Genomic DNA, 72,089 nt, shown 5'->3' with positions numbered 1-72,089 from the left:
ATTGGATGGTAGCAGCACATCAACTAAATCAAAAATCGAAACCAACCAATGAACTACTACTACTGGTCAGTGTTTTCTAGTATCATGTACTCCGTCTGTCCATGTATATAGGGCTTAATGTGTTTTCCGAGACTAACTTTGGCCTCGTTTGGATCCATGGGTTAGAGTTAGTTTGAGGTAGTTGGGTCTCAAATAGCCCTAAAGTATCCAAACATGAGGGTTAAATTGGAGCAAGTTGCCCCAAACCCAGCAAAAAACACTATCCCATCCAAGAGTCGCTAACATGTGATGAGTTAACCGACCTCAATAGACGGCAAAAACGCCAGCCCGCCGCACTTTGAGAGAGACGAGGATCGAAAGCGATACAGGCTGGTGGATTACTAGAGCTAGGTGTCGCACGGAGGCCAAGAAATATGGTGATAGCGTAGGTTAGCCATGCAGTATGATGTAACTACACTGGGTTGCCGTGTTTCATACTCTTCCGGTCTACTATGGAGATGATTTGATTTTATATCGCTGAATGATATAAAATATTATGAGTGCATACGCTCCACCATGAGGTTCCTTGTTCCTTCTCAGTCGTCGGGAATCTATGTTCTTCCACTCTTTTTTTTGACATGAGCTTTGTTCACCCTTTTGCCAACACGCGAGACATCTAGCATTAAGGTGCACGTGTCATGCAAGAAAATGGAGATAAGCAGTGCGTAAGTGAGTCGTGCACTATGATGGCACCTAGTACTATGCAATATTTTTCCTCCTTGATGGCACGTGAATAGTGCACTTACTCAATGACGGAGCACGGGATGGTAGCCATGGACATGGTCGGCCCTTTTTGGACAGAGTACTAAATACGTATTAACTTTGATGTGTCCTGTCAACTCGCAGATCAACGAGAAGCACACATTGAATGACGGAGCATGCGATGGTAGCCATTGACATGGTCAACCCTTTTTGGAGACTAATGCACTACTTTTGATGTGTCCAGGGCCCATGCTCATGTATGCCAACGTGGTACTAGTCAATTATTTTGCCAGAGGCAGCTATCACACCCTTTCAATGCCATGTCAATGTAGCAACTAGAAACAAGTTAGACTTGTTTGGTTCAACCGCCTCCCTAGGTGTTTCGAGAGGAATTGGCCAGTGCGAGGTGGTTCTATAGGTGGGCAGGCGGCTTAAAACAAGGGAAAACGCGCGAAGCAGCTAGACGAGGGAGGGAAGCTTCTACATTCGCAGGGGACGTGGCATTGGCTATTGGGCGGCAACATGTGGTCATCTGGGTATACCATAAAGGATACGAAGAAGCATCCTATATCAGCAAGGACCAACTTCCCAACCGATAGCTCATCTAACAGAACTCCCAAGTTAACTGTGCTGGGGCTGGTGTAGTCAAGAGATGGGTGACTGGATGGGAAGTGGACTCAATGTTAACTAGAGGGATGAGTTACTGCAAAGGTTTATTATAAACCTTTGCGTGACCCATTCGTCTAGTTAATATCGAGGTCTTTGTTTTGTAATTTTTGATATTTTTTGTTTTTTGAACACATGTTAATCGAAGGTTTTTTGAACATAACGTATCCCAAGACATATATGCTTATGTGGCATGGAGTTAATGAGGAGAGAGGTGTTTGTAGTAACATAATATGTTACCGCAAAATAACACACACCAATGCAAAATGAGTCTACAACATAATAAATGAAGGCTTGTGTCGGTGTCAAAACCGGCGGATCTCGGGTAGGGGGTCCCAAACTATGCGTCTAAGGCGGATGGTAACAGGAGGCCGGGGACACGATGTTTTACCCAGGTTTGGGCCCTCTTGATGGAGGTAAAACCCTACGTCCTGCTTGATTATTCTTGATAATATGAGTATTACAAGAGTTGATCTACCACGAGATCGGAGAGGCTAAACCCTAGAAGCTAGCCTATGGTACGATTGTATGTTGTCCTACTGACTAAAACCCTCCGGTTTATATAGACACCGGAGGAGGCTAGGGTTACACAAGGTCGGTTACAAAGGAGGAGATATCCATATCCATATTGCCTAGCTTGCCTTCCACGCCAAGTAGAGTCCCATCCGGACACGGGACGAAGTCTTTAATCTCATATCTTCATAGTCCAATAGTCCGGCCAAAGGATATAGTCCGGCTGTCTGGAGACCCCCTAATCTAGGACTCCCTCAGTAGCCCCTGAACCAGGCTTCAATGACGATGAGTCCGGCGCGCAGTGTTGTCTTCGGCATTGCAAGGCGGGTTCCTCCTCCGAATACACCATAGAAGAATTTGAATACAAGGATAGTGTCTGACCCTGCAAAATAAGTTCCACATACCACCGTAGAGAGAATAATATTACCACAAATCTAATCTGCTGACATGTTTTGGCAGCATGACATCACGCCACGGCCCGGTAATTTTGAACCGTTTTTCTTTAACCAGCCCCGCACATAACGCGAGGCGGTTTCTAGACACGTCTTGTCAAAGCAGAGATCGTGTTCCCCTTATTGCGGGATTCTCATCAATACGGACATGGGTAACCCAACCGTGCCTAGGACTCCTAGATTTTAGGCAAGTCCCAAACGGCCATGAGGAGGACGCTTGATATTCACCCTCTTTACAAAGGGACAAGGCTTTTACTTTTTTCCCTCCCGTGCTCAATCGAATCCTTCCCCCGCCTCGAGTTCTAACACCCAAAGCCCAGGTCAGGTGCTTCGGACATTCAATCATGTCCAGATCCAGCCTTCAAGGCCGGTGGATGTCTTCCTCCGTCACGAAGGAGGACATCAAGAAGTTGAGGGAGGCCAGATATCTAACCACCGAAATTTCGCATAGGCTGCCCGCCCGAGGGCAGATCGTCCCTACTCCCGAACCCAACGAGAGCGTTTTGTTCGTCTCCCACTTCCTCCGAGGACTAGGCCTTGCTCTGGATCCCTTTGTTAGGGGTCTTATGTTCTATTACGGGCTGGATTTTCACGATCTGGCCCGGATTCCCTTCTTCACATTTCGTCATTTATTATCGTCTGCGATGCCTTCCTCCGCATTACCCCTCACTTCGGCTTATGGCTCAAGACCTCCGATGTGAAGCCGACGATGGTCGAGGGGCAGTATGCAGCGTGCAGAGGGGCTCTAATAAGCAAAATTGCTGATGCTCCATGGCCAAAGGGTTCCTTTCCAGAGGTGTCCGGATTGAGGCAACGGGAGTGGTTTTACGTCACAGCTCCCCGAAGTGCCAAGTGGGTAGCTGCCCCCACCTTTCGCTCGGGCCCTCCACCACAACTGATGTCATGGATCAGCAGGGGGCTAAGCTGGGATCCAGCCAAGGATGTGCCAATACTGCAGAGCCCTATCCGAGATCTCTTCGAGGGAGATTTCAGTCTGGTTATAGTAATGCAAGTTATGTTGGTTCGTCAAGTCCAGCCTTGCAAATGCCGGCCCCTCCGCATGTGGGAGTTCAACCCGGAAGGACCGCACACTATTCAGAATTTCCTCGGCATGACGCACGAGGAGATGTACAAATCATTCTTCGGACCCCAAATAGAGTGTCCGGACACTACCGAGGACGTGGGCCTGAGCAGCAATCGCACCGCTGCCCAAGTAAGTAATCCCATGGCCGAACACACTGTCCTTTTATTTATCATGACATCATTCTGAAGAATCACTCTTTGACCAGGACTAGATAACAAAGGCGAAGATGATCCGATGTTCGGCCCCCCTTCCTGAAGGCTTGGACAATCCGGTGCTGGAAAAGATGCTCGAGCCAGCACCTTGTCTGGTGCCCTCAAAGGAAGATGAAGGGGGGAATAAAGAGGGTGAAAGCGGGCCTCCATCGCTACCTATTCCACACGAGGGAATGAGCGCCTCCGCGAGGGAGGATAACCAAGGTGAAAAATATGACATTCTCTCTCCCCGGGGAAGGAAGAGGTCTACCTCTAAAGATCCGGAAACTAAGGTTTCCAAACGGGAGAAGAAATCTCTGCCAGAGGGACCTGCCTCGAAGGGTACTCTTGCCGCACAATGTCCGCGCGGGGATTAGCCCTCTACCGAGCTGTAAGTAAAAGGGTATTCAATAACGAAAATATTTTCTCTATTTCTGAGGAAAATAATCGAAGCATTTATCTTGCACTCCGGATCTTAGCCCTTCTCAGCTGAGCTCGTCTTCGGGGGATCTTCTTCCAGAGATGATGGAGAGAGAAACGCCTCCCCTTGCCACACCGCCTTACGAAGCGGGCGACCCTGAGGTGTCGTCGCGGAGGGCTTCTAATCCGGCAAGGCCAGAAGGTAATCCTATGGCCACCCGAAGTCCTTCGTATCCGGCTCTCGAAGAGAGAAATCAAAATAGTCCGACACCGTCTGGTGTGTGGCCGGACGTACGGAGGGATCTGCTGGAGAAAGCGGCTATCTCAGAAGAGCACCGCACATTGATGGGTACGGTGATTGAAAGGATTTCGTCTGCCGAAAGCGGGCTGCATGAAGCCTTTATGAGTCTACTGACGGGTTTTGAGGTACGTGAAATGATGTACATTTTTGAAAGTACCGCACATTTTTAGATGTGCCCTGTGTAGATAGTAGCCCCTGAGACTCTGGTTGTCGTCAAAAACGGCGGCAAATAGAGGATCATAGTCCCAAGTAATAACCAGACTGCCTTTATGTGCCGGTGGGGGGCGCTCTAGTGGCTAGCCGGACTGATGGGTATGCCGAACTAAAGCGGCAGCTAGATGCGGCAGATGCCGACATCGTGCTTGTCAACAAGCGGCTTGACGAGACGCAGGGTCAGTGATTTTTCTGGTGATTGTCACATAATAAGAGTGGCCTGATGCCAGTATCTTTAATATGTTTCTGACTGCAGATAGAGCGGCCACTATGGAGACCCTTCGGGCGGAGCTTGCCCGAGCCAAGGAGCAAGCCAGGAGTAGTAATGCGGCCGCTTTACAGGCGGCCGAAGAGTTAAGTGCCGAACAGGCCGCACATTGCGAGAGCAAAGAAAAAATTGCCAAGATGGCCGTGGAGTTAAAAGATGCTACTGACCATTACCGGCTTCTTGAAGAGGAAAACCGGGCGAAAGCGACGGACCTGGAGAAGGCCCGGGTGGCTGCCAAGGAAGCCCGCTCCAAAATTAGAGCGACGAAGGAGGAGGTGAATCAGGCTGCAGATATCGTGTCTGGGAAGCCTTTCTTGTTGCGGACTAAGTTCGGAGATCCGAAGTATGCTCCTCTGGACCGGCTATGGAGTTCTACGGACGCGTACATGGATTTGGCTGCCAGCGCTGCTGATGCCGCCGAGTACTTCAAGGATCAGAAAGGCCCCGAAGTGGAGAAGCTGTTCTGGTCACAGTTTCACGCTCCAGTCCGTCCGCTGCTGCTGAATGAGCGATTGACCGGTTGGGCCCAGCTCCATAGATATCTGGACTAGCCATGAGGTCCGTTGTGGATCATTTGTGGCCATGAGGGCCAAGGCCGAATAGCTACTTTAGCTTAGTGCAACAATTCCTTGGCGATGTGCCACGCATTGATGCTGTGAAGAGGTCAGCGTGCATAGAAGGCTCGCGGATGGACCTTGCCCGTGTCAAAACATACTGGGCGGAGATGGATGCCACCACTGTTGGGGCACGGGGTTCGGCCATAGGCCGAGTGGCTGCCGAGCACTACTTTGAAGAAGTTCTTGAAGGCGCTTGTTCAATAGAGGCTCAGTGCTCGAAGAATATTATGTCTGAGTTGTTGGGGAACGTTGCAGAAAATTAAAATTTTTCCTACGGTTTCACAAAGATCCATCTATGAGTTCATCTAAGCAACGAGTCAAGGGAGTGAGTTTGCATCTACATACCACTTGTAGATCGAGTGCGGAAGCATTCAAGGGGTTGGTGATGATGGAGTCGTACTCGACATGATTCGGATCACCGATGACCAAGTGCTGAACGGACAGCACCTCCGCGTTCAACACACGTACGGTACGGGCGACGTCTCCTCTATCTTGATCTAGCAAGGAGGAAGGAGAGGTTGAGGAAGACAACTCCAACGGCAGCACGACGGCATGGTGTTGTTGGTGCAGCAGTACTCCGACAGAGCTTCGCCAAGCACGTACGGAGGAGGAGAGGTGTTGGGGAGGGGAGGGGCTGCGCCTTGGCTTGTCTTTTTGCAGCCCTCCCCTCACCCCTCTATATATAGGAGGAGAGGGGCAAGGGGGCCAGCCCTCTAGGGGAAACCCTAGAGGGGGGCGGCGGCCAAAGGGAGAGGGAAAAGGGGTGGCTTGCCCCCCAAGCTAGGGGAGCGCCCCCTTTAGGGTTTCCCCTCCCCTTGCCCTACCCGCATGGGCCTAGGTGGGGAGGTGCGCCCAGCCCACTAGGGGCTGGCTCCCTCTCCCACACAGCCCATGTGGCCCCCCCGGGAGGGGTGGCCCCACCCGGTGGACCCCCGGAACCCTTCCGGTGGCCCCGGTACAATACCGGTATGCCACCGAAACTTTCCGGTGTCCGTTTAACCACTTTCCTTATATAAATCTTTACCTCCGGACCATTCCGGAACTCCTCGTGACGTACGGGATCTCATCCGGGACTCTGAACAACATTCGGTAATCACATACTTGTCTTCCTGATAACCCTAGCGTCACCGAACCTTAAGTGTGTAGACCCTACGGGTTCGGGAGACATGCAGACATGACCAAGACGACCTCAGGTCAATAACCAACAGCGGGATCTGGATACCCATGTTGGCTCCCACATGCTCCTCGATGTTGTCATCGAATGAACCAGGATGTCGAGGATTCGATCAAACCCCGTATGCAATTCCCTTTGTCAATCGGTACGTTACATGCCCGAGACTCGATCGTCGGTATCCCAATACCTCGTTCAGTCTCGTTACCGGCAAGTCACTTTACTCGTACCGCAATGCATGATCCCGTGATCAAACACTTGGTCACTTTGAGCTCATTGTGATGATGCATTACCGAGTGGGCCCAGAGATACCTCTCCGTCATACGGAGTGACAAATCCTAGTCTCGATCCGTGTCAACCCAACAGACACTTTCGGAGATACCTGTAATGCACCTTTATAGTCACCCAGTTACGTTGTGACGTTTGGTACACCCAAAGCACTCCTACGGTATCCGGGAGTTACACGATCTCATGGTCTAAGGAAGAGATACTTGACATTGGAAAAGCTCTAGCAAACGAACTAACCGACCTTTGTGCTGTGCTTAGGATTGGGTCTTGTCCATCACATCATTCTCCTAATGATGTGATCCCGTTATCATCGACATCCAATGTCCATAGCCAGGAAACCATGACTATCTGTTGATCACAACGAGCTAGTCAACTAGAGGCTCACTAGGGACATATTGTGGTCTATGTATTCACACGTGTATTACGATTTCCGGATAATACAGTTATAGCATGAATAAAAGACTATTATCATGAATAAAGAAATATAATAATAACACTTTTATTATTGCCTCTAGGGCATATTTCCAACAGTCTCCCACTTGCACTAGAGTCAATAATCTAGTTACATTGTGATGAATCGAACACCCATAGAGTTCTGGTGTTGATCATGTTTCGCTCGCGAGAGAGGTTTAGTCAACGGATCTGCGACATTCAGATCCGTATGTACTTTGCAAATTTCTATGTCTCCATCTTGAACATTCTCATGGATGGAGTTGAAACGACGCTTGATGTGCCTGGTCTTCTTGTGAAATCTGGGCTCCTTCGCAAGGGCAATAGCTCCAGTATTGTCACAGAAAAGTTTGATCGGCCCTGACGCATTGGGTATGACTCCTAGGTCGGTGATGAACTCCTTCACCCAAATAGCTTCATGCGCTGCCTCCGAGGCTGCCATGTACTCCGCTTCACATGTAGATCCCGCCACGACGCTCTGCTTGCAGCTGCACCAGCTTACTGCTCCACCATTCAACATATACACGTATCCGGTTTGTGACTTAGAGTCATCCAGATCTGTGTCAAAGCTAGCGTCGACGTAACCCTTTACGACAAGCTCTTCGTCACCTCCATAAACGAGAAACATGTCCTTTGTCCTTTTCAGGTACTTCAGGATATTCTTGACCGCTGTCCAGTGTTCCTTGCCGGGATTACTTTGGTACCTTCCTACCAAACTTAAGGCAAGGTTTACATCAGGTCTGGTACACAGCATGGCATACATAATAGATCCTATGGCTGAAGCATAGGGGATGACACTCATCTCTTCTATATCTTTTGCCGTGGTCGGGCATTGAGCTGAGCTCAATCTCACACCTTGCAATACAGGCAAGAACCCCTTCTTGGACTGATCCATTTTGAACTTCTTCAAAATTTTATCAAGGTATGTGCTTTGTGAAAGACCTATGAGGCGTCTCGATCTATTTCTATAGATCTTGATGCCTAATATATAAGCAGCTTCTCCAAGGTCCTTCATTGAAAAACACTTATTCAAGTAGGCCTTAATGCTGTCCAAAAGTTCTATATCATTTCCCATCAATAGTATGTCATCTACATATAATATGAGAAATGCTACAGAGCTCCCACTCACTTTCTTGTAAATGCAGGCTTCTCCATAAGTCTGCATAAACCCAAACGCTTTGATCATCTCATCAAAGCGAATATTCCAACTCCGAGATGCTTACACCAGCCCATAAATGGATCGCTGGAGCTTGCATACTTTCTTAGCGTTCTTAGGATCGACAAAACCTTCTGGCTGCATCATATACAGTTCTTCCTTAAGATAACCGTTAAGGAATGCCGTTTTGATGTCCATCTGCCATATGTCATAATCATAGTATGCGGCAATTTCTAACATGATTCGGACGGACTTAAGCTTCGCTACGGGAGAGAAAGTCTCATCGTAGTCAATCCCTTGAACTTGCCGATAACCCTTAGCGACAAGTCGAGCTTTATAGATGGTGACATTACCATCCGCGTCCGTCTTCTTCTTAAAGATCCATTTGTTTTCTATCGATCGCCGATCATCGGGCAAGTCAGTCAAAGTCCATACTTTGTTTTCATACATGGATTCTATCTCAGATTTCATGGCTTCTAGCCATTTGTTGGAATCTGGGCCCGCCATCGCTTCTTCATAGTTCGAAGGTTCACCATTGTCTAACAACATGATTTCCAGGATAGGGTTACCGTACCACTCTGGTGCGGAACGTGTCCTTGTGGACCTACGAAGTTCAGTAGCAACTTGATCCGAAGTACCTTGATCATCATCATTATTTTCCTCTTCAGTTGGTGTAGGCATCACAGGAACATTTTCTTGAGCTGCACTACTTTCCCGTTCAAGAGGTAGTACTTCATCGAGTTCTACTTTCCTCCCACTTACTTCTTTCGAGAGAAACTCTTTTTCCAGAAAGGATCCGTTCTTGGCAACAAAGATCTTGCCCTTGCATCTTAAGTAGAAGGTATACCCAATGGTTTCTTTAGGGTATCCTATGAAGACGCATTTTTCCGACTTGGGTTCGAGCTTTTCAGGTTGAAGTTTCTTGACATAAGCATCGCATCCCCAAACTTTTAGAAACGATAGCTTAGGTTTCTTCCCAAACCACAATTCATATGGTGTCATCTCAACGGATTTAGACGGTGCCCTATTTAAAGTGAATGTAGCTGTCTCTAGAGCGTATCCCTAAAATGATAGTGGTAAATCGGTAAGAGACATCATAGATCGCACCATATCTAATAGAGTGCGATTACGACGTTCGGACACACCGTTATGCTGAGGTGTTCCAGGCGGCGTTAGTTGTGAAACGATTCCACATTTCCTTAAGTGTGTACCAAATTCGTCACTTAAGTATTCTCCTCCACGATCTGATCATAGGAATTTTATCTTTCGGTCACGTTGATTCTCTACCTCATTCTGAAATTCCTTGAACTTTTCAAAGGTCTCAGACTTGTGTTTCATTAAGTAGACATACCCATATCTACTCAAGTCATCAGTGAGAGTGAGAACATAACGATATCCTCCGCGAGCCTCAACGCTCATTGGACCGCACACATCGGTATGTATGATTTCCAACAAGTTGGTTGCTCGCTCCATTGTTCCGGAGAACGGAGTCTTGGTCATCTTTCCCATGAGGCATGGTTCGCATGTGTCAAACGATTCATAATCGAGAGCCTCCAAAAGTCCATCAGCATGGAGTTTCTTCATGCGCTTGACACCAATGTGACCAAGGTGGCAGTGCCACAAGTATGTGGGACTATCGTTATCAACTTTACATCTTTTGGTATTCACACTATGAATATGTGTAACATTACGCTCCAGATTCATTATGAATAAACCATTGACCATAGGGGCATGACCATAAAACATATCTCTCATATAAATAGAACAACCATTATTCTCGGATTTAAATGAGTAGCCATCTCGTATCAAACGAGATCCAGATACAATGTTCATGCTCAAACTTGGTACAAAATAACAATTATTAAGGTTTATAACTAATCCCGTAGGTAAATGTAGAGGTAGCGTGCCGACTGCGATCACATCGACCTTGGAACCGTTCCCGACGCGCATCGTCACCTCGTCCTTCGCCAGTCTCCGCTTATTCCGCAGCTCCTGCTGTGAGTTACAAATATGAGCAACGGCACCGATATCAAATACCCAGGAGTTACTACGAGTACTGGTAAGGTACACATCAATTACATGTATATCGAATATACCTTTAGTGTTGCCGGCCTTCTTATCCGCTAAGTATTTGGGGCAGTTCCGCTTCCAGTGACCCTTCCCCTTGCAATAAAAGCACTCAGTCTCAGGCTTGGGTCCATTCTTTGACTTCTTCCTGGCAACTGGCTTACCGGGCGCGGCAACCTCCTTGTCGTCCTTCTTGAAGTTCTTCTTACCCTTGCCCTTCTTGAACTTAGTGGTCTTATTGACCATCAACACTTGATGTTCTTTCTTGATTTCAACCTCTGCTGACTTCAGCATAGAAAATACTTCAGGAATGGTCTTTACCATCCCCTGCATATTGTAGTTCATCACAAAGCTCTTGTAGCTTGGTGGGAGCGACTGAAGGATTCTGTCAATGACTGCCTCATCAGGGAGGTTAATATTCAGCTGGGTCATACGGTTGTGCAACCCAGACATCTTGAGTATGTGCTCACTGACAGAACTATTTTCCTCCATCTTACAACTATAGAACTTGTCGGAGATGTCACATCTCTCGACCCGGGCGTGATCTTGGAAAACTAGTTTCAGCTCTTCGAACATCTCATATGCTCCGTGATGCTCAAAACGCTTTTGGAGCCCCGGTTCTAAGCTGTAAAGCATGCCGCACTGAACGAGGGAGTAATCATCAGCACGAGACTGCCAAGCATTCATAATGTCTTGGTTCTCTGGGACGGGAGCGTCACCTAGCGGTCCTTCTAGGACATATTGTTTCCTGGCAGCTATGAGGATGATCCTCAGGTTCCGGACCCAGTCCGTATAGTTGCTGCCATCATCTTTCAGCTTGGTTTTCTCTAGGAACGCGTTGAAGTTCAAGTTGACATGAGCGTTGGCCATTTGATCTACAAGACATATTTGCAAAAGGTTTTAGACTAAGTTCATGATAATTGAGTTCATCTAATCAAATTATTGAATGAACTCCCACTCAGATTTGAGTTATCTAAGTGTTACACGATCCGAGTCGACTAGGCCGTGTCCGATCATCACGTGAGACGGACTAGTCATCGTCTGTGAACATTCTCATGTTGATCGTATCTTCCATACGACTCGTGTTCGACCTTTCGGTCTCCGTGTTTCGAGGCCATGTCTGTACATGCTAGGCTCGTCAAGTTAACCCTAAGTGTTTTGCATGTGTAAAACTGTCTTACACCCGTTGTATGTGAACGTAAGGATCTATCACACCCGATCATCACGTGGTGCTTCGAAACGACGAACTTTAGCAACGGTGCACAGTTAGGGGAGAACACTTCTTGAAATTGTTGTAAGGGATCATCTTATTTACTACCGTCGTTCTAAGTAAACAAGATGCATAAAACATAATAAACATCACATGCAATTATATAAAGTAGTGACATGATATGGCCAATATCATATAGCTCCTTTGATCTTCATCTTCGGGGCTCCATGATCATCTTGTCACCGGCATGACACCATGATCTCCATCATCATGATCTCCATCATCGTGTCTTCATGAAGTTGTCACGCCAACGACTACTTCTACTTCTATGACTAACGCGTTTAGCAATAAAGTAAAATAGTTTACATGGCGTTCTTCAATGACACGCAGGTCATTCAAAAAATAAAGACAACTCCTATGGCTCCTGCCGGTTGTCATACTCATCGACATGCAAGTCGTGATTCCTATTACAAGAACATGATCTCATACATCACAATATATCATTCATCATTCATCACAACTTCTGGCCATATCACATCACATGACAATTGCTGCAAAAACAAGTTAGACGTCCTCTAATTGTTGTTGCATCTTTTACGTGGCTGCAATTGGGTTCTAGCAAGAATGTTTTCTTACCTATGAATAACCACAACGTGATCTTGTCAACTTCTATTTACCCTTCATAAGGACCCTTTTCATCGAATCCACTTCAACTAAAGTGGGAGAGACAGACACCCGCCAGCCACCTTATGCAACTAGTGCATGTTAGTCGGTGGAACCGGTCTCACGTAAGCGTACGTGTAAGGTTGGTCCGGGCCGCTTCATCCCACAATACCGCTGAAGCAAGATAAGACTAGTAGCGGCAAGCAAGTTGACAAGATCTACGCCCACAACAAAATTGTGTTCTACTCGTGCAAAGAGAACTACGCATAAACCTGGCTCTGATACCACTGTTGGGGAACGTTGCAGAAAATTAAAAATTTTCCTACGGTTTCACCAAGATCCATCTATGAGTTCATCTAAGCAACGAGTCAAGGGAGTGAGTTTGCATCTACATACCACTTGTAGATCGAGTGCGGAAGCGTTCAAGGGGTTGGTGATGATGGAGTCGTACTCGACGTGATTCGGATCACCGATGACCAAGTGCTGAACGGACAGCACCTCCGCGTTCAACACACGTACGGTACGGGCGACGTCTCCTCCGGCTTGATCCATCAAGGAGGAAGGAGAGGTTGAGGAAGACAGCTCCAACGGCAGCACGACGGCGTGGTGTTGTTGGTGCAGCAGTACTCCGACAGAGCTTCGCCAAGCACGTACGGAGGAGGAGAGGTGTTGGGGAGGGGAGGGGCTGCGCCTTGGCTTGTCTTTTTGCAGCCCTCCCCTCACCCCTCTATATATAAGAGGAGAGGGGCAAGGGGGCCGGCCCTCTAGGGGAAACCCTAGAGGGGGGCGGCGGCCAAAGGGAGAGGGAAAAGGGGTGGCTTGCCCCCCAAGCTAGGGGGGCGCCCCCTTTAGGGTTTCCCCTCCCCTTGCCCTAGCCGCATGGGCCTAGGTGGGGAGGCGCGCCCAGCCCACTAGGGGCTGGCTCCCTCTCCCACACAGCCCATGTGGCCCCCCGGGAGGGGTGGCCCCACCCGGTGGACCCCCGGAACCCTTCCGGTGGCCCCGGTACAATACCGGTATGCCACCGAAACTTTCCGGTGTCCGTTTAACCACTTTCCTTACATAAATCTTTACCTCCGGACCATTCCGGAACTCCTCGTGATGTACGGGATCTCATCCGGGACTCCGAACAACATTCGGTAATCACATACTTGTCTTCCTGATAACCCTAGCGTCACCGAACCTTAAGTGTGTAGACCCTACGGGTTCGGGAGACATGCAGACATGACCGAGACGACCTCAGGTCAATAACCAACAGCGGGATCTGGATACCCATGTTGGCTCCCACATGCTCCTCGATGTTGTCATCGGATGAACCACAATGTCGAGGATTCGATCAAACCTCGTATGCAATTCCCTTTGTCAATCGGTACGTTACATGCCCGAGACTCGATCGTCGGTATCCCAATACCTCGTTCAGTCTCGTTACCGGCAAGTCACTTTACTCGTACCGAAATGCATGATCCCGTGATCAAACACTTGGTCACTTTGAGCTCATTGTGATGATGCATTACCGAGTGGGCCCAGAGATACCTCTCCGTCATACGGAGTGACAAATCCCAGTCTCGATCCGTGTCAACCCAACAGACACTTTCGGAGATACCTGTAATGCACCTTTATAGTCACCAAGTTACGTTGTGACGTTTGGTACACCCAAAGCACTCCTACGGTATCCAGGAGTTACACGATCTCATGGTCTAAGGAAGAGATACTTGACATTGGAAAAGCTCTAGCAAATGAACTAACCGACCTTTGTGCTATGCTTAGGATTGGGTCTTGTCCATCACATCATTCTCCTAATGATGTGATCCCGTTATCAATGACATCCAATGTCCATTGCCAGGAAACCATGACTATCTGTTGATCACAACGAGCTAGTCAACTAGAGGCTCACTAGGGACATATTGTGGTCTATGTATTCACACGTGTATTACGATTTCCGTATAATACAGTTATAGCATGAATAAAAGACTATTATCATGAACAAAGAAATATAATAATAACACTTTTATTATTGCCTCTAGGGCATATTTCCAACATGAGTGACATGTATTCCCATTGTAAAAACAATGTTTTATTGAATGTATCAAGGCTGTATTTATACTTTTGCAAAAAAGTGCTATGATGCCTCATGTGCGGTCGTTTATGTAAATATGTATATATCCTCAAAGATTGCAGTCGTCGGCTTCAGCCCCCACGCATATAATGCGGGGGTGTTCGCAGAAGACGCATGTTCACACTTGATCCAACGTCTTGGTCTATTAAGGAGGTGATAGCGCAGCGAACTAGGAAACCGGACTATAATGCTTTAACACTTTCAGTTAGCCAGAGGAGTATGACAGTGGGGCTACTATATAGCCCCTGGTGGCTCCACACTCATCCGAATTCGGGGTGCGTACATGCCTGGCCGGGAAACGGCCCTTCGTTAAGGCGGAGGAATCCCGAAGATTCCGCTAGGTCATCGAGTGGTTGACCAGTCTCACGCTATATCATGACAGTCTGTTTTCGGCTTTCTCTACTGAGGTGCTCGTCCGGCTGAACCAGGGCACAATCGCAATAGTTCTCCTGGTGCCGCCTTAGCCGATAGAGCAAAACGTAAGGCAGCAAAACACAGGAGCCGGGCAAACCCAACATTTGACCAAAGACATGATTCGGAGCTGATGCATATAAGGCCAAACTCGCGACACCGAACACTCCCTAAGGTATTCGGTCTTTATGATGTAAACCGGGCCTAAACAGTACCCTTTGTAATAAGCCCCTAGTGTCCAGGTACGTGCAATATTCTGACGTGGCCACATGCCAATACATCAGCATCCTTCTCAATTGTACTTAGAATCTGAGGGATGTGTATCAACAAGAGACAGTAAAAAAGGTTTGCGCAGGGTCTTAATCTAAAAAGAATCCTTGGAACGGGTCCCTGCTGCATGTCTGCGCCTGTGTCTCCGTTGTGCCGTATTTTGGACGGGTGTAGCACGATGGTCATCTGAAAAAGAGAGGAACTTAATTGAAAAGTTGTCGTGCAAAAGGTAAGTTATACTAAATAAACAATATATAGTTCAAAATGAGTAAAGTTGAGCCCCTTGTGCGCGCGCATTGAGCCCCTTGTATTGTAATAGGGGTATGGCCATCAAACCTATGTCAATTACATATAGTTGTACCGGACTCGTCCAATCGTGTCCGTGGTCTTAACGACCTGTCAGATGCTTTAGTTGGTGAGGCCGTTTAGCAGCCGCACGGTCTTCCGCGTGCAAGGAGCGCTCAATATTTCCATTTACTGTAATGATGCCACGTGGACTGGGCATCTTAAGCATGAGGGAAGCGTAATGTGGTATTGCGTTAAAGTGAGCGAAATCTTTGCGTCCGAGTAGTGCTTGATAGCCACTTTGGAACGGAGCGATGTGGAAGGTTAAAATTTCGCTGCGGAAGTTATCGAGAAAGCCGAATATAACCTCTAGTAGCAGGGAGCCCGTGCAATGGGCTTCTGGGCCTGGCGTTACTCCTTTAAAGGTAGTATTGCTATGGCTAATTTTTGTTGGGTCTATCCCCATTTTGCGGACTGTGTCCTCATATATTAGGTTTAAACTACTGCCACCGTCCATCAGGACTCGTGTGAAGTGGTATCCGTCAATTATCGGGTCTAACACCAAGGCAGCCCATCCTGCATGCCGGATACTTGCCGAGTAATCTCGATGGTCAAAGGTGATCGGTTGGGACGACAAGTGGCAGGACTCCGCGGTGATAGGCCCTGGGGCATGTGTCTCTAGGAGTGCCGCTTTGTTTCTCCCCTTTGTCACGTGTAACACGTTTACTGTTTTGACTTCTGGTGGGAATTTCTTATGTTCCCCCGTACTTTGCTTGTGAGGCTCGTCCTCGTCTTCGCTTGGAGTATCCTGCCCCTTATGTTCGGCGTTGAGCTTGTCGGACTTCTTGAAGACCCAACATTCTCTATGGGTATGATTTGCAGGTTTATCGGGGGTGCTGTGGATCTGACATATTTCATCCAGAATCTTGTTTAGGCTGGACAGTTCGTCTCGGTTACCTTTGGAGGGCAGCTTTTGCTGATTTGGCCGAGAGCTTCTGAATCCGACGTTTACCGCCGTGCTCTTCGGGTTGTCTTCTTTATTCCGGTGCATGTTTTTGCTGCGTCACGGCTTCCCGTTTTTGTCCCTAACTTCGGATGTACTTGGGTCGCTGGTGCTGCATCGGGCTAACCAGCTATCGTCGCCCGTGCAAAAGCGGGTCATGAGGATTGTTAATGCTGCCATTGTTCTCGGCTTTTCTTGGCCGAGGTGTCTGGAAAGCCATTCATCTCGAACAATGTGCTTGAAAGCTGCTAAGGCTTCAGCGTCCGGACAGTCGACTATTTGGTTTTTTAGTGAGAAACCTGTTCCAAAGCTTTCGGGCTGACTCTCCGGACTGTTGAGTTATATGACTTAAATCGTCTGCATCCGGGGGTCGGACATAGGTCCCTTGAAAATTTGCCCGAAAAGCATCTTCGAGCTCTTCCCAACTTCCAATGGAGTTTTCGGGGAGGCTTTTAAGCCAGTGCCGAGCTGGCCCTTTGATCTTGAGGGTAAGTACTTGATGGTGTGGAGATCGTCTCTTCGAGCCATATGGATATGGAGGATGTAGTCCTCAATCCAGACCCCAGGGTGTGTCGTTCTGTCGTACGCCTCTATGTTTATGGGTTTGAATCCCTCTGGAAATTCATGGTCCAGCACCTCATCGGTGAAACATAGGGGGTGTGCGGCACCCCTGTATTTGGGTGTACCGTGGTGTTGGGATGTTTGTTGTGTTGCATTGCGTGCTGCAGCGCGCTTGCGTGGCCCATAGATGGATCTGGTTGCGCCGTACTTTTGATGCGAGCCCTCGCGTGGATCGCGTACTGGCTTATGTGCGGCGTCGTTTGCCGCTTTATGTTGGCCACGAGGTTGTCTATCCGACCGGATGGCCGTTTTGTTTTTTGATTGCGGGGGATCTAAGGCCTCCTCATCGAATTCAGGTAGCAACCTTCGCTTCGGGTAGCTCTTGGTGTGGTGATTACCGCCGTACTTCGCTTCAGTGTTGAGTACTTCACTCCATCTGATTCTGTGTGTATCTTGTGCAGCCCTGAGCCTTTGCTTCTGCTTTTTCAGACTCCTCGCAGTGGCAACAAGCCTTTTATGGGTATTCTGTTGCCCCGCGTGCCTGTCCGGTGTGATGTTGTCCGGACTGTTATCTTCGACGGAGTCGGGTTGTTCGGTTTGATTCTCCGTGTTGCCGTGATCGGACGATGGTTCAATGCCGTGTATGTCGTCCGCTGGCTCACCTTGCTCTATCGCTGGGTTTATATGATCGCTATTTCTGGCGAGGCGGGATTTGGAGTGGCGCTTACGCCGCCGCTTTGACTGCTTCTCGAGGGAACAACCCTTCGGTGCGTCCTTCCACTCTTCGTCGTTGTTTTCTTTGGGTGCGTCCACCATGTATACATCATATGATGAAGTGGGCGTCCAGTGCCCTGTGGGCAGTGGTTCATGTTCGTCTCCTGCATCGTCGTCCATACCGTCGATGTCTTCGGAGTCGAAGTCGAGCATGTCGGTTAAATCGTCAATAGTGGCTACTAAGTGGGTGGTGGGTGGGCGGCGAATTTCTTTGTCATCCGCATCCCAATCCTGCCGAACATAGTTCGGCCAGGACTCTCCTGACAGGGAGGGGGACCTTTATGAGTTTAGTATGTCGCCGAAAGGCGAGTGCTGAAAGATAAACTCGGAGGTGAACTCCGTGATCGGCGCCCAGTCAGATTCGATAGGCACGGGCACAGGCGGTTCGGAGTCCATGGCCGAGGAGGAATCCGGTAGTTCAGCGTTATGGTTCCCGTGAAGGGTAAGGTCGATATTCGGCTCGATCACCACTGAGAATGCGGCCTTCGTGGCGGGGTCTATCCACCCGTCCCTGGATGGCGCAATTGGCTCCGAATTGAGGGTCAAAGCGGTCGCGGGTGCGATCTCCCGAACACTGTCCGATGGCAGGGCTAAATCATGCTCATCGTGACCGTGCGGCGCACTCGGCAAGGGCTCGAATCCGTCGAAGATCAAGTCTTCGTGGATGTCGGCCGTGTAGTTTAAGCTTCCAAACCTGACCTGGTGGCCAGGGGCGTAACTCTCGATCTGCTCCAGATGGCCAAGTGAGTTGTCCCGCAATGCGAAGCCGCCGAATACAAAGATCTGTCTGGGGATAAAAGTCTCACCCATCGCTATCGATGATCGAAGGAGCCATCAAGCCTAACGGCGACAACATAGAGGAACTCTCAATGAAAGCACCAATGTCGGTGTCAAAACCGGCGGATCTCGGGTAGGGGGTCCCGAACTATGCGTCTAAGGCGGATGGTAACAGGAGGCAGGGGACACGATGTTTTACCCAGGTTCGGGCCGTCTTGATGGAGGTAAAACCCTACGTCCTGCTTGATTATTCTTGATAATATGAGTATTACAAGAGTTGATCTACCACGAGATCGGAGAGACTAAACCCTAGAAGCTAGCCTATGGTATGATTGTATGTTGTCCTACGGACTAAAACCCTCCGGTTTATATAGACACCGGAGGAGGCTAGGGTTACACAAGGTCGGTTACAAAGGAGGAGATATCCATATCCGTATTGCCTAGCTTGCCTTCCACGCCAAGTAGAGTCCCATCCGGACACGGGACGAAGTCTTCAATCTCGTATCTTCATAGTCCAACAGTCCGGCCAAAGGATATAGTCCGGCTGTCCGGAGACCCCCTAATCCAGGACTCCCTCAGCTTGCATGACACTACATTTATGTTACTACCCACTATGATGATAGTAACACAAACTAGTAACATCCATATGTTACTATTCTAAATTACTACCCACTATGACTAGCCTTAGCATGGTTAATAATATAGCCAACTGATGGCTACAAGGAACCGCCATGTCATCTACAGCCATCATCAATTTGCACTCATACAATAGTGTGGGCTATAAGGTTGGCTATTAGTACATTAGTACTTTTTCCATCTTCTCTCTATCTCTTTCTTCACATTTATTGCATCTACCTAGGAATGTGTATATAGCTAGGCTCTTGCATGAGAGCCCACTCCACTTACTTTTTCACATCTCTCTCCTCCACATAGGCAAAAATGCCATGTAAGTGGGCTATAAGCCCACTATTATACTTGCTCAAGTATAATAGTGGGCTCAAGTATAATAGTGGGCTTATAGCCCGCTTACATGGCATTTTTACCTATGTGGAGGAGAGAGAGATGAACAAAGCTCACGTCAAAAGGGATGAACATTTGTAGTAAGCAAGCTTCTCGTTGTTCTGCGAGTTGCCGCGTGTTGGCAAAAGGATGAACAAAGCTCACGTCAAAAAAATAGTGGAAGAAATATAGATTCCTGACGACCGAGAAGGAGAGAGGAACCTCGTGGTGGAGCATCTGCACTCATAATATTTTATATTATTCGGCGATATAATATCAACCAATCATCTCCATAGTAGACCGGAAGAGTATGAAACACGGCAGCCCTGTGTAGTTACATCATACTACATGGCTAACCCACACTATCACCATATTTCTTGGCCCCCGTGCGACACCTAGCTCTAGTAATCCAGTAGCCCATATCGCTTCTCACTCCTCGTCTATCTCAAAGTGCGGCGGGCTGGCGTTTTTGCCGTCTATTGAGGTCGGTTAACTCATCACATGTTAGCGACATGCCAAGAGCGTTCTAAAAAATTATTGTACTCTATTGTTATGCCAAGAAGAGGAAGCGCTTTATCGACAGACCAAACGAGACAGGCGTGCCATGCCGTGAGTGGGTCCAGTTTCTCGTTTTAAACTTGTTTGGTGTAGTAGTAACACTTGGTTTTGACTACTGATAAGATTTTATATAGGGCCTATGTATTCTCCGAGGATGCCTTTGACTATTGATAAGATTTTATATAATTTGAAAATTATATCATTCGAAGATCATTTCACGTTCCGTTTTCAAAAAGAGATCATTTCACGTACGAATTTGACTGTATGCTTTGAGCAACTTGCATGTCCTATACTGCTCATGTTTGGATACTCTAACTTAGCTAGAGGTTAGACTAACTCATGACTAACTCTGAACTAACTGTAGCCAAAGAGGTGTTTGGATTACAGGGTTAGATTGACAATAAATGCACTTGATGGAGAAAGAAAAGTGATTTTTTTAGTGGGCTCAATGAGAACTATTTCCTATTAGCACCTCTTGGGTGGGATAGTTTTTTTGTGGGTTCGGTGCAACTTGCTCCAATTTAACCCTCATGCTTGGATACTTTAGGGCTATTTGAGCCCCAACTAGCTCAAACTAACTCTAACCCATGGATCCAAACAGGGCCAAAGTTAGTCTCGGAGAACGCATTAAGCCTTATATACATGGACAGACGGAGTGCATGATACTAGCAAGGGCTCACCATTAGCAGTAGTTCATTGGTTTGTTTTGGTTTTTTATTCAGTTGTTGTGCTGCTACCGTCCAATATTCGCATGTGGTTGTTTCTAGAATAAAAAAGGAGGTACTCCCTCCGTCTAGGTGTGTAAGTCAACTAAGGTGGAGCAGCGCGACCTAGGTGGCTGCGGATTGGAAGAGGCCAAAGAAACAGACCGAAAATTCTTCCAATCACCACACCACTTTTTTCCTCCTAAACCAAACAGAGATTAGCAATGAATCCCTAATTAATAGGGTTGTCGTTTCAGCCAACCCATACAGGCCCATTGACGTGCATGCAAACTAGGGTCAATCCCTCCCCTAATTAGCGTGTTCCTTCTCTGCATGCATAGGTCACTCATTCTCTCCCGCATTAACTTCCTCCCCCGCGTGGTTCAACCAAAATTTTTGCTAAATGAGGATGGAATTTAATGCATTGCACCTAAGTGTTTTGGGAATATCTGATTTTCGTAAGGTGACTTACACACCTAGATGGAGGGAGTAGTACTTACTGTGGGAAAGGTGAAGTGATGGTTGCTTCGCCCGAGCAACTTATTACTCTGGGAATATGGGAGTACCAGAGGATTCAACAAACAGAGAAATGATGGTTGCTTCGTCTAAGCAACTTACTGTGGCGAAGGTGGGGCTCTGTGATTTGACTGCACACTAGTCATTACTACTACGGCACAACGACCAGGGTGAATAATCTTTCCCTGTAGTTGTGCACTCAATATTGCTGCATGGCGGGTGGAGCCGGATGAAGGATGTCCCACATGTCGGCGAAACAAAGTTGAATTGCTTCTGGCATTGCTATCAATCCTTTAGGATTTGTTTATATGTACGCATAATTTTAATGAAATTGTACTGTGATGCTATGAAGGTTTCAACTTTCGTTCCTGCAGGAAAAAGAAAAGGTTTCAACTTAGGATTCATGTGTCCACTTGCCTCAAGATTATCTCATTACAACATTCCATCAAATGCAAATGAAACTACCATGGCTGTTAATGCATCTCAATGGTTCACGAATCAGCGCCAATATTCACATCATAACTGAAGACAAAGTTGTGAGAAGGTGTACAAATAATGAAAAACATATAATTGATCGATGTTGTTCATAGGCATGGATCCATTTCCTCGGCACAGTGTTCATTGGTTGGAAGCTAGTTTCACCCAGCCCTGTAGCCAAAAAAGAGGTGTACGGAGGACATCACAATCCGATCATTTTGTGCAGCTCCACTAAAATCGAGTTGACCATCCCTGTTTGCAAAGATATCTAGTCAGTGTGATTACAATAATAGTGGAACTAGATGATGAAACATAACACACACAAATAGAAGCTGGTCACCTCTGCGATCTCTCTTTAGGACTAACTACTTGTTGGAGAAGATTAGGAACGAAGTTGGATGTGGAGGATAGCAAAACCAATCTCCCTTTCTGCAGTCCCACAGAAATGTAATAACGTTGCCCGTGTGACATTTTGGCGGAACTGCACAAAACACTCTTAAGAAAAAAGTGATTTGTGTAGTTGACCAAAAGGTCACAATAGCAACGAGGTGAAATGGATAGCCCTGTTTGCAAAAGGAGGTAGAAAGGAAACAATTACTACCCAATAACACGAGTTGAAGACACATACGCCGACAAAAAAGAAGCATATTCCATGTAATAAGGGAAAGATAGCAGCATGGTGGTTTTTCAAAAATGTTTTGAGGACGAGATTGCAAGATGGAAAGTACGCCGACCGAGATACGTTTTAAGCAAACAACTAAAGATGATCCAGATGCAGGATTTTCCACATGCAGCAACATGGGAAGATGGGCAGAGGAGCAAGGCCGGAGGAAGCTGTACCTGAGGGTCGTCGGGATCTTACTAGGAGGGCGCCGGCGGCCAGGATCTTCCCATACTACGGCAGCGAGCAAGTGGCAAAGGCCCTACCGCGTCGGAGCTTGGTTAGAGAGAACGGCGGGTACCGCAGATCGGGACGTGTTGCCTCAATGCCGCCGAATGGAGAAATGATGCACATACTCCCTTCCCATTGGCGGATGGGATGCGGCCGGATCACTGGCCAACGGTGAGAGAGAGAGGCCACCACCGCCTTGTGTGAGATGGTGTCACGAGAGAGATACCCCGGCAGGCAGGCTCCGTTGTATATAGTGGAGCGGATTTTTCCATTTTCCCCACGACAATCGTTTTATATTCCGTACGTGCCATTGAGAAATATAACTTTATTTAATACTAATGCGTCAAGTCAAACTTTGTTCCATCTATGCATCGTACACGACCCTCCTTCGAGTAAACAACCGCTACACACATCAATTTATCACGTGGGTTGCCTTTTCGTACATAAACGAACTAGACCGTGTACCCGCGTGGGTGTGACCGGGAATGAGACGTGAGTATGTGCATCATGCGTGCACCTCTTCTTTAGGTGCATGTACATACGTGGGTGGGTGTGAGAGAGATGGTTTGTGCGAAACAGAGGCAATGTGTTGATGATATCTCAAACAAAAAACGTAACATATGCAATGTGTGTGAAACAGAGTCATGGATATATCATATATAGAGGGAGTGACCCACGAGAAGAGAGTGGAGGGATCATCGGCATGAGATATCGATAGAATCGAAAATAGGGATGAAGTGTGTGGTTGCGTGATCGATAAAGAGTGCCATCGAATTTGTGTTTGCCCACGTCAAAGATATAGGGCGGCTGGCCTACTGGAATTTGAGAGGGCAGAGGTGTAGTTTTTCTCTGTGGCATGGATACCTACCTACAATGTTCGACTATCAGTGTGGGGGGGGGCAGGGACCTAACTATAGAGAGGTAGATCGACTAGTATATGTGTGGAGAAGGAGAGAGACCTAGCTATGTATTAAGGGAGATCGATCGACATCCATGCATATGTGTAGCAGAGGAATAATGTTGGGAGAAAGACAAAGGTAGAGTGTCGGAGGGTTGGTGGTGGAGTGGCTTCTCACAAATGGTGGGAGAGGCCTGCTAGGAAAATGGAGGGTACGAGTGCAATATCAATAAGAGAGGGCAGGGGATGTCTGTCTGTCTATGCACGTGCGTGTGAGAGACGGGTCGGGAGGTATGCAAGGATGATGAGGGGAGATGACATGGTTGTGGTAAGCATATGTAACTACATAGGAAGATCAACTGTCGTGTGTCCGAGAAAGGGAGAGACATAACTAGTGGGGTAAGTCTATCGGTGCGTGGGGAAAAAGAATTATAGTCGACCTAGCTATATGTAGGGAGATCGGTACGTATACATGCATGCATGTGTTAGAAGCAAATAAGGTCCGGAGAGACAGATAGGGGGAGAGGGGTGACGCTACACTGGTGCGCGTCGGTCCTAAACAAACGGTTTTTAACCCCTTTCCGTGACGGCATATGGAACTGTCTCCAAGTGAGTGTGGGCGATAGGGGGTCCTTCCCACACGACCCAGAAACCGTCGGGGATAGGGATCCTTGATGCATACAGTTGTCCCTGTATAACCGTTTCCGATATCTCGAATATCCCAAACGCTTCATCCTTGCTACTCGTTTGTGCTCGCATTGCCATCGCAATTGGAGTTTTGTGGTTCTACCTAAAACCAGGCAGATTCTAGGCACGGGAGCTTTCCAGGTAGATTCTAGGTAGATTCCAGGCACGGGAGATTTACGATGCCTGGCTCATCACAAACAGTTCATGATTATAAACCATGTACGATAGGTAGGCAATCACACACATTTAGTTTTCCGGCACCGTATGTGATAGTGTCTGACATCACACACACTTTGCGAACGACAATTGTGTTCATGCTTGCACGTGTTTCCTCTCTGTGAATCGTCTCGGATTATGGTGTATATTGCAAACATTCGTGTTTTACCAACCGTGTGTGCCGTAATGACCAGCACAACGTAATTTCGCCCTAATTTAATTGCTGCTATTTAAAATTGTACCTAATTTAAACTTGAAAGTAGGGTATAGCTTTATTCATATCCATCAGGTTCAAACAACCAATGCATTATTCGATTCATAGGTACATATGTTTAAGAATTACAGAAGCACCAAATAAAGAATGATGTACCAGGGTTCTATACTTATACTATTACAGATGGTAAAGAAAGAGGTGACGGACATTCCAGATGCTGAACAAGGTGAAGCGAAATGGCCCTATTGTGCTCTCCTGGATGCAGAATGCATGCAGGACTCTAGTCCAACCCCTTGTGATGGCCGGCCACCAATCATGTAGTTTGAGAGGTAATCTTGAGTAAACTCCTTCAGGATGCACTGCAAAAGAAAAAAGATTCTGATATTGTCATCTAACACAACTCATTACGGGCAGTAAAAAGAAGGCTACGGGGTTCTTACTTACCATCCTGCAGTTCACTGTTGTCTTGCATAAAGTGTAAAAAATAGTTCGATTGACATCTTTTGACCCATTTTAGTAACAATCTTTATCAGTTTCCTCACTTGATGCTGGTTCATGAATATCTCATTGCCCCATGCGCAGAAAGGGTCAAAGTGTGGATCTTTGGCAATGATATATGTACCTAAAAGCACCAAGTTAATATTAGAAGCTAAACAAAAATTGAAAAATGATGTAGTACAACATCCATCCATCCCATTATATAAGATTTTATTACATGTATATCTAGACATCATCAGAACATTAAAGTAACACTCTTCCTTGTTGCTATGTAGCCTGGGATTGCATATTTAGTCATTCAGTACAATGCATGTTGCTAAACAACAATTGAAAATGAAAAGGCATGTTAACTGCAATATCCTTAACAGCAACCAAATATTGTAATTCATAGTGGTATTGTTGAAACTGTTATTGATGAAATTGAACTGCACAGCAAATAGTTGCACATATAAAGCATCACATTGTGAAGAATTGAAATAAACAAGTCATAAGGACATCTCTAGGCGATCCTTCAAAAGTTAAAGGACTAAAACCCTTAGTGGATATATATATATATATATACTCCAGCAATTTTTGGCCTTTTCTAGTCGATCCCCTAAACTTAAGGTTGTAAACTTCAATTTGATCAAGTTCAAAGCAGGTTCAACCGAAAGTAGCACGCATTCAAACATAAACATAGATAGTTTTGCATAATCGGACATAAAACATAAATTTAAACTAAGCTAAACTACTTTCGGTCGAAGTAGTGGTCGAGACAATCCTTCCTCGTCATGTACGGTGTGCTGCGAGCCGGGTCCGGGCCAGTACCGTCGTCGGGGTCGTTGGGGAAGGCACTCCTCCACTCGTCGACGTCGATCTCCTCATCCCGGGGGCCCACCTCGATGCCCTCTGCACCGCCGTCGCCGCTGCCTTCGACCTCGCCATCAAAGGAGAGCGCGATAACCTCGTCGCCCTCCGTGCTGCCGTCCTCGCCGCCTTCGACTTCGTCATAGGAGGAGAGCGCGATAACCTCGCCGCCCTCCGTGCCGGCAAAGATCGCCCGCTCTGCCTCCACGAGCTCTGGGTGCTGCCGGTGGAGCTCTTGCTTGTAGGCCTCAGCGGCGGCCTCGGCCTCAAGACACTCCCACGCCTCGCGGTCCTCCCGCGCCATAGCCGAGCTCACCACCCCTGGCTCCGGCAGAACAAGGTGGACCAGACATGTGCCGAAGGGGAAATTGAGCCTAGCCGCCGCGCCGTGGTAGCGGACCTGCCAGCGGTCGTACTCCATGGCCGCGAGCTCGGCTGTGTGGAAGCTACCGAGCCACTGGTGGGTGTGGGTCTCTCGATCTGTAATCTCGGCGACCCACGTCCCCCACCGCCACTGCCGGACCCCGAGGTAGGACTTCGTCGGCTACCAGGTCCGGGGAAGGACGGGGAAGTCCTCGAACTGGCGTAGGGGCGCGGCGGCGGGCAGATCGGGGGACCAGCGACGGCGGATCGGGCCCGCGGAGGACGACAAGGACACCTCGCGGCCACCTCGCTGGCATCCGGCGAAAAGGCCGCGATAAACCTCTTTTTGGCCATTGGCTACTCGAGCTCCCCGGCACACAAGCAGAGGTTGAGGATGGAGGCGCCGGCGATGGCAGCGACCTACCAATGGTTTCGAGGATTGTGTGTGTCTGTGTGAGCAGAGGTTGTGTTTGAGGAAATACTACGGCAACTGGAAATTTTACTAGGCGGGAGTAACAAGGCGGGGCTACTAAAAATTTGGATCAAGGGCGAGCAGATATTTTTGAGATTGCGAGGGATGCAGAGGCGGGAGTAAAATGTCGGGGCTACTGAAAATTTGAATCAAGGGACTGAAGCAGCGAGTGATGCAGACACTACAAGAAATATGTCAACTTGTGACCAGCACTATTGGTCACTGAATGGTCACTGTTTTCAATTTGTGACCTTTTTGTGACCAAAAACATAAGGTCAAAAGCTGGCGGTCATAAACTGACTATAGCGACCTTTCTTCTGGAATGGTCGTAGACGTTTATGACCAAAATACGTCTACTGTGGTGTTTTGGTCACTAGCAACCTCCCCAGGCCACGTAGGCATCCAGCGTGGCAATCTGATGTGGCACAAGATTCAGCCCGGTCCAATTCGATTTTCTACATGGGCCTAGCCCAACAATTCTAGATTTTTTTCCAAGTCAATTCTTGTGGGCTACATGGGCCAAGCCCAATATTTCAGCATCTTTATTTTTGGGCCTTGGCCTTCTTACAATCATTTGTTTTCTATTTTCAATCATTATATTTTAGCGCTGGTCCCACTAGTCATAATGCCATACATTGGCCCCACATGTCAGAAATTTCAAAAATACTCAGATTTTATTCACAAGTGGTTCCCACTGGTCAAGTTTCCATTTCACATCTTTTCAACATACATAATCACTATTTCAAACATACACTAGTCTTTTACAATCTGTTGAAATATTACAAAGGTGCATCTTAAATTGTTCTCACTCATCAGATTGTTCATCAAGTAACACTAAGTCTACTACAATTTGTAGATAGTCTATTACAACCCCAATATGCCTACTGTTACAATATTGCAATATTTACAGTCTATTACAGTCAAACATAGAGACAACTCTTTGCTGAGTAGGGCTATACGGCTTCGAAGTTCAAATTTCATAGACCTGGAGCTCCTGTAAAAGAGTGAACACACATACTACTAGCATTAGATTATTAGATTATTCCTGGACTATCAAAAAATTATATATTGAAAGAGATCTCATAGAAATGTAGATTTACGGGCCAAATATATGATAAAGCAATAGATTCAGCCAACTTTAAAGACCTAGATGTTTGTGATGCATCTTCACAGAACCACAAGAACACTAGATATAGTATAATATGATTCTACTAGACATCATCGACACTTGAACCATAACATGCATGTCTAGCACCGAAACAAAAAATGGGACCATAACATGCATGTCCAGCAAGGAAACAAAAAATGGGACAGGTACTAATGCTGGATAACATGTACAGGAAGGCCATCCAATGGTTTCAGCCACATCCTAATAAACCAGTGACACTCTAATACTACTAATTACGAGCAGCGAATAAAATAGCCGAATGAGGCAACAACACTTGATCATCGGCACAACAGTCAGCAAGGACTCAACCACGGCGCAAAAAGCATCAAAATCCTAACTAACCCATGAAACAGAGCATGGTTGTAGCATAGCAAAGGTAGGAGCTCACAATGGTGGTTTGTGTAGCCGATGTCGAACAGCCTCCGTTTGTCGCTTGCGAGCACCATGCACCTTGGTGCCTTGCATACGGCCTCCTTCGAGTCTGCGAGGGAAAGAACGAGGTGAAGGTTAGTCGCATCAAGGATGCTGCTGTTCTGGGTCAAGCTAAGTCAGCGGCATAAGAGATTTTAGTCAACAAATATGGATTCAGCAAATGCATAGTGAGTTCACTTGTTAATTGGCTAGTTGAATTCTACTAATAACGTACAGAACAACTAAAACGGTGCTGCCATGTATAGACACGCAGCGTAGATGAGAAAAATGGAAGACATGAATTTGATGCTATCTTGAAAGTAAAAAAAAACTATATTTATGACAACTTTGAAAAGTAACTAAATAGTGCAATGGTATAATATTTGATATGGCAACCAGGAAGTGGTACAATACAAATGTTGATTAACCAAATTACAAAAGAGTTCCCACACATTTGGTGCTCATAGGTAGAACTTAAGAATCATTGGTGAATTACTAGTGCAATACAGAGATGCTGAAAACATACCCAAACCCGTTCAAGATTTCCGCACATTTTATTTTTGCAATGTTTTCTATGTAAAGAAGTTCTTTTCTGCAATGTTCCAGCAAACCAAATGAAAGATGCTAGTCTCACACTATGCAGAATATGAACCCGCGTGAAATGCAAATGAACAGATGACCCAGTACCTGCTAGCATTTGTACAAGACCGAGATAATGTGATCATGTGTTGGGCAAGAGAAACTATTGACAGCGACCTCATAGCACAAAATTAAGCAGACCAACAATGTGTAAGACAAGACCATGGTAGGGATCTAGTTCTCCCCCAGCAGAGTCCCTTTGGAGCCGATCAGCTCCCCACACAAGCAGCTTCCGGATGCAATCCAAGTCCCCGCTGCGAGCCGCCAAATGCACGGGGTGAGGGGGCGCCATGACCCTGACGATCAGCCGGAGGTTGCTTCTCACCACAAGTACCTGCACGTATCACTTGTTGGAGTTAGTTCTTTCTAATTAATAAATTCTTTTAGTTGAACAAGACATGCTCATCCATGGTGCAGTCCAAGAATACATGTATAAATCATTGCCTGAACCATACATGTACGCATCTCTCTCTCTCTTTCTCTCTGAAATTGAATTGCCCTCTTACTTTTTTCCTCTGTTCCATACATGTACACACATGTTAAGTGAAACCCAAGGCACTCCAAGCTACAGGGAACCAAAATAAAGATGACAGAATAAGTTGAAACTTGTAAAGTTGAATATTCCCCAATACTCAGCATCCCACAAATGCAACCAAGCCTCCGTGTACAGTTCAGGTTCAGACATGATTATATATATAATGACCAAAGTAAACTCTATAGGTCTTCAACATCAACCTGTAGGCATCGAAGAGCAAAAGCTTGTGTTGAAAACAAATTCATTATATGACTCGGCATCAAACTAGACTAGAGAGAGAGAGTGTCCGATGATAATATCAGAGACAAAATCATGGTTGTTGTCACTGGTAAACTGATTATAGCCGACCTCACTCACTCACTACTAGTGCTAGGTGATAGCAGTGAGTATCTGCTTATACCACAAAGAAAACCATCGTTGTTGTCACTAGTTACAGCCGAACTAACTCACTCGCTCACTCACTGCTAGTGCTACTGCTAGTAGTACATTCTGACTGACGGTGATATTATTATATGCAGCATATTTTTATTTTTATTTTTGCGAATAATATGCAGCGTATTTGAGTAACAATAGCTTACTAGAAGCAGCAGCAGCATGGATCAATCAAATTCCGCTAAAACTGAGAAAGAGAGGCTGTGCACCCACTGCATCGTACCTCGGGTGGGTAGGGGGCGTGGTCGAGGCAGCCGTGGGGTGTGATCTCGGTTTGGCTCCCCCGTTGCTCGCTCACCTCGAAGAAGGACACTAGAAGCAGAGGCGGAAACAATGACATGACATTGTTGTACTCTGGTAAGTTGGAGGTGTTGGAAGCTGAAGCATGCTCTGGTTGGTGTACGTACCTGGAGAGGCGACGGTGTCGAGGGAGTAGTTAGCGAGGGGGACAACGAAGGACTTGATCCTCCCCGTGCAGCACCTCGTCCTGCTCGCCATCTTGGACGTGCTCTGCACAAAAAACCATTGCCGATCAATCAATCTGCAGATGAACCAACGCCAATGCGTGAGTGTGTGCCTACTTGAATGAGGAGGTAGCTCCTGCCGTTCTAGGCGTTCTGAGGACCTTGAACCCGTGCCCGTAGTATATGTGGAACAGTCGCGCGTCCTCCGCCCTCGACACCGGCCCGGCCACCAGCGTCGGCGGCTTGCTCGCCGCCTCCGCACCAGCGGTGGCCAAGTGCGGTGCTGCAGCTTGGGCAGGTCCTCCTCGAGGAGCTTGGCCTTGGCGCGGCGGATCTTAGCGTTGAGCGTGACGACCGTGGCCCGGTTCTTCCCCTGCTTCACCGCCTCTGCTTTCTGCAACCAAACCGATCAGATTCGGACCAGGGCAGCGGGGGTAGGGGCGGACCAGGGTACCTCGACGCACTAGGAGATCTCTGCGAGCGAGCGCGTGGAGGGTGGGGCGTCGCGAGGAGAAGACGACAGAGAGGAAAGGGAAGGGATCGAGAGGAGTGGGGACGGAGTGGCGATGCGGTGATGGAGGGCGCGGGTGAGGATGGCGGCGAGCTCCGCTCGATGGAGTTGGCGGCGGTGATCTGGCCTCGCCGTCGCCGGAAGTGGTGGATCCCAGCGAAGTTAGGGGTGGCTGCCGAAACCCTAGCTAGGCACGGGGGGTGGAAGGCGGGAGCGACAATTCTGGCCGGAGGCAAGGGAGGAGTGGAGTGCAGACCGGTGGCAAGGGGAGAGGTGGGTGGCGGAGGCGAGGGAAGAGGTGGGCGGCGGAAGGAAGGGGCGGCGGTGGAGGGATTTGGATCGGGGAGAGGAGTGGGGGCGGGGAGGGGTCTGGATCGGCTAGGGTTGGATCGGCTAGGGTTGAGAGAGAGAGGCTGCACTGGGTTGGATCGACAGATGGATTGATGTATGGATGGATGGATGGACGGATGTTTGCCACGTCATCGATCCATGTCACAACGGATTCCACCAATCAGAATTCAGCTCATGTTTCTAGTTTTTATCCTCTTATTTAGGGCAAACATTCAACATATTCACCACTTATAGTTTTTTAAAATGAAATAATATTGTGCACATGTGTGTATGTTGTGATGACAAACAATGTTGATCTATGGAGTTTTCATTTTCATTGCACAAAAGAGTCATTTTCTATTTTTCGAGTGCCTGAAATGGTTTTTTTGTGAAGGACCTACCATACATATATTGCAAAATTGGACCAAATAATTTTCCTAAAATATTAGGCAATGTTTAATGGACAATTGACCAAATGGTTGGGTGTCAAAAGTTTTGATCCACCTCTCGTGAAAAAGACAAATTTCCGTCGATTCAGCTGGAAGCGGGTCAAATTTGAACTGCATGTGCCTCATAGTTTGCTATTTATTTTTTCCAACAATCATTTATAGGTACATAAGTATTTATTTAATCAGAGAAACACCAAAAAATTCCAAGATTCAACCACTAGCTAGGAACGGTCATTCCCACCGTTTTGACCGCATTTTGAAACAGGCATAAAAAATTCAAAAAAAATCAAAAAATTGGGAAACCTTCGCATTGTGTCATTATATGTGGCCAAGTTCCTAGGAAAAATAACAAACTTGTAATACGGCAATTTTTTAAAAAAAGTGTTCTCACAAACGAGCTATCGCGTGTGGAGATCAATGGCTTTCAAGCCAAATGATCAATCTTATGGCCAGATCCATGGCATAGTTTGTTCAAATGATCTCATATTGTGCACAAGGGTGCATATTGGAATGGCAAACAATGTTGCCTAAGGAAGTTTTCATTTTCTTTGGACTAAAAAACCATTTTCCATTTTTCGAGTGCCCAAAAGGAGGTTTTTTTGTGAAGGACCTCCAAAATAATTGTTGCAAAATTGGACCAAATCATTTTTCTAAAATACTAGGACATATTTAATGCACAATTTACCAAATGTTTGGGTGTCAAAAGTTTTGATCCACCTCTCGTGAAAAAGACAAATTTCCATCGATTCAGTTGGAAGCGGGTCAAATTTGAACTGCATGTGCCTCATACTTTGCTATTTATTTTTTTCCAAAAATCATTTCTAGGTACATAAGTATCTATTTAATCAGAGAAACACCAAAAAAATTCCAAGATTCAACCACTAGCTAGGAACAGTCATTCCCGCTGTTTTGACCGCATTTTGAAACGGGCATAAAAAATTCAAAAAAATCAAAAAATTGGGAAACCTTCGCATTGTGTCATTATATGTGGCCAAGTTCCCAGGAAAAATTACAAACTTGTAATATGACAATTTTTTTAAAAAAGTGTTCTCAGAAATGAGCTATCGCGTGTGGAGATCAAATGGCTTTCAAGCCAAATGATCAATCTTATGGCCACATCCATGACATAGTTTGTTCAAATGATCTCATACTGTGCATAAGGGTGCATATTGGAATGACAAACAATGTTGCCTAAGGAAGTTTTCATTTTCTTTGGACGAAAAAACCATTTTCCATTTTTCGAGTGCCCAAAAGGAGGTTTTTTTGTGAAGGACCTCCAAAATAATTGTTGCAAAATTGGACCAAATCATTTTTCTAAAATACTAGGACATATTTAATGCACAATTGACAAAATGGTTGGGTGTAAAAAGTTTTGATCCACCTCTCGTGAAAAAGACAAATTTCCGTCGATTCAGTTGGAAGCGGGTCAAATTTGAACTGCAGGTGCCTCATAGTTTGCTATTTATTTTTTCCAAAAATCATTTCTAGGTACATAAGTATCTATTTAATCAGAGAAACACCAAAACAATTCCAAGATTGAACCACTAGCTAGGAACGGTCATTCCCGCCTTTTGACCGCATTTTGAAATGGGCATAAAAAATTCAAAAAAAAATCAAAAAATTGGAAAACCTTCGCATTGTGTCATTATATGTGGCCAAGTTCCCAGCAAAAATAATAAACTTGTAATACGATAATTCTTTTAAAAAAGTGTTCTCAGAAATTAGCTATCATGCATGAAGATTCATGGCATCAAGCCAAATGATCAATCTTATGGCCACATTCATGGCATAGTTTGTTTAAATGACCTCATATCGTGCACAAGGGTGCATCTTGGAATGACAAACAATGTTGCCTAAGGAAGTTTTCATTTTCTTTGCACGAAAAATTCATTTTCCATTTTTCCGAGTGCCCAAAATGAGTTTTTTTGTGAAGGACCTACCATATATTTGTTGCAAAATTGGACCTAATCAATTTTATAAAATACTAGGACATATATAATGCACAATTGACAAAATGGTTGGGCGCCAAAAGTTTTGATCCACCTCTGGTGAAAAAGACAAATTCCCACTGATTCAGCTGGAAGCGGGTCAAATTTAAACTGCAACTGCCTCATAGTTTGCTATTTATTTTTTCCAAAAGTCATTTCTAGTTACATAAGTACCTATTTAATCATAAATACATGGTTTGGTGGCGATACGTCGAGGTTTGGGCGGTGGCCGAGGCCCCCAACTCTAGAGCGCGTAAACTCGCATGCCCGCCGCGTGGTCACCGTGTGACCGTGGCGTTGCCATGTCTTCTGGGCGGCCTAGGCATGTCTAGCGGGTTGGGCACTCCCCAGGTAGGTGCTAGTAAGAAAATTACAACATAAGATTCTCACGAGGAGACCGATCGATGCTCAAACATGAATTAGCAGCCAAGTGCTTGATTAGCGGTACGGGAAATGCACATGGCTAATGGGCATGAGTTTTGGCTGAGGATGATCAGTTACTAAGAAGACCGTCATCACAAATTTTCAGCTCAAAAGGAAGAGCCTAGGTGGTACTTGCTTTGCAAACTACCACACTAGACATAAATACGAATGTTGAAGCTTGGCTCAAAATAATGAATGGATTGAGCTGGCATTTGGTGGAGGATGGTTATTTGGGCATAGGAAAGCACTATAGAAAATGTATACTATTTGGACATGCCAAAGTGGTACTTCCTTCATAATGCTCTTCTATGGACAAAAACTTGGGAAAACTAGTGAGAGAGATTGGATGAATGAAATGAGCTAAAAATTGGTGTAGGTAAGTTACATAGGTATGGTCATGCGCTGGTAAATTTTCAGATCATTTGGGTAATCCTAGCTAGTACTTACTTCACAAAGCTTCTCTCGAGGTAGAAACTTTGGAAATTTCCTGAGAAAGATTTACTAGGAAAATTGAGCTGAATATTATCATGTGCCAATGATTTGGGTATGGAAGAGTGCCCGAAAAGTTTGAGGGTAATAGGAGGGGTCTATATAACACTTGCTTTGCAACGTGTCAATTTGGCCATAAAATATAAATTGAACCTGGGCTCACATAGTTGATTTGACTGGGCTGCAATTTGGAGGAGGGTGATAATTTGGGCATATGAAGGAACTGTATAAATTTCAAGTCATTTCGAGATATAAAAAAGGTACTTCCTTCACAATGCTTCTAGGTGGAGAAAAACTTTGGAAATTTGCCGAGGAAGATTTGCTAGGCAAATGGAGCTGAATTTTGTCATGCGGTAATGATTTGGATAGGAAAGAGTGCCCAAAAATTCCGAGGGCAATCAAGAATATATAAATAGCACATCCTTCATAAAGTGTTATTGTGAACAGAATAGGAAAATGAATATTGTTGAATTAGTTTTGAACTAGGCAAGGAAGGATTTTTACATATTTGATGAAGATATGACCCAAAGAATTTATGAGATATTTTTGGGAATTTTGGGAATGACAGAAATATAGGTTGCTTCACAACCTAGGGCAAAAACTGCCACATGGACATGACATGTTGGCAAAACTGATGAGGTGGCGCCTAGTCATAGCAACCCACCACAATTTACAAGGTTATGACCATCTATATTGGTCATGATCAGCTAGAAATAAGGCAGCAGACCAGTGTTATCTGCTTTATGACCATTTCGTGTAAGGAAATTACGACCTTTCTGACCAAAATGGTCGTTATAGTTTATGGTTTGGAGCCCCCCGAATAGCTTTTGACCAATTGGTCTGAAATGGTCATAGATCTATGACCAATTCTTCCAGGGTCACTAACAGAAGGTCACTAGTTGAAATATTTCTTGTAATGAGAGGCGGGAGTTTTGGGGGAGCGAGCTAGTGTGCTTGACACGCCGGCTGTGGACTGTAGCCGACGCACCTTTTCGCGTAAGCCATAGGCGTACTATACACCGACGGTGCTCCAAGATATTTTGTACTACATCTTACACGGTTGTTGATAATAAACTGTGTGTGATCTACTTGATTTTTTGTCTTGATTTGACTTACATAATGGGGTCATAGCGGCAATGGACGGTGTTTGAATTGTTAGACCTTTTATCTGCAGTGAACATGCAACTGTATGTGTGTCGTAAAAGAATTGGAATTATTCAGGGTTCATTTGGACATTTCATACATTAAACTGGTTTTCTAGCCATTTCAGGTGCACAATTCAAAATTAAACTACATGCACATGCTCCGGTGCATACAAATTGGATGAAAAATCAAATATGTGTCCTTCAGTGCATGCTTAGGTCCCATGGAAGAAGTGGGAATGAATTTTTCGGGGTTCGTTTGGCCTTTTTTATACATCAACTGGGTTTTCTAGGCATTTTTATGTGCATAATTCAAATTTGAACTATAAGCACATGCTCCAATGCAGCAAAGTTGGTTGAAAAATCACATGTGTGTCCTTGAGTGAATTTCTAGGTCCCATGCAAGAGATGGGAATGAATTTCAAACACCAGGGCACCGTTGATTGCGGGAAAAATGTTGAGATGCCTGGTTTTTAAATTCTAGTAAATCCAAAACTCGTCTGAAATTCATGAAACTTGGTATGCTATCATGGAGCGGCATCAACATGCTGTGGTGAAAATTTTGCCCCATTTGGGGCAGGTTTGGGTATAAGCTTCTCACAAATCAGAGCTTCTCACAACAAGCATGATGGTTTCGATAGGGAACATACCACCTTTGGGGATGAGACGATATCCGTTGCCTCTTATTGCTTTCAAAAAATTTCTAGTGTCAACATAGAACAACAGGTGTGTTGTTCAATCTTGGAATTTTCCGGCGTTCGTTTGGCCTTTTTATACATTAACTGGATTTTATAGGCATTTTATGTGCATAATTCAAATTTGAACTACAAGCACATGCTCCAATGCACCAAAGTTGGTTGAAAAATCACATGTGTGTCCTTGGGTGAATTTCTAGGTCCCATGCAAGAGATGGGAATGAATTTCAAACACCATGGCACCGTTGATTGCCGGCAAAACATTGAGATGCCTGGTTTTTAAATTCTAGTAAATCCAAAACTCCTCTGAAATTCATGAAACTTGGCATGCTATCATGGAGAGGCATCAACATGTTATGTTAAAAAATTGTCCCATTTGGGGCAGATTCGGGTATATGCTTCTCACAAATCAGATCTTCTCACAACAAGCATGATGGTTTTAGTAGGGAACGTCCCACCTTTGGGGACGAAACAATATTTGTTGCCTCTTATTGCTTTCAAAAAAATTCTCGTGTCAACATAGAACAATAGGAGTGTTGTGTCAATTTTTGGGATTTTTCAGGGTTCGTTTGGATAATTTTATGCATTAACTGGGTTTTCTAGGCATTTTATGTGCATAATTCAAATTTGAACTACAAGCACATGCTCTAATGCACCAAAGTTGGTTGAAAAATCACATGTGTGTCCTTGGGTGAATTTCTAGGTCCCATGCAAGAGATGGGAATGAAATTCAAACACCATGGCATTGTTGATTACCGGCAAAACGTTGAGATGACTGGTTTTTAAATTCTAGTAAATCCAAAACTCGTCTGAAATTCATGAAACTTGGCATGCTATCGTGGAGCGGCATGAACATGTCGTGGTGAAAATTTTGTGCCATTTGGGGCATGTTCAGGTATAAGCTTCTCACAACAAGCATGATGGTTTCGATAGGGAACATACCACCTTTGGTGACGGGACGATATCCGTTGCCTCTTATTGATTTCAAAAAAAATCTCATGTCAACATAGAACAACAGGAGTGTTATGTCTATTTTTGGGATTTTTCGGGGTTCTTTTGGACATTTTTATGCATTAACTGAGTTTTCAATGCATTTATGTGCATAATTCAAATTTGAACTACAAGCACATACTCTAGTGCATATAAATTGGTTGAAAAATCAAATTTGTGTCCTTGGGTGCATGCTTAGGTCCCAGGCAATAAATGGGAATGAATTTCAAACACCAGGGCACCATTGATTGCCGACAAAACATTGAGATGCCTGGTTTTTAAATTCTAGTAAATCCAAAACTCGTCTGAATTCATAAAACTTGGCATGCTATCATGGAATGGCGCCCGACATGATGTGGTATTTTTCGTGTCCATTTTGAGAGAAGGCGCACTCGAATAATGACAGCCAACAAAGGCATTTTGAAAAAATAGCTGCCACTTAATATCTCAAACGTTTGTATAATTCAAAACGTGTGTTCTGTTAATCATGCACGTGATGCCACGTGTCTTCGTTTTAATGGTTGTATGAGGTGTCGTGCGGACAGCTTCTTGACCTTGACTAAACGGGAGGCGTGCGAGCGTAGTCCGCTGTGCAGGCTGACTGAGAGGCGTGCAAGCTGTCCTCCAATGCGCAGGCTCACCGGGAAGCATGCGAGCTTTACGCTGCACAGGCTCACCGGGAAGCAAGCCCTTTGACTTCCATGGCCGCCCGCCTTCCTATCCATTAATGGTGCCAGAGCCGTTGTTTAATACGGGCGGCCTTACTGTTCGCCTCCCATTCCCCTCCCCCCGCAGACCTCCACCACCATGGCGCAGAATGATCATCTGCCACTAGTCTTCAAGTTTGGTGAAGTCGACTCCGAGCCGGAGGAGATAGAAAATAAGAAGGAATGGGGCCTCATGGACATGGCCCAGAACGAGCTGGCCACGGTGGTTGCTGCCCCCGTTCCCGTCCCAGCTCCCATCCACGCGCCCATGCCAGCGACCATCCCCGTACCATTGACGGGCTGGTCGCCGAGCACTATCGCTGAGCTGGAAGCCGCGGGCATCAGTGAGGTCTCCGCGGACCCGGGCGATCTCGTGTACATGCCAGCGCCAGCGCTCATGCCTGTGCCCGTGTGCGCCCCTCCACCCACCGTGTTGTCGGCCCCCGTGCGTTTGGCTGCATCCACCGCGCCCGTGCGTGCCCCTCCACCCACTGCGGCGCTTGTCCCCATGCGTTTGGCTGCACCCGCCAGCGGCATGGGACGCTGCCGCCGACCGCTACCTCTCAGCGGCGCCAGTTGCCGTCCTCCCGCGCCCCGCCTGTTGATCGCGCGATGACATGATGTTTGATTTACAAGTGAAGAACATTTTGTGCTGCCTTGGAGACTTCAACAACGGCGTCCGAGAGGACGACAACGACGGCGCGGCATGCCGCCTCTGCCGCCACCGGAAATAGTTTTTTGGGGGTTTAATACTGTATATCGAATTCTCGATCGTATGAATATAAATTCGTAGCGTGACTGAATGAAAGATATGGTTTGAACGAACTTGTGTTTTTCTCTCTTAATGTATAGACTTATCAAATGATTTTCTTTTGAAAAAACGTCAATGGTTTCTCTCCCTAATAATAAAGCACGAATTGAGTCTCCGGGTTCACCGTCACAATGCGCTTCTTCTCATGAATTTACACATTCACTTTAAATTTAAATCATAATCAAGGTGGTACTAAATTTTGAGCTTGGTGCGTCGCCTGATCGAGCACACGATCGAGCATCCTCCCGTCTCGTACCTCCGGCCCACCTTGACCTATCCACGAAATTAAGTAATTCAGGTCAGGCCTTTCTTTTGACGTCTCACGCATATGGGCCAAGTTGGCCCGTCGCTCGAGGACCAAGCCGCTGCAAAAAAACCTGTGGTTTCAGAGAATCAACCCGCGGTTCTTTCCGTCGCCTCCCGATCCCAGCCGCCAGGAGGCGCGATCCCGCGCCGTGCTCGATACGGTGCCGCGCCGGCCGCCGGCTGACGACGGCGATTGCAGCGCCCTTCGCCACTGTTTCGCTTCAACTCCTCTCCTCCGCGTGCCCGAGCTCCTCACTGTGTGCCGCCCGGGAGCGCTCGCATTCAATGCAGAACATCGGGGGACGGAACTTGCAGGACCCAGATCCATGCGTGGCGATGGGGAGGTCGTCGGTGACGCGTATGAAGGACGGAGTGCGGCTTCCCGGGCGGATCCATGGCGGCCCCTGGGCAGAAAGGAGATATGAGGTGAGGGAGAAAGAACGGACGGTGCGACGATCTCGGCAGGAACTCGCCGAAGCCACGCGACGGTAGACAGGCGCGGGAGAAAGAGGGATCCGGCGCGGCGGCGTGAAGTCCTTGCAGGTGGATGCATGTTGGCTTCCTCCGGCTGTCACCGACGTGCACTGACAGGTGAGGAACAAAGAAACATGGTGAGTATTTGAGGTGCCTTCTTTAGTTTCAGAATTGTCTAACCCTCTAGGTACATATTAGTAGGATGGAAAATACTTCTGCACAACATGGCCTTGAAATACAGAAATAGATTATGTCTTTTGTTAGACTAGATTGTTGCCTATGTTATGTTGTTTGCAGGCTATAATTGTTCACGGAGCCATGCAATTGGAGCTGAGGAAATTATCTGCATGGAATGTAAACAAGTGTTGAGCCAGTACAGAGGGACGATCCTCAATTTGTTAATTGCAGAGGTATGCCATTTTCTCTATTTTCTCGTCGCTTGTTCAAAATTCCATCCATAGAAGAGTTTCTCGTGAGATGATTCTTTTGTGAATTATCCGTAAATTGCAAATAATATGGTAATGCTCTATGTCCGTGCATACAGGCCCACATAAAGTAAGGTCGATATGTGTTTATTTGACGGTACTCACGCTGTCAGGTTAGTTCCTTATGATGGGTTGTGATGTACATGAATTTAGCTACCCTTCCAGTGCTGCAACTAAACTCATTTTCATGATGGAATAAATTTCTGCATCAACAGGGTTGAATCTGTTGTCGGTAAAGAAAATGTTGGCTCGGATGTTATGGGCACAACCAGTGAGATGGTTGTTGTGTGGATAGAGAATCAGCTCCATGAAAACAAAACAAAGGAGCTGATATTGCAATAGGTTAACCAGGTTACTTTGTGATTTGCCTTGCCCTATACCATTCTCTGATGCAATGTAATTCGTGAAAGAAAGGTAATAGGTGACAATACTTTTGCCTTTTATTCCAGCTGCATGAGCGTCTACGGAGCCCGAACAGGGAGTCAACAGTCAGCTGCTGTCAGATCTCGAAAATGCGGGTTCTTTTATGACCACCATGGATCCCTCACCCCAAGTCATGATCCAGTTGCTGAATGTCCACAAGAAAATTTATGTGTAAGCAACGTTGCAGCCCAATCTCTCTCTCATACAGTATTCTATGTTTTGCAAGTTTGTGTTGGCCACCTATTTGTTAATATGCTTCTCAAGGTCTAAAAATACTCTCTCTATCTGTCTCTCTTTCTCTGTCATCCATCAAGCTCTGTTTTGCCAATCATGCTAGCCACCTATTTGTTAATATGCTTCTCAAGGTCTAAACATATTTTATTAGATTTCTCACACATTGTACAAGGATTATACTGAATAAATTTTAAAAGAGTGGAATCACATATCCAAAAGGCCAATTCATATAGAGGCAATGACCTACTGAACGTTGCTAATAATGATGCTACTATTTTTCAGAATAAACCCGAACCTACAGGAACCATATAGTAGTGGTGAAAAAATGGATAGAGTGATAAACAACTTTTGTATTTTTCTTATTCAGATTAAAGGGACCTCATTCCCCAAGCTACTCGACGAAAAATAAAATGTATGCATGCGCCAATGAATTCCAAAAATTAATCCTCATGTGTGTCCAAATATTTTGTCTGAGAAGTCCGAATGTTCTGTGTTGGAAAAGTATACCTCCCACTGATAGAACAAGGGAAAGATCATTTCGTTGATGGCGAGTTCACACTGATGCTGATCACCGGCGCGCGTTGGCAGTGTCATGCTGCTTGGTCGGCACTGCAACTACACAGCTAAACAGGAGGTAGGTGAGGTGGGCCTGAGATACTAAGATTGTTGATTTTTGTGTGTGTTGGATCCAGTACGTATCAGTGATATTGGTAGTTCTCTGTAGTACTCTGTTTGTATTAGTTTTACCTTTTCATCATGATGGCTTAGTTGCATTATTTTTGCTGCTAACTATACTGCCCTGATGTTACTATACTTCCCTGCTGCAGATGATAGCGTCTCAAACTGGACTTTTTGATCATTTGATAAACATTTAGAAATTCAAGCGTGGTCCTCTTCTGCAACATGTGACCTATTACTTCTTAATTTATGGACTTTAAGTTTTAGTCATCCCTATATCGTCAGGTAATATAACAAGGTTGTTGTTTAGATCATATAATCAAGCATGTCTTCTTATCAGAATTAGTTATTGCCATGTTTGTTAAATTAAAGTTTCACTTGTCAGATCAGTTTACACACATTGAATTTTACTTAGGGTACCTCTAAGGTTTTACCTTCTGCAAAGATATAACACCTACAGATGATCCGGTTTTTCTTCTTCTAGACCCCCATGTGTGTGTGCGTATATGTGTGTGGGTAACTAATTTGCCCCGTGTATAGGTACACAACGATCAATATGAGAGGGTGCTCAGCTACATATTGATCCTTGTCAATATACTGAATTTGTACAAATTTACTGAATTTACAGATGGAGCTATATGTCCTCGGTGATGTACAAGCAAACACTAAATTGTTGCAGTGTACAATGTCCCTGAGTAATTCCTGGCGCTACAAGTTTTAAAATAAAAAGATGATGGGTCTCTACCATATTCAGCCTCCGCTTTAGAATTTGATTTGAACTATAGGACAACCGGTTGCTTTTGGTAATTTATGCCACTAATTCTCGGTCCTTTGTGTGATCTATGTTTTCCTTGCGCTTTTGCTTCTTATTTACATATTGGTATGGTGTCAGGTTTACTTGCCTACAAGTTTGGTTCCACTTGGTACGGACACCGTGCTCTGCTGTCAGCATATCTGTAGTATCAGGATATTATTACGACCTTGAATGCTGAATTTAAGGATGTCTTATCATGTACTCCTTCCGTTCCAAAATAGATGACTCAACTTTGTACTAACTTTAATACAAAGTTAGTATAAGGTTGGGTCATCTATTTTGGAACGGAGGGAGTATTACTTTGACTCCCTTCTGAATTATGAGGTCATCCCATAGTTGTCCACTAATCTGGTGTCTGGTCCATCTTCTTACCCTTATCATCCTCTATCCAATCTTGCACTGACTGTGTACAGACTGTCGAATACTTCAACCAATGAGCAATTTGAAGTTCATAAATATGACAAATATCTGAAAATGGATTCATTTTTGTTGAAATAACAATGTGTAGAGTGGAAATGCAGAACTATGTGTTCCTATTTCAACAACTGGTATTGAATATATGGTCAACCTTCTTAGAAAAAACTACAAAGTCTAAACATTATTGTGTGATACATATGGAAAACTGTGATGTCTATTTTTCTGAAATATTTTTACTTTATAAAAAGTTTTAAACATGCCATAGCATTAATTTTCATATTTTTGGCCAAGACGCTCTGCGGGGCGATGGCACATGGTCGGCAAGGCAGCGTTCTATAGCGCACCAGCCTGCAACAGAGGCGGCGCCCACGGCGCAGCCTTGGCCTTCGGTGTGCACCGTGGGGGCAGTGCTACCGGCCGCCGGCACGGCCCCGGAGCTGCTTCCCCAGACGGTGCTGACCATGGCTGTGGCCCATTGGCCCCCGGCCGGGTTCCCTGCGGAGGCGCGCGGGTGGCGGCCTCTGACTTGAAGTCTTCTTGAGATTTGTATGCCGATTGCTTGGCCGTCGCTTTGTATTGTCACTACGTGTACTGAAGATTAGTTATTTTGCTTTCACTTGGAGTGAGGTGCAGTGGGTTTAGGTTGCTGCTGCTGATTTTTTTTGTATGTGATGTTCTAATGATTGTGTGTCTGACCAAGCATAGTTGCGCTTCTGACAATGTATTGGCCTTCCTTTGCTGCACCGAAGTTAGTGAATTGTTCACCATGCTTGACTTTGTTCTATGCAGGGAAATTTGTGGTGATTTGTAATCAAACTTGCAAAGAACATCCTTACTTCTGATTATGTTTGAAGAGGTATGATGGATGGTTGATCTAAGACCTATTGTTTGCTGTTTGTTTGCCTTTGCTTTCTAACCAGTGAGGGCTAAAGTGACTGAATCTGGAAGTTCTTTAGCGATTGATGCTCTGTCCCAAGTTAAGCATATTCTACTTCCGGTCACTGACCGCAACCCTTACCTCAGTTTCAATTCCTTGAGGTACCTTTGTGATGCCTTTATTTTTCCATGTCATTATTGTGCCTGCCATATGGAATTTTGAGTTTGAGTATTTATTTCATATTTGGTCAGCTTTCTTATTAAATGATAGCCCTTTGTGCTCCAGTTGAGTTGATTAAATCTTTTTCATATCACCATAGTTGATAAAGCAAAAGAATTCTACCCTCTATTTGGCTTGGGGTAAATAAAATATTGCCTTTATCTTTTCTGGGTGTACTGTGAAGTATTTCTCAAATTTGCGCAGGACAATGGGTCCAAGAGTTGATGGTTGGGAAGTATCTTTGAAAGGAATGATGGGCATAGTGGTACTTCTTGGGCTTGTCATTACTTCCATCTATTGGGGAGTGAACAAGCTTGTGTTGAATGATGATTCTCTTCCAAAATCCAACCACAAGAAGAAAAAGGTCAGTAGAATACTTGAATGTGCTTCGTTGACACGAGCAGTCTTAGAAGATCGGTACATATGTACTTATTTCTGACGTCCAAATTTCATCGTACAAAAAGAAATACTCAGTGTAATCTTATCTCTGATGTTTTCAAAAATTAAATTAAAAAATGTTGCATAATGGCACGTGGAGCAGGTTACATTTCATTTTTTGTCCGGTGCAACGCACGGGCATTTGTACTAGTTTAAATATAAAAAACTCATTGCAAACATTTTAGTTAGAACACCTGTATGCAATCCGACAGCTTCCCCAGGAAGCCAAGGGAAAATGTGCCGAGCAGGATTTCTGCATGCCTTCAACGCAAATGGTTGTTTTGCATGACCCATGTGCAACCACGTACAAACAATTGGGTAAGATTTGCATATCTGTCATTTTGGGTATGTTGCCATTTCTCAAACTGGAAAGATTGACATGTGTTTATCTAGTAACACTGCCATTTGTCAACCTTGTAACACTACGATTTGTAAAAATATGCAGCTACAAATCACTAGCACTATCTAATTTTTGCAACTAAAATCACTAGCACTGTTCATATGGACACCACTAGCAGGCGTGAGTTCATGGACACATATGCAAATGTACCATTGATTACATACAACAAGTCATCAACCCACAACAACAACGAGGATACACGTTGAATTATAGATCATTTCCAACAAAACATTCTAGTAAAGTTTTTCTCACACAACAAATAAAATTTGTGATGAAATGAACTTCAGCTCAACCACTCGTCGGCGTTGGAAACTCTTGCTTTGAACCAGAAGTGATTCTCTTGGAAGGGCCAGCTACTGTCAATCTCAAGACCAACGCGGGGCTGATCATCTACGCTGAAGTGGCCTACTATATCATGACCAGGGTAGGGAACCACTGCAATGTCTGAGGTATAGATACAGTTGCTTCTCATAAATGGTAGTAACATTGTGTTGACAGCAGCTGGATCGCCTTCCACCATCATTGGATAGTTTTGTCCAAGGAAGAGCGAGTTTCCTCCAAGACTTTCAATACTGAACCAGGGAGAAGGTGTTGGCGCTAGTACACCAGTATCCATCCCGAACACCCTGCAACGGATGTTGGAATAGGTTCCGAGAGTGCGACCATACGAGACAACACCTGCTTCCTTAGTAACATCAGCAGTGCCTCATATACAGACAAGAAGAGGTGATCCATCGGAATAAGTTGCCAGGCGCCACTGAGTATATGGGTCCTGCTCGTCGTCATGCTCGTGAATAAAATTTTCAAGTATAGGTGGTGGAATGTCCACAGGACCTTGGAAACACAAGAAGGTTAATTAGTAAAGGGAAACTAGCTAACCCGCATGCATGTGGATGAAACAATTATAATTATGGTGGAAGACAAACGTACCAAAATCATGAGGATTCCATGCAAAAACAATGCCACGAGTGGAGGTAGCAAACACAAGATCCTTGTATTAAATTGCATCATAATACTCATCCATGTATAGAAACTGATTTTTGAGCAATATCCATCGAGGCATGAAAGTAAGGAAGGGAACAAGCTTGTCGAAGATAGCAACAACTTCATAGTTCGTGTAATCCCAAGAGCGGTTGGAACTCGACAAATTGCTATCTTTCATAGACGACAGTTACCATGATCGTATTTGAACTCACTTAGACCATTTGTGTGCTCAACCTCTGGGCAGTCTAAGATTTTTGGAAGTGGAACCCAGTGACAAGTGTACACATTCACAAGTTCCCACTCGCAGTTGTACCCAATATAAACAATCCAATCTCCATTTGTGCCTACCCAAGCCTTGCCCTCAAGCGATGGCATCTTAACATCATGTGTATCATTATCAAGCGGCATCAACTTACACAAGGTGAGGCTTCCCTTGTCCCTGCGCCAGTCGGCAGGGTCACGGCGAAGAAGATAGGGGAGATCAAACCGCTCCTGGACCCTTGCGTTCCTTGTAATGATGTTATTAGTTGAGTCGAGAATGGTCTTGAATGAACCTGCCATGCTAGCCGAGGTGATGACGTCGCACCGATCAATGAGTTCCTCCACCGCGTCATCATTCAGATTGGGGCAAGAATAACGGGGTCGTTTCCGACTTGTTCCCTCCATGAAGAAGATGATCAAACAATGGCAGAAGGAAGGGTGAAGGCAAATGGAGGAGGGGGGAGAGCTAGCGTGCAACAGCAGTTCCAAATCGAGGGGGAAAGGCGAAGAGTCGTTGGACGGTTGCCATGGTACACGAAGAGGCACCTGGGGAGCGAACGGTTGCCACAGAGGTCACACACTGACGACAAGGGCCGAGTGAACCGCATGCAATCCCATCGCACAACACACACGTCATGTTAAGTTGAACCGTTTATGTACTCTTGTGTCAACGCAAACAGTTCATCCGAGTAAACCGCATGCCGTATATCCCACACACCTTGATCTGGCTGACCGTTTCTTTTGTGTTGCCTAATCACAAACAGTTTATCCGAGTGAACCGTATGCTATATATCGCACACACCTTCATCTGGCTGCCCGTTTCTTTTGTGTTTCCTAATCACAAACAGTTCATCCGAGTGAACCATATGCTGTGTATCGCACACGCCTTCATCTGGCTGCCCATTTCTTTTGTTCCTCCTCATCGCAAACAGTTAATTGAACTGAACCGTATGCCCTTCATGGCACACGCAACTAAAACCTGAACCGTGTTTGATGCATCCATCATCGCAAACGTTTTATACATTTCTGACGGTTTTCATACGGCACCATTTGCGATTATGGCATCGCACATAGTTTCTCTAAGGGTCTCTGATCGAAGTGTCGCGTTAGCAGCATCCTGCAGTAGTGCTAGCAGATGGTGCGAGAGGACTTCTATGTCGAGGGGGGAGGAGTGTGCGAGTATGAGATCGATGAAAAGAGGGGCGGGAGTGTGCACCTACGTGGAGCCGTATTGGACATAGGAGGCATGGACGGTGAGAAGAGAAGAGGGGAAGTATGTGTTTGTGGTAGGCACACTTGGCTAGAGAGGTATATCGATCGGTGTGTGTCGGAAAGGAGCCGGGGGGCATAAACACACCACGGGTGAACGACCTAAAGAGAAATGGCGAACATGCAAGATGGAGGGGACGCAGAGGGAGGGTGAGAGGGGGCGGGCGTGTGCATGCATGATAGAAAGTTAGCGCTAGCTAGCTACAAAGAGAAGAGGATCGTGAAGGTGTAAAAGACGAACAGAGATCGGAATTCATTATAAAAAAGTGGATACGGATACTTGAAGAAGATACCATAATGTAGAACATTTATTATAATTTGGGCTAATGTGTGGCTTTTGCAGCTCAAGGCTAAATACTTGCCATAATGTAGGGGGCGGGGCACTGTACTTTGTGTGATAAACACGGTGTACGTATGGAACATGGTTTTGATTATGAATATCTAGTTAGTACATCAAATGTACTATTATTTGAAATCAACATCAAGTGTATTCAAAAAATTGAATTCGAGTTCATATAGTACACACAATTCATATCTATCTCTATAGTAATCATGTGGTGTGTTGTTAAGGTAATACACGAATGATGGTTGAAGTTGGCAACAACCATGATTGTAGATTCTTATTCAAATAGAGAAACGAATTCAAATTTAGTTCGAATTGCAGCGGTAGTATAGATATTTGGAATGCACTAAAATGTTGGTATGAGTAGGTTACATGCATTATACAGCCAGCTAAAAAATTTAATTGGACATAACATGGATTCATAGCTTTGAGTAGCATTTGTATAGTAAAACGGGACAAGATTCTCTCTTTGTGTGGTGTGAATAGTTTTCTTTTTTCTTTTTTTCATTGAGGGAAGTGAGAATTTATTTGGTACGTACAAGTACAATATTACACGTTAGGCTTGTCCCTAAAATTGAACCCGCGCCTTGTTATATCCCGAAAATTCAGATATCGTGCTCACAAAACTTGCACCTTCACAACCCGCACCTTGCTATCCCAACATTACAACGCGCGTGAAAACTCCCTCCAGCTGCCAAATCCCGACAAGCAAAATCTTGCTTCTAACCTTGACTTGAAAGGGCCGTTAGTTCAAATCGGTAGGGGTACTTTTGTAACACATCCTACTTTTTGGAAAAGCGCGTCCATAAGTCATGGTCCCCCCTCCCATCGCCTCCTTTTCATGATTCGAAATCCCAGGCCGCCATAACCTCTCCGCTCCACCTACGAAACCCCACCCTCCTCCGTCCGCCACCTCATCGCTGCCTAGCCGGAGGCTCTTCCCCGACGATGTCGTCCACCGCAACAGCTCGACGTCCCTCATCCACCTCCCTGGAAGAGGATCCATCGTCCATCTCGTCGTCCCGCCGGTTCAGCCGCCCCATCCTTCACCTCCAAGGAGATGCTCCGACGATCGCCTCGTCTATCGCGGCTGCTCCATCCCCACAGCGCCGCCTTAACCTGCTCCACCGGAACCATAGCATCCTCACCGACTCCTCGGATGAAGCCGAGGCCTACTCGGCGCCACCAAAGAGGTTGTACACTCATCGCATCGCACCTTCTCCTTAACTCGACCTCCCGGCGCCGATGGTGCTCCATTCCGCACCCCCATGGAGCGGCTACCTCGAAGCCGACGCCGCGGGCGACATCTCCATGGCGGCTCTCCCCCAGTGCGAGGCCCCTTTGGCGGCGGCATCCATACCAGCCAGATCTGTTGCTGCTACTCCGGCTCTCGCTCGCTCACTTGCGCTACTGCTGCTGCTCCGACTCTCGCTCGCTCGCGCGTGCTACTACTCTGGTCCAATTTAGCTACACTTCAGTTGACTAAATCGACTTTTGGGTCAGTCGATTTTCAGGGGGGGGGCTCGCCGGAGTTAAGGAAGAACCACCTGTAGTGGGGAGGGGGCTCACCGGAGAGGTACCCCACTATCTATCTTTGGGTTCAGGGTGGGGGCGGTGGTCGCCAGCGGTGGGGGGGCGGTGGCGTGGGGATCACCGGAGAAAAAGCTCAGCATGAGGGGGCTAGAGGGCTGGCCAGGGCGGCGAGGGCCGGCGGTGGGGAGTTGTTTTGACCGGTGGTGGCTGGCGGCTCAGGGGGGTGCAGGTTGAATATGAACTGCAGGCCCTCCCTAAACTACATGTGAAGTGTCTCTCTGCTACCATTGCGTTCAGTTTGGACAGTAACATTCAGATTCCACAGTAAATTTTAGTTTCGACAGTTAAGTTCATAGTCAACAGATTTTACCTCATCTGTTGTAGTCAGGTGGTTTTTGGTGATGTAAATTTTACATCTATCACTTTTTGGTAATGTATTTTACATCATCTATAGGAGATGCTATTAGAATCCCACTTGAGATTAATGATGTTTGTCTTGTGCTGCTTCAGCCTCGACGTCTTACGTCTCACCGGAGCTGCTCCAACGACGGAACGATCCATCACAACAGAGCAGTGCCCTGGACGTCATTTACAGATTCCTCAGATCTTACTCCACACCTCTGACAGACACCTCTGCCTCAACTTCTTTAGCGACCAACCCAATGATGCTGAGGTCGGCACGGTTATGGCAAAGAGGTTGTACACCTGTCGCATCACTTATTACTCTACATTCATGTTAATCCATTAGGGCTATTTTGGTTCAACGGAAAAACATAGCAATTGGAAATTTCCTATGGCACTCTACTATTCAATTATTCATGCATTTTGTTAAAAGAAATGGAGCAAAACATCCACCTGGACCTACTTTTAAAAATCCTATGCATGAAAACAAGACCAAGTGCATTAGTGGTAGAATAACATTCTAACTATACACGCTTTCATATGATTTCACTTTATTTTGGTCATGTTTCTTCGCATTCCGTTGCTCTTCCAATTCCTGTGAACCAAACACCCAAGTTGACAGAAATCATGTGTTTACAAATGCCCTGTTTACCATGTGCATTCCTATCCTATTCCAGTGTTTTTCCTATCCCTGCGTTTTTGGAATCATGCAAGCCAAATGAGCCCTTACAGAATTACTTCAGTTACAGGTAGGTGTTGAAGAAAACTTTGTGTGGTTTGTCCTGCTCCTTCCGCGATGTGGTCCACCTCACCTAAGCTGCTCCATCGACAGAAGGATCCACCAAACCAGACATCACAACTCCTGACTGTCTTTTGCCTCCTCAGATCTCCTTCCCTGGCGCCGGCACCCACCGCAACGGCATCACCATCATCGACTCAGCAGATGAACCCGAGGAGTACACGGGTCCACAAGAGAGGTCGCACTCTTTTGTTTCTGCTTATGTTATTCATTGCTTAAAATTACCTCCTACTTTATCGTCATGCTCACCTCTTAGACTCCAAGTCAGGTCCAAATTAATGTTCAAACTTGAGTTCTAAATTAGTTGTGGGGCACATATCGAGGCAGCAATGAATAGTATCTCTGTCTAATATCTGGTTCACCTAGGGTATGCCCATGTTGTTCATCTTGGGTGGGAAACAAATAGTAAAGCAATCATCAACTGTCTTTTTATTAAATTAAAGCAATCATCAGCGTGCTATCATTATTTTTGGATCCATCCACTGGTTGTTACCATCACTCTAGATTTCTGCATGCTCTCCTTACATAATCTCACCATATTTTTTTTGTATGCATGTCAGATATTGTACACAGTCAAGCTGAACATATAGAGAAAAAGAGAAGAGTTTTGCGCGCCAATACAATGTCATGCAACATCGCTCCATGGTGGGTTCAATGGCAAACCCTCCCCCTCCCCTCTCTAGATTGTAATCCAGAGGAAGATATCTGTTCTGAGGCGGATTTAGACGTAGCTGACCACTCTTATTTACCCCGCAAGGTGTTTGCTCTACCTTGGCATGATGATGTTAGTCGTATCATGCATATGTTGCCTTGTAGTGCCTACTTTTGACATCATATATGTCATCTCCTTAGTTTAGACATGTTCTGTAGTGCCACTTGTTTAGTTTCTATATCATATATGGGAATTATGCGGTCTCATGTCTTTTAGCTAGCCATAATATATGTGAAATGTGCAATGCCATCATGTTTAACCAGGCATCATATATTTGAATGATATCTTGCCCATCCATTTCTTCATTACATTTCCATTTGTCGATAATGTTTGTACATTAAACTACTCTTCCTGTGAATCAGTCATTTGAGTGGGAGATGGAAAAATCTGGAGTGAAAACAAGGCCTTCAGAGCAGTCTCATGTCTTGAGCTATTCTGAAGTTGTTTGAGTTATGGACTTGTTTTGCTGCCGCGTTTATTTGCACTGGTGGCCAATTTAGACGGCTGGTGTATGTAATATGCTGCTTTGTTCCCCATATTTGCACTGGTGGTGAACTTTGATGCCCAGTGGATGTAATATGTGTAATAGCCGTAATAGCCTAGCGTTAGTTCCTTGCTTATTTATTTCCTTATTGTATTGTTTAGTTGTTTGGTTGTAGTCACTGTAGTTCTTTGTCCACGTTTTTCTAGTGGCCACAATAAACTAGGCCACAATAACCATGGCAACACACGGACTGTTGTGACCATGGTCCTGCTACCTACTGTAGTGGCCATGGCCCTCCACGGGCTATACGATCCATGGGCCTTCCACGGGCCGTAGGATCCATGGGCCTTCTATGGGTCGTAGGATCCATGGGCCTTCTATGGGTCATAGGATCCATGGGCCTTCTATGGGCCATCTCATCTATGGGCCTTCGACGGGCCGTATAATCATTTCGTCAAACATGGGCCGTACTATTCGTGGACCAATGACGGACCGCAAAATGGGCCGTAAACGGGCTAGAGTGGAAATCGTCTGTTTTATGGCCCGACCATAATGGGCCGTTAATAGGTCGTAATTGATGATGCTACGAAAACAACCCAACGTATTAACGAGCCATAAGAAGGTGACTGTAACCACAGGCTGAATTTAGCCCACAAGCTGAACAGGCCAGTAACGAACCGTAAGTAATTGAATTCTGGAGATGAGCCCAAGAATAAATGGGCCCTTAGAAGGCCAAAAGTTAACACGGGCTGGAAACAGCCGACGGACCAATGGGCCATTAAGGGGTATAAAGCGATACACTGTTCATTACGGGCCATTAATGGGCCAAGATTTACAAAGGGCCTCATATGGGCAGAAAGACGTCATGGGCCATACATGGGCCGGAAGTTACAACGGGCTGGAATCATACTGGACGGCCTAGATGATGCTACTAGGCCTAATTTCGGTAAGCCGTAACGGATCGTGACCTAGCAGGCTGTAAATGGGCGATATGCTAACAGGCCATTAACAGGCTTTCCGTGGGCCGGACCGCTACCTCTTTGACCAAGTCAAACGGGCCAGCCTTTTCACCGGAATGTGCCTCTATTGGGTCGTGCCACATGTCGACGTATCATAGGCGCCTCATGTCCAATGAGTGGATGACATCTGTCCCAATGGTGAGCCAACACATGTTTCCTCCGACCAATGAGAATTTTACATGTGGAAAATCCCCATTGGTCCGGGTTGTTAATGGGTTATCGGATTCAAAACCGGACCCGATAGCTTAACGGTGACCCATTATGGTGGATGCCATGTGCCAGCCACCCTTGATGAAATCACTTCCATGACGCGCCATTTATCATCATGGAAGTGGACACTTCTATGATGATAATTTTGGTAATGTCATGGAACACTTCTATGATAGCACAGGTATGACTATTTTGATTATGTCATAAAATCATCATGGATGTACATGCATGACAGAAAACGTGACATGCTGTGACAAACACGTATCATCACGGAAGTGTATTTTTTGTAGTGATGTGGATATTCTTCTAGTATTACAAAGCTCTCCATGTAGCTAGCTCCATCGGCTTGTCAGACACTCGAACACCACCTAAATTTTTACTATTAGAGAAAAAAAGGTACTGCAGATACTGGCTAATGAACTGATCTCTTGGTTGGAAAGGGAAATAAAGATGCTGGCCTGACAGGTCTCTTAGTCCAAAAAGGAAAGAAAGTGGGGGTGTTGGGTCGACAATGCAACCTAGAATGAGCACGTCTAGATTTCTTGTGGTCACATAGGAAAGGTCAGTGACGAGAACAAAAAATGCACAAATCAAGAATGCTTTGCATGTTTGCCACACTCGGCAACACCTCTGCCTCACCACTTTATGCCTCATGGATGTAAAACGAGCTTGTGCCTCCCCTATCATATGCCCTTACTGTTGTTGTACATACTGATCAAGTGTTACTCCCAATCTGTCATCACATAGTCATAATGCAATTGTAATGCATGTTCATGTAAGCCCACGTTAATCTAGTGGCAGTGTTGATTTGATGTGATCGCACTTATTAGTTAATGGTACTTTTTCATACTGTCACTGTAATGCCATTGATAACATATGAGATGCTGCTGTTAATCATATGTCGCTGCAAAAAATGACACTACTTAAATAACTATGTTACATATTTGTCCAAACAGGGTTGTCTATCTCCATATGGTGTCTATTTGTGCAAACGGAAGCACAAACCTCAATTTTAGTTGAACCCGCTGTCAGCTGACCTCACTGTGCTCTAGGTATTCCTACATTCTTAACTAGGTAGAATGACCAACGCAAGATGAAATAAGCTTATTCATACGTTGACTTGCTGTTTGCAGTGCGGAATGAGCCTGTCATGTGTGGAGGAGCAAACAAGCACTGCAGCCACTTCGTCAACGCAAGATAAAAGAGACCAAGTCATTCATGGACTAGCTGGAGAGTAGGGGTCATGCAAACAGCGCTGCATTATTTTTGTGGAACTGCACAAAAAAGATATTGGGGTTAGTCGGACAAATTTTCTATAGTCACACGGAAGGAATTGCGCTCATCGATTGCATAGAGTTTCCTCCGTGCCATCATAGGAGATCCCAAGGTGGAAATCAACTAACTACCTATAAAATTATGCATAATGTTCCTCACGTAGGTTAGTATCCCCTTCGTCCAGATGATCGTGTTTTGTCATGCCGAGCTATTGATATCTGCTACTGTTTTGCGACACCATTTAAGTACAGCTGAGGGAGTCCTGGATTAGGGGGTCTCCGGACAGCCGGACTATATCCTTTGGCCGGACTGTTGGACTATGAAGATACGATATTGAAGACTTCGTCCCGTGTCTGGATGGGACTCTACTTGGCATGGAAGGAAAGCCAGGCAATACGGATATGTATATTTCCTCCTTTGTAACCGACCTTGTGTAACCCTAGCCCCTTCTGGTGTCTATATAAACCGGAGGGTTTTAGTCCATAGGACAACATACAATCATACCATAGGCTAGCTTCTAGGGTTTAGCCTCTCCGATCTCGTGGTAGATCAACTCTTGTACTACCCATATTATCAAGAATAATCAAGCAGGACGTAGGGTTTTACCTCCATCAAGAGGGCCCGAACCTGGGTAAAACATCGTGTCCCCTGCCTCCTGTTACCATCCGCCTTAGACGCACAGTTCGGGACCCCCTACCCGAGATCCGCCGGTTTTGACACCGACATTGGTGCTTTCATTGAGAGTTCCTCTGTGTCGTCACCGTTAGGCTTGATGGCTCCTTCAATCATCGATGGCGATGCGGTCTAGGGTGACACTTTTCTCCCTGGACAGATCCTTGTATTCGGCGGCTTCATACTGCGGACCAACTCGCTTGGCCATCTGGAGCAGATCGAGAGTTACGCCCCTGGCCACCAGGTCAGGTTCGGAATCTTAAACTACACGGCCGACATTCACGGAGACTCGATCTTCAACGGATTTGAGCCCTTGCCAAGAGCGTCGCACGGTCACGACGAGCATGATTTAGCTCTACCATCAGACAGTGTTCAGGCAACCGCTCCGACCCTCAATTCGGAGCCAATTGCAACATCCATGGACGGGTGGATAGACCCCGCCACGGAGGTCGCACTCTCATCGGCGATCGAGCCGAATATTGACCTTACCCTTCACGGGAGCCGTGACGCCGAACTACCGGATTCTTCCCCGACCACGGACTCCGAACCGACTGCGCCCATGCCTATCGAATCCGACTGGGTGCCGATCATGGAGTTTACCTCCGCGGATATTTTCCAGCACTCGCCCTTCGGCGACATACTGAACTCATTAAGGTCTCTCTCCCGGTCAGGAGAGTCCGGGCCGAACTATGTTCGGCAGGATTGGGATGCGGATGACAAAGAAATTTGCCGCCCACCCACCACCCACTTAGTAGCCACTGTCGACGATTTGACCGACATGCTCGACTTCGACTCCGAAGACATCGACGGTATGGACGACGATGCAGGAGACGAACAGGAACCACTGCCCATAGGGCACTGGACACCCACTTCATCATATGATGTATACATGGTGGACACACCCAAAGAAAACGACGAGGAGGAACGGAAGGACGCAACGAAGGGTTGTTCCCTCAAGAAGCAGTCAAAGCGGCGGCGTAAGCGCCGCTCCAAATCCCGCCTCGGCAGAAACAGCAGTCATATAGACCCAGCAATAGAGCAGGGTGAACCATCGCCCGACCAGGGCAAACCGAACAACCCGACCCCGTCGAAGATAACAGTCCGGACGACATCACACCGGACAGGCACCCAGAGCAACAAAATGCCCATCAAAGGCTGGTTGCCACTGCGAGGAGTCTGAAAAAGCAGAAGCAAAGGCTCAAGGCTACACAAGACACACTCAGAATTAGATGGAGTGAAGTACTCAACACTACAGCAAAGTACGGCGGTAATCGCCACACCAAGAGCTACCCGAAGTGAAAGCTGCTACCTGAATTCGATCAGGAGGCCATAGATCCCCCGCAATCAAAAAACAAAATGGCCATCCAGTCGGATAGACGACCTCGTGGCCAACATAGAACGGCAAACGACACCACACATAAGCCGGTATGTGATCCACGTGAGGACTCGCATCAAAAGTACGGTGCAACCAGATCCATCTACGGGCCACGCAAGCGCGCTCCAGCATGCAATGCAACACAACAAACATCCCAATACCACGGTACACCCAAATACAGGGGTGCCGCACACCCCCTATGTTTCACCGATGAGGTGCTGGACCATGAATTTCCAGAGGGATTCAAACCTGTAAACATAGAGGCGTACGACAGAATGACAGACCCTGGGGTCTGGATTGAGGACTACATCCTCCATATCCATATGGCTCGAGGAGACGATCTCCACGCCATCAAGTACTTACCCCTCAAGCTCAAAGGGCCAGCTCGGCACTGGCTTAAAAGCCTCCCCGAAAACTCCATTGGAAGTTGGGAAGAGGTCGAAGACGCTTTTCGGGCAAATTTTCAAGGGACCTATGTCCGACCTCCGGATGCAGACGATTTAAGTCATATAACTCAACAGCTCGGAGAGTCAGCCCGAAAGCTTTGGAACAGGTTTCTCACTAAAAAACCAAATAGTCAACTGTCCGGACGCCGAACCTTAGCAGCTTTCAAGCACAACGTTCGAGATGAACGGCTTGCCAGACACCTCGGCCAAGAAAAGCCGAGAACAATGGCAGCATTAACAAGCCTCATGACCCGCTTTTGCGCGGGCGAGGATAGCTGGTTAGCCCGATGCGGCACCAGCGACCCAAGTACATCCGAAGTCAAGGACGAAAATGGGAAACCACGGCACAACAAAAACAAGCGCCGGAATAAAGAAGACAGCCCGAAGAGCACGGCGGTAAATGCCGGATTTAGAAGCTCTCGGCGAGATCAGCAAAAGCTGACCTCCAAAGGCAACAGAGATGAACTGTCCAGCCTAAACAAGATTCTGGATAAAATATGTCAGATCCACAGCACCCCCGATAAACCTGCAAATCATACCCATAGAGAATGTTGGGTCTTCAAGCAGTCCAGCAAGCTCAACGCCGAACACAAGGGGCAGGATACACCAAGCGAAGATGAGGACGAACCTCGCAAGCAAAACACTGGGGAACAGAAGAAATTCCCACCAGAAGTCAAAATAGTAAACGTGTTACATGTGACAAAGGGGAGAAACAAAGTGGCACTCCTAGAGACACATGCCCCAGGACCTATCACCGCGGAGTTCTTCCACTGGTCGTTCCAACCGGTCACCTTCAACCATCGAGATTACTCGGCAAGTATCCAGAGTGCAGGATGGGCTGCCTTGGTATTAGACCCAATAATTGACGGATACCACTTCACACGAGTCCTGATGGACGGTGGCAGCAGTCTAAACCTGATATATCAGGACACCGTCCGCAACATGGGGATAGACCCAACAAAAATTAGCCGCATCAATACTACCTTTAAAGGAGTAACGCCAGGCCTAGAGGCCCATTGCACGGGCTCCCTGCTACTAGAGGTTGTATTCGTCTTTCCCGATAACTTCCGTAGCAAAAATTTAACGTTCCACATCGCTCTGTTCCAAAGTGGCTATCAAGCACTACTCGGACGCGAAGCTTTCGCTCTCTTTAATGCAATACCGCATTACGCTTCCCTCATGCTTAAGATGCCCGGTCCACGTGGCATCATTACAGTAAATGGAAATATTGAGCGCTCACTAAACGGCCTCACCAACTAAAGCATCTGACAGGACGTTAAGACCACGGACACGGTTGGACGAGTCCGGTACTGCTATATGTAATTGATACATGTTTGATGGCTATACCCCTATTACAATACAAGGGGCTCAACGCACGCGCACAAGTGACAATCAGGCTCAACTTTACTCATATTGTTTATTTAGTATAACTTACCTTTTGCATGGCAACTTTTCAATTAAATTCCTCTCTTTTTCAGATGACCATCGTGCTACACCCGTCCAGAATACAGCACAACGAAGACACAGGCGCAGACGTGCAGCAGGGACCCGTTCCAAGGATTCTTTCTAGACTAAGACCCTGCATAAACCTTTTTTACTGTCTCTTGTTGTTACACATCCCTCGGATTCTCAGTACAATTGAGAAGGATGTTGACGTATTGGCATGTGGCCACGTCAGAATATTGCACGTACCTGGACACCAGGGGCTTACTACAAAGGGCAATGTTTAGGCCCGTTTTACACCATAAAGACCGAATACCTTAGGGAGTGTTTGGCGTCGCGAGTTTGGCCTTATATGCATCAGCTTCGAATCATGTCTTTGGTCAAATGTTGGGTTTGCCTGGCTTCCGTGTTTTGCTGCCTTACATTCCGCTCTATTGGCTAAGGCGGCACCAGGAGAACTATTGCGATTGTGCCCTGGTTCATCCGGACGAGCACCTCAGTAGAGAAAGCCGAAAACTGACTGTCATGATATAGCGTGAGACTGGTCAACCACTCGATAACCTATCAGACTCTTAGGGATTCCTCCGCCTTAACGAAGGGTCGTTTCCTGGCCAGGCATGTATGCAGCCCGAATTCGGATGAGTGCGGAGCCACCAGGGACTATATAGTAGCCCCACTGTCAAACTCCTCTGGCTAAGTGAAAGTGTTAAAGCATTATAGTCCGGTTGCCTAGTTCGCTGCGCTATCACCTCCTTAATGGACCAAGACGTTGGGTCAAGTGTGAACTTGCGTCTTCTGTGAACACCCCCGCATTATATGCGTGGGGGCTGAAGCCGACGACTGCAATCTTTCAGGTTATATACATATATACATAAACAGCCGCATAGGAGGCATCATAATACTTTCTGGCAAAAGTATAAATACAGCCTTGATAAACTTAATAAAACATTGTTTTTACAATGGGAATACATGTCACACAAACATAATATTCTTCAAGCATTGGGCCTCTATCGAACGAGCGCCTTCAAGAACTTCTTCAAAATAGTGCTCGGCAGCCACTCGGCCTATGGCCGAACCCTGCGCCGCAACAGTGGTGGCATCCATCTCCGCCCAGTATGTTTTGACACGGGCAAGGGCCATCCGCGAGCCTTCTATGCATGCTGACCTCTTCATCGCATTAATGCGCGGCACCGCACCAAGGAACTGCTGCACCAAACTAAAATAGATGTTCGGCTTTGGCCTTTCTGGCCACAGATGATCCACAACAAACCTCATGGCGAGTCCGGACAATCTATTCAGCTCGGCCCATTCGGCAAGCCGATCAGTCAATGGAAGCGGACGCTCTGGAACGTTAAATTGTGACCAGAATAGCTTGTCCACTTCACGATCTATTTGATCTCGGAAATATTCGGCCGCATCAACAGCACTCGCTGCCAAGTCCAGATATGCGTCCGCCGAACTCCACAGCCGGTCCAGAGGGGCATACCGAGGATCTCCAAACTTCCTCCGCAGCATAAAGGGTTTCCCAGCCGCGATATCCCCGGCTTGACGCAGCTCCTCCTTTTTCGTTCTCATCGCAGAGCGGGTGTCTTTGGTCGCCATCGTGGCCTTTTCCAGGTCCGTCGCCTTCGCCCGGTTTTCTTCTTCAAGAAGCTGGCAACGGTCGGCACTATCTTTTAACTTTACAGCCATCTTGGCCATTTTCTCTTTACTCTCGCAATGTGCGGCCTGTTCGGCCCTTAACTCTTTGGCCGCTTGCAAAGCAGCCGCATTGCTACACCTTGCTTGCTCCTTGGCTCGGGCAAGCTCCGCCCGAAGGGTCTCCACGGTGGCCGCTCCATCTACAGTCACAACATATTAAAGATACTGACATCATGCTGCTCTTATTATGTGACAATCACCAGAAAGGCCACTCACCTTGTGCCTCGTCAAGCCGCTCGTTGACAAGCACGATGTTGGCATCTGCTGCATCCAGCTGCTGCTTTAGATCGGCATACCCATCAGTCCGGCTAGCCACCGGAGCCTCCACCACCTGCACATAAAGGCAGTCTGGTTATTACCTAGGACTACGATCCTCTGTTTGCCGTCGTTTTCGACGACAACCAGAGTCTCAGGGGCTACTATCTACACAGGGCACATATAAAAATGTGCGGTACTTTCAAAAATATACATCATTTCATGTACCTTAAAACCCGTCAGTAGACTCATAAAGGATTCATGCAGCCCGCTTTCAGTGGATGAAATCCTTTCAATCACCGTATCCATCAATGTGCGGTGCTCTCTGAGATAGCCGCCTTCTCCAGCAGATCCCTCCGTGCATCCGACCGCGCACCAGACGATGCCGGATTCTTTTGATTGCTCTCTTCGAGAGCCGGATACTGAGGACTTCGGGTGGCCATAGGATTACCTTCTAGCCTTGTCGGATCAGGAGAAGCCCTCCACGACGACACCTCAGGGTCGCCCGCTTCGTAAGGCGGTGTGGCAGGGGGAGGCGTTTCGCTCTCCATCATCTCCGGAAGAAGATCCCCCGAAGACGAGCTCAGCTGAGAAGGGCTAAGATCAGAACTGCAAGATAAATACTTCGGTTATTTTCCTCAGAAGTAAGGTAGGATATCTTCACTATTAAATACCTTTTGATTACTTACAGCTCGTTAGAGGGATGATCCCCGCGCAGACATTGTGCGGCAAGAACACCCTCCGAGGCAGGACCCTCTGGTGGAGATTTCTTCTCCCGTTTGGAAACCTTGATTTCCAGATCTTCGGAGGTAGTCCTCTTCCTTGCCCGGGGAGAGAGAATGTCAGATTCTTACCCTCGGTTAACCTCCCTCGCGGAGGCGCTCATTCCATCGGTTGGAATAGGTAGCGATGGAGGCCCGCTTTCGCCCTCTTTATTCCCCCCTTCGTCTTCCTTTGAGGGCACCGGGCAAGGTGGTGGGTCAAGCATCTTTTCCAGCACCGGCTTGTCCAAGCCTTCAGGAAGGGGGGCCGAACACTGGATCATCTTCGCCTTTGTTATCCAGTCCTGGTCAAAGAGAGATTCTTCAGAATGATGAATATGATAAATAAAAGGACGGTGTGTTCGGCAATGGGATTACTTACTTGGGAAACGGTGCGGTTGCTGCTCAGGCCCACGTCCTCGGTAGTGTCCGGACACTCTATTTGGGGTCCGAAGAACGATTTGTACATCTCCTCGTGAGTCATGCCGAGGAAATTCTGAATAGTGCGCGGTCCTTCTGGGTTGAATTCCCACATGCGGAGGGGCCGGCGTTTGCAAGGCTAGACTCGACGAACCAGCATGACTTGCATTACCATAACCAGACCAAAATCTCCCTCGAATATATCTTGGATACGGCTTTGCAGTATGGGCACGTCCTTGGCTGGACCCCAGCTCAGCCCCCTGCTGATCCATGACATCAGTTGTGGTGGAGGGCCCGAGCGAAAGGTGGGGGCAGCTACCCAATTGGCACTTCTGGGAGCTGTGACGTAGAACCACTCCCGTTGCCACAATCCGGACACCTCTGGAAAGGAACCTTTTGGCCATGGAGCGTCAGCAATTTTGCTTATTAGAGCACCTCCGCATGCTGCATACTGCCCCTCGATCATCTTCGGCTTCAGATCGAAGGTCTTGAGCCACAGGCCGAAGTGAGGGGTAATGCGGAGGAAGGCCTCACAAACGACAATAAATGACGAGATGTGAAGAAGGGAATCCGGGGCCAGATCGTGAAAATCCAGCCCGTAATAGAACATAAGACCCCTAACAAAGGGATCCAGAGTGATGCCTAGTCCTCGGAGGAAGTGGGAGACGAACACAATGCTCTCATTGGGTTTGGGAATAGGGACGACCTGCCCTCGGGCGGGCAGCCTATGCGAAATTTCGGCGATCAGATATCTGGCCTCCCTCAACTTCTTGATGTCCTCCTCCATGACGGAGGAAGGCATCCACCGGCCTTGAAGGCTGGATCCGGACATGATCGAAGGTCCGAAGCACCTGACCTGGGCTTTGGGTGTTAGAACTCGAGGCGGGAGAAGGATTCGATTGAGCACGAGAGGGAAAAAGTAAAAGCCTTGTCCCTTTATAAAGAGGGTGAATATCAAGCACCCTCCTCGTGGCCATTTGGGACTTGCCTAAAATCTTGGAGTCCTAGGCACGGTTGGGTTACCCACGTCCGTATTGATGAAAATCTCGTAATAAGGGGAACACGATCTCTGCTTTGACAAGACGTGTCAAGAAACCGCCTCGCGTTATGCGCGGGGGTTGGTTAAAGAAAAATGGTTCAATTAATTACCGGGCCATGGCGTGATGTCATGCTGCCAAAACATGTCAGCAGATTAGATTTTTGGTAATATTATTCTCTCTACGGTGGTATGTGGAACTTATTTTGCAGGGTTGGACACTATCCTTGTATTCAAATTCTTCCGTGGTGTATTCGGAGGAGGAACCCGCCTTGCAATGCCGAAGACAACACTGCGCGCCGGACTCATCGTCATTGAAGCCTGGTTCAGGGGCTACTGAGGGAGTTCTGGATTAGGGGGTCTCCGGACAGCCGGACTATATCCTTTGGCCGGACTGTTGGACTATGAAGATACGAGATTGAAGACTTCGTCCCATGTCCTGATGGGACTCTACTTGGCCTGGAAGGCAAGCTAGGCAATACGGATATGTATATTTCCTCCTTTGTAACCAACCTTGTGTAACCCTAGCCCCTTCCGGTGTCTATATAAACCGGAGGGTTTTAGTCTGTAGGACAACATACAATCATACCATAGGCTAGCTTCTAGGGTTTAGCCTCTCCGATCTCGTGGTAGATCAACTCTTGTACTACCCATATTATCAAGAATAATCAAGCAGGACGTAGGGTTTTACCTCCATCAAGAGGGCCCGAACCTGGGTAAAACATCGTGTCCCCTGCCTCCTGTTACCATCCGCCTTAGACGCACAGTTCAGGACCCCCTACCCGAGATCCGCTGGTTTTGACACCAACAACAACGCTTTCCTATCTTTTCACATTTAGGACAATGAAGATGATTTTAGTGGAACTGCACAAAATGGTCTGATGTTGAGTGATCTCTATTGCCTCCTCTGTTTGCTGCAATGCGTCATCGTAAATTGCAAGATGAGCCATCAAGCTAGTTGTGGAGTTGCCAACATGCTCAAAGTGCACGCAACATTGAGCAGGAAGAAGCATGCCCAGAAAATTAATGTGTGCGTAGGGAGGCCCTTTGCTCACAGAAACATCTATCATTTTTTCTTTATTTCTACACCTTCTCACAGCTTTGTGTTGATTATAGCCTTTTGAATCACTTAGATGCGTAAACATGCTGAACTTAAGTGCTTGTGAATGTTAACTAGTATGCATACCGTATCTTGGGAGGCTTAGTTTAGTGTGAATGTTAGTGTGTCAACCTTTACAATATATGTATATTGTGGGCATGTTATTTGAACCCCCTCATTTTCTTGCGCTACGACCAGTGTGAGTGTCTGCATGTAGTACACCATCCTCTAATTTGGTGGATGCCAAGCTGGCCCGAAAAGGAGCTATAACTTTTTTTCAAGTTGAAAAATGTTACCGATGAGGAGCCATAATTAAGCTGGAGGTGTCTCTTTTTTCCTTTCAAATGGGCAATAAGCTGGAGAGTGTCTCTAATGGGTTGTCTCTAGTGTTAAGGCCCTCCAGTGCGAAACACGGGTAGCCGACTAGGCCGATACAAAAGCCTATCCATCTTAAAGCCCATTTGTTTTTGTTTTTTGCGAGGAAAAGCCCATATTTCTTCTTGAAGAGGGGGCGATCCCAGAAAAACCCTCCTTCCTCCTTGCTTCCACTTATACTGCAGCTCGCTGGACTCTCCCGCTTCCGTCGCCCCCAATTCCCCCTACTCCCCATTTTCCTCACTCGTACAGAAAACCCCTGCTCACCTTCTTCCTCACTCGTACAGAAAACGCCTGCTCCTCTTCTTCCTCGCTCCTATAGAAAACCCCAGCCATCCTTCTTCCCCACTTGCACTGCCACTAGGCTCGTCTCTCGCTACTTTGCTCAAACCCATGAGCTCGGCCCGACGCCCGCAAGGAAAATGGAGTCGGCTGGCCCCAGGACCAAGAAGATGAGGATCCCACTAGCAGCAACGCCAGTTGTAGATCCCACACCCGGCAGCGCGGGGAGAAGCGGCGAGCCCCCCCACCCACCCAAATCTAAGAAACCCATAGAATCTCCAGTGAACCGCATTAGCGATCTCCCAGACGACATCCTTGGGGAGATCATCTCCCTTCTCCCCACCAAGGATGGCTCCTGCACACAAGTCATCGCATCTCGGTGGCGCACTCTTTGGTGCACCGCTCCTCTTAATCTCGACTGTCGTCAGATATCTATCCTTCCTGAATTTTACCTCCTCAGAGCCATCATCTCCTCCTACCAGGGCCCCGTTCAATGCCTCTGCATCCTAGCATGTTACCTGCTGGCCATACCCCGCATGGTGGATGCCTGGCTGAAATCCATAGAATTCGAAAAACTCCAGCAGCTTGTGTTCTACCATTACTATGAAAAATATATGTCGCGATCCGAACTCCATGTATTTGTGCCCACACCACCATTGTCCATCTCGTGGTTTTACTCCTCTCTCCACACCCTCACCATAGCCTGGTGCCATCTACCAGACAATCTGGTACTAATGATTCGACTCCCACTGCTAAAAAGACTTTCGCTTGTGGTGGTTGATCTGTCGGAGGCCTCACTACACAGCATCATCCACTCCAATTGCCCTACCCTGGAGTGCTTGCTGATTGTTATGGGAATAGAAATCCATATTAGTTGTCTTCAAATAAAGTTGCCTCACCTTAAAAGCATTGGAATTTATTTTGAAGGACTGCAGCTCATCATCGAAGATGCTCCATCACTTCAAAGGTTGCTCCTTGATTATTGTTATAAACCTTCACAAATAATTGTCCTCTCTGCGCCTAAACTTGAGGCCTTGGGTGTAATTCGTGATATGTTTCTACATCACGACATGGTGTTTGGATCCACACTTATTCAGGTACTGTATATTGTCATCTACACTTTTGTAATCACAAGCTGCATTTTTCATTTGCGCGCATAAGTTCTATATCATCTTGGAGTACACTTTGGGTACTAATATTATGGTATATGCCCAATGAAGAGTTCGTCCATCAATAGCCTATCAATGGTGTTGGATTCTGTCAAGATCTTTATATATTGGAATGTTAGTATTGATCTGAACAAAATTATTGGCTTGCTGCAATGCTTTCCATGTCTGGAGAATTTGTATATAAAGGTGATTATTTCATGCACATTGAAAGACCATATATATTGTACTAGAATTACCGTTCGGCTATCGCTCTATCGACATACTCTTTTTTTAGACCTAAACTGTTTTCAATCTTCATGTCTACGTAGGCAGCAACACATGGAGAAAAACATATAACCAATCGGTGGCGTAATAAGCACCGGGATTTTCTCAGTTCTCATGACATTTGTTTGAGGACAATAATGATGGAAGGTTATCCATCCAATCAGGCAAATAGAAACTTCGCCACATTCTTCCTGTTGAATGCGAGGTTACTATTGTCCATGAGGCTTAAGTTTTTCGACAAAAAATTTCTCATAGATGGATATGTTGAACAGCAAAAAAAGAAGTTTTAGGTCAACAAATGGGCTTCTGAACGTGTTTGGCTTCTATTTACAACAACTTGTCGTCATATGGCAGTAAACTTTTTGGCATAGGATGTTGATTTTATGGATTAGACTGACCCATTTGTTTGTGACTGATACGTCTCCAACGTATCTACTTTCCCAAACACTTTTGCCCTTGTTTTGGACTCTAACTTGCATTATTTGAATGGAACTAACCCGGACTAATGATGTTTTTAGCAGAATTGTGATGGTGTTATTTTTGTGCAGAAATAAAAGTTCTCGGAATGACCTGAAAATCCATGGAGACACGTTTTGGAATTAATAAAAAATACTGGCGAAAGAATTAGCATCAGGGGGCCCACACCCTATCCACAAGGGTGCAGAGCGCCCCCCCTGGGGCGCGCCCCCTACCTCATGGCCCCCCTGAGACTCCACCGACCTCAACTCCAACTCTATATATTCACGTTCGGGGAGAAAAAATTTAGAGAGAAGGATTCATCGTGTTTTATGATACGGAGCTGCCGCCAAGCCCTAATCTTCCTCGGGAGGGCCGATCTGGAGTCCGTTCGGGGCTTCAGAGAGGGGAATTCATCGCCATCGTCATCATCAACCTTCCTCCATCACCAATTTCATGATGCTCACCACCGTGCCTGAGTAATTCTATCATAGGCTTGCTGGACGGTGATGGGTTGGTTGAGACTTACCATGTAATCGAGTTAGTTTTGTTAGGGTTTGATCCCTAGTATCCATTATGTTCTAAGATTGATGTTGCTATGACTTTGCTATGCTTAATGCTTGTCACTAGGGCCTGAGTGCCATGATTTAGATCAGAACCTATTATGTTTTCATGAATATATGTGAGTTCTTGATCCTATCTCGCAAGTCAATAGTCACCTACTATGTGTTATGATCCGGTAACCCCGAAGTGACAATAATTGGGACCACTTCCAATGATGACCGTAGTTTGAGGAGTTTATGTATTCACTAAGTGTTAATGCTTTGGTCCGGTACTCTATTAAGAGGAGGCCTTAATATCCCTTAGTTTCCAATAGGACCCTGCTGCCACGGGAGGGTAGGACAAAAGATGTCATGCAAGTTCTTTTCCATAAGCACGCATGACTATATTCGGAATATGCCTACATTACATTGATGAACTGGAGCTAGTTCTTTGTTATCCTATGTTATAACTGTTGCATGCAGAATCGCATCCGACATAATTATCCATCATTGATCCATTGCCTATGAGCTTTTCACATATTGATCTTTGCTTAGTTACTTTTCCGTTGCCACTGTTATGATTGCTACAAAAACTACTACTGTTACTTTTGCCACCGTTACCGTTACTTCCATACTACTTTGCTACTAAATACTTTGTTGCAGATATTAAGTCTTTTAGGTGTGGTTGAATTGACAACTCAACTACTAATACTTGAGAATATTCTTTGGCTCCCCTTGTGTTGAATCAATAAATTTGGGTTGAATACTCTACCCTCAAAAACTGTTGTGATCCCCTATACTTGTGGGTTATCAGTGACTGCCAAAAACAGTGGTTGGGTTAGATGTTATTGCCATGCATGTTTAGTCTGGGTTTTGTCTAAACCTAATGAACAATTAACCCTCATTCTTTTGTACAGTTTGTAATATGGGTTTCAACTTGGCTGTGACTATCATATTTTGTTTGAAACACGGCAAATGGCTTGCCATTTGTTTAATTAAGAGAGAAATATTGTAACAAATCCCAACCAAGGAAAATAACATCACTCTCGCCGTCTGCTTGAGCTCACCATGCATTACAGAACCCAAGTGATTAGCCCCCACCAGCACCCACAAACCTATTTTGAACTAGCACACCAAATGGGCTGTAAATTTTCATAAGAAAGGTTGCATGGTCATGACAAATTTGCATTCTGACATTTGGGACCCACGAGGAAAAAGCCTATCCAAGGTGGTGTCGACTTACTAGCTAGTCAACAAATGATTCTGCGGACCAGCCGTTGGATTGACATCCAACATCTGTCGTGTATCTTCTATCTCTTGTCTTCTTCCTACGGCCGCCCAAACCAAACCACCCCGTTGGTCCCGCCCGCTCCCGCCTCCCACGGTTGGTTGTGCCTCTGCCGCCCTACCGTACCCTCCAACGTTGGCCAGTCCCTCCCTCTATTCCCCCACATGTCCTATTATTCTCCGGCGACGTCAGCCCCGGCCCAACACGCACCCGCACCCGAACCAGTCAACCCTCGTACTCCCCTCCGCCTGCGACTAGATCGGCGCATCTTCCACGACTCCTGTTCGTTCCGTCTGAGGCCTCGCCGTCATCCTCCACCTTGGTTCGCTCGCCGTGCATGGTGCACCGCCCTCTTGTGTTGTCAACGTCGTCAACAACCGAGAGGAACAAGGAGATGATTTTACGTGGAGAGGATGACAGTAGGGACCCACCAAGGTCATGGCAGTATGCAACGAAGTGCCTCGTTATTACAAGCCCCCAAAAAATGGTTCCTCCTAATGGTTGGACATCTGGGGCCCACGCCATTGTCAACGTAGTCAATAAATGAGAATTACACAACGAGCAGCTGACACCAAGGACCCATCAGGTCACGCAGTTGTTATTTTATTTTTATTTTTTGAGGAACAAGCAGTTGTTATTTATACTAGTTTTAGAGACGAAATAGGCTAACAACGGAGTTGTGTGAGGGCTGTGGCCCATCTAGCTAGGTTTTATTTATGTTTACCACATAATAAGCCCAGTTGTGTTTTTTTCTTGCTGAAAATGGCTAGCCCGGTTCTACTTTTTTAAAAGAAATACCCAACCGATGCCTACTTGCTTTGTCAGCCATGCTGGGTTGCAAATCTTTCAAGACGAGGAGAGTTTCATTCGGCTTGCCCAAAACATGGGCTATCAGTAATGAGAAACGGGTTGTACATTTTTAAAACACATCAAAGCGGGAATTAGTTTCAAAAAAATTCATTTCAAGATTTTAAATTCCATTGATTTTTATGCATGGACAATTATTTGGATTTTTTATTGATATGAATTTATTTTTCAAATTAGGTTGAATGTGACTCGAAATTTCGGGATTAAAAACAGTTGGGACCGCACCATAATATGCAAAAATTTAGTATAATTTGCAACTGTGGCCACAATATGGGATGTAACGCTCACAAAAAGAATATGGGCTCCAAAAAATTCCTTAAGACTTAGCAAATGGGCTGTAAATTATTAGAAATAATGGCAGATGGGTTGTATGTTGTTTTCCACACATTTGAGGCTGACTTGTGCGCCTACTATAGGTTGACGCGTATGCTTTCCTAAAAGAAAAGGTTGACGCACACAACACCGTGTCAACTTAATCAACACACGAGAGCATTGACTGTTGGATGTCCATCCAACGACCATCGTGCTTCTTCAGTCTCTGTTCTTCCTGCTCCAGCCGCTCAAACAAGCGCCTACGGGACTGCCTGTTCCCTCCTCCCGCAGCCGGCTATGCTGGCACGCAGGCCTCACCGCTCCACCGTACTCCCGTCGCTGGCCTAGCCATCCCTCTACTCACCCAGACCTCCTGTTATTCTTCGGCGACGGCAACCTCACACTGCAGCTGAAGCAGTAAACCCTTGTACTCCCCTCCGTGTGGGAAATAACTGTCGAGTCTTCCCTGGCTCCATGTCGTTCCCTTCCTAGGCCTCGCTGCCGTCCATCGTCCTGGTGCTCTCGGTGGTGTGGTCAACATGGTTAACGAATGACAACCATCGGAAGAGGACTATACATGGAGAGGCTGACAGCTGGGTCCCCGGCCGCACGCAAGGAAGTGCCTCCTTATTACGTGCAAAATAATGATTCCTCCACTTGATAGCTAGGACCCACCAGACAGCTCAGACCCACCAGCTATATCTTCGCATGCAAGGAAGTGCCTCCTTATTACGCACAAAAAATGAATACCCCCCTGCTAGCTGGGACCCACCATAGTGGGAGGCTAACTTGTGGGCCTACTAAGTTGACGCGGACGGAGGGCTTTGTCAACTTAGTCAATATGAATGATTCTATCTCCAGCGACCGTATGATGTCCATCCAACGGTCGTAGTGCTTCTTCAACCTTTGGTCTTCTTGCTCTAGCCATCCAAACCAGCGTCGGTCATGCCGCCTGCTCCTGCCTCCTGTGGTCGGCTCTGCTATCACGCAGGCCTCACTGCCCAACTCTACTCCAACCTCTGGCTAGGCCATCCTTCTACTCACCCACAACCCCTGTTATTCTGTGAAGACGACAGCCTCACACCATAGCCGAACTAGTCAACCCTCGTACTCCTCTCCGCGTTGGCATCAACTGTCGCGTCTTCCCCGGCTCCGCGTCGTCCCCTTCCTAGGCCTCGCCGTCGTCCACCGCCTTGGTGCTCTTGACGCGGCGTGGTCAATGTGGTTAAGGAACAACTTCAGTCGGAACAGGACTGTACGTGGAGAGGCTCACGGTTGGGTCCATGGCCGCAGCAAGGAAGTGCCTCCTTATTACACGCAAAATAATGATTCCTCCACCTGACAGCAGGGACCCACCGGACGGGCCACTATATTTTGTGAAAAAAATGTTTCCCCTCTGACTGCTGGGACGCACCAGCTAGATCTTCGCACGCAAGGAAGTGCGTCCATATTACGGGCAAAAAATATGATTCTCCCCCTAACAGCTAGGACCCACCAGCTATATCTTCGCATGCAAGGAAGTGCCTCCTTACCTCCCTGATAGCTGGGACCCACCCAGTCAAACCGTACGTAGGGTTGTTTGTCTGGTCGCGAACATGTACGTACATACTGGTCGATCGGTCTGTCTGTAGGCTACAGCGATGAACCATGGCCAAGGAAAGGCACATGTCATAGTAGAGGCGCAGACGTAGCATGTCACGCAGTCCCATCTATATTGTGTACACATACGTACATGCAGGGTGCAAGAAAGTAAATACGGCCACATATGTACATATGAGCGGGGTCTCAAACACCTACTCGCGCATAGGTAGGACTAGGGCTCGTGTACATGGAGAGGAAGCAGAGGGCAACAACGGCGCCCTGTTCATCGGCAGCCAACCGGCTGGGTCGGAACGGAGAAACGGTGTCATGTTCATCGGGAGGCAACGGAATGCATCCTGTTCATCGGGAGCCAACCGGCTTGGACGAAACAGCCAAAACGAGGCCTGGCGTATCGCAGAACAGAGGAAACGGCCTTTTGTTCGACCGCCTACGGTCGAAACAGGAGGGGTCTGGCGTAACGCAAAACGGAGAAAACAGACTTGTGTTCGACCTTCTACGGTTGAAATAGGGTCTTGTTGATCAGGAGGGGTGTGGCGTACCACAAAACGGAGGAAACAGACTTCTCTTCGACCTCCTATGGTCAAAATGGGGTCATGTTCATCGGGAGGGGTGTGACGTACCATAAAATAGGACTCCATGGGCTACTGTTCATCCACCATCTACTGCCTCGCTCCAGCCTCCATGGGCTACTGTTCATCCACCGTCGACCTCCTCCAGCCTCCACCTGCAACTGTTCATCCACGCACTGTTAGAGAAAACCTTATACACAGAACTTTAGCAGTAGCGCTTGTTAAAAAAGCACGCTAGTGCTACATAGCAGTATCGCGCGCAGGATAACCGCGCTACAGATACATATGTAGCAATAGCGCGTCTAGCGGTAAAAGCGCTACTACTAAAATTCCCGCTACTAAGCCGATAGGCTACACATAGTAGTAGCGGTCTTGTAGAAAGAGCGCTACCGCTAATATTGTTGTAGCAGCGCGTTTACGTAGAAAGGCACTACTGCTAACAAAAATAAAATAAAATGAAAAGCAAATAGAAAAGTAAATGAAAATGAAAGAAATAGAAAAAGGAGAAAGGAAAAAATAAAATGTACAGAAAAATAAATGAAAAGGGAAAAAATAGAAAGGCATAGCAGTAGCGCATTTAGTGAAACGCGCTATAGCTAACTTAGCTATAGCCGCGCTATAGCTAACTTGGCTATAGCGTGTTTTTAGTAATGCGCTACCGCTATGTTTGACTTAACCTGCGGTTTCCCTCCCCCCAGCCATCACTTCTCCCCCAAATCCCTCGCCCCACTTCGCCGCTGTCTCCCCAATTCATCGTCGGCCCACTTTGCTGCCGTCTCCTGCCGACGTCGACGCTCGCAACTTCACTGTCTCCCCCCAAGGCCGCCCTTAACCTCACCGCCGCCGCCCGAGGACGCCCTTGACCTCACTGCCGCCGCCCTCAACCTCACCGCCACCCGAGCCCGCC

The 72,089-nt window shown here is 46.5% G+C and overlaps 1 long non-coding RNA gene across 1 annotated transcript; it reads left to right on the top strand.

Annotated features, from left to right (window-relative positions):
• The first annotated feature begins 40,539 nt into the window (after positions 1-40,539).
• LOC123058546 (uncharacterized) lies at positions 40,540-41,991 on the top strand. Its single transcript, XR_006427228.1, has 4 exons — positions 40,540-40,570; positions 40,673-41,051; positions 41,482-41,748; positions 41,942-41,991. It is a non-coding gene; the product is annotated as an uncharacterized lncRNA (long non-coding RNA).
• The last annotated feature ends 30,098 nt before the right edge of the window (positions 41,992-72,089 follow it).

This window comes from Triticum aestivum, chromosome 3A (genome assembly GCF_018294505.1).
Source record: "Triticum aestivum cultivar Chinese Spring chromosome 3A, IWGSC CS RefSeq v2.1, whole genome shotgun sequence".
Taxonomy (NCBI): Eukaryota; Viridiplantae; Streptophyta; class Magnoliopsida; order Poales; family Poaceae; genus Triticum; species Triticum aestivum.
The sequence above is the reverse complement of the archived record's forward strand: the minus strand, read 5'-3'. Positions and strand labels throughout refer to the sequence as shown.